We start from the raw sequence: 72,089 nt of genomic DNA on the forward strand, positions 1-72,089 counted from the left end.
ACAGCACACCCTGCACCCATTATAGATACGTCACTGATCCACAGCACACCCTGCACCCGTTATAGATACACCACTGATCCACAGCACACCCTGCACCCGTTATAGATAGACCACTGATCCACAGCACACCCTGCACTCGTTATAGATACACCACTGATCCACAGCACACCCTGCACCCATTATAGATACGTTACTGATCCACAGCACACCCTGCACCCATTATATATACACCACTGATCCGCAGCACACCCTGCACCCATTATATATACACCACTGATCCGCAGCACACCCTGTACCCATTATAGATACACCACTGATCCACAGCACACCCTGCACCCATTATATATACACCACTGATCCGCAGCACACCCTGCACCCATTATATATACACCACTGATCCGCAGCACAGCAGCACACCCTGCACCCATTATAGATACACCACTGATCCACAGCACACCCTGCACCCATTATAGATACACCACTGATCCGAAGCACACCCTGCACCCATTATAGATACACCACTGATCCGCAGCACACCCTGCACCCGTTATATATACACCACTGATCCACAGCACACCCTGCACCCATTATAGATATGTCACTGATCCACAGTACACCCTGCACCCGTTATATATACACCACTGATCCACAGCACACCCTGCATCCATTATATATACACATCACTGATCCACAGCACACCCTGCACCCATTATAGATACACCACTGATCCACAGCACACCCTGCACCAATTATAGATACATCACTGATCCACAGCACACCCTGCACCCATTATAGATACATCACTGATCCACAGCACACCCTGCACCCATTATAGGTACGTCACCGATCCACAGCACACCCTGCACCCATTATAGATACGTTACTGATCCATCGCACACCCTGCACCCATTATATATACACACCACTGATCCACAGCACACCCTGCACCCATTATAGATACACCACTGATCCACAGCACACCCTGCACCCATTATAGATACGTTACTGATCCATCGCACACCCTGCATCCATTATATATACATCACTGATCCACCGCACACCCTGCACCCATTATAGATACATCACTGATCCACAGCACACCCTGCACCCATTATAGATACACCACTGATCCACAGCACACCCTGCACCCATTATATATACGTCACTGATCCGCAGCACACCCTGCACTCGTTATATATACATCACTGATCCACCGCACACCCTGCACCCTTTATATATACATCACTGATCCACCGCACACCCTGCACCCATTATATATACGTCACTGATCTGCAGCAAACCCTGCACCCATTATAGATACGTCACTGATCCACAGCACACCCTGCACCCATTATATATACATCACTGATCCACAGCACACCCTGCATCCATTATATATACGTCACTGATCCGCAGCACACCCTGCACTCGTTATATATACATCACTGATCCACCGCACACCCTGCACCCTTTATATATACACCACTGATCCACCGCACACCCTGCACCCATTATAGATACGTCACTGATCCACAGCACACCCTGCACCCGTTATATATACATCACTGATCCACAGCACACCCTGCATCCATTATATATACACCACTGATCCACAGCACACCCTGCACCAATTATAGACACACCACTGATCCACAGCACACCCTGCACCCATTATATATACATCACTAATCCACAGCACACCCTGCACCCATTATATATACATCACTGATCCATCGCACACCCTGCACCAATTATAGACACACCACTGATCCACAGCACACCCTGCACCCATTATATATACATCACTGATCTACCGCACACCCTGCATCCATTACATATACACCACTGATCCGCAGCACACCCTGCACCCATTATAGATACGTCACTGATCCACAGCACACCCTGCACCCATTATAGGTACGTCACCGATCCACAGCACACCCTGCACCCATTATAGATACACCACTGATCCGCAGCACACCCTGCACCCATTATATATACGTTACTGATCCATCGCACACCCTGCACCCATTATATATACATCACTGATCCACAGCACACCCTGCACCCGTTATATATACACCACTGATCCACAGCACACCCTGCACCCATTATAGATACACCACTGATCCACAGCACACCCTGCACCCGTTATAGATACACCACTGATCCACAGCACACCCTGCACCCATTATAGATACACCACTGATCCACAGCACACCCTGCACCTGTTATATATACACCACTGATCCACAGCACACCCTGCACCCATTATATATACATCACTGATCCACAGCACACCCTGCACCCGTTACAGATACATCACTGATCCACCGCACACCCTGCACCCGTTATAGATACATCACTGATCCACAGCACACCCTGCACCCATTATAAATACGTCACTGATCCACCGCACACCCTGCACCCATTATATATACATCACTGATCCATTGCACACCCTGCACCCATTATATATACACCACTGATCCACAGCACACCCTGCACCCATTATAGATACACCACTGATCCACAGCACACCCTGCACCCATTATAGATACACCACTGATCCACAGCACACCCTGCACCCATTATAGACACACCACTGATCCGCAGTACACCCCACCCTGCACCCATTATATATACACCACTGATCCGCAGCACACCCTGCACCCATTATAGACACACCACTGATCCGCAGCACACCCTGCACCCATTATAGATACACCACTGATCCACAGCACACCCTGCACCAGGGGTGGATTGGAATGAAAAACTGTCCTCATCGGGGCGGTATCTGTGGGACACCCTTGGTCACACCAATGAAACTTGCACCATGCGCAGATGCTTCGGAAGCTGCCTGATCTGAGCTCCAATCCATTGGTCCGGTGGGATAACAGGGTTGGGAGGGGAGGGTTTGAGCCAGCGACTGTGGCAGCAAAAATTTTGAGGCCTGGTACATTTATTTTTTGGGGGGTCCCCCCATCCCTCCCCACCAGGTAGAAGCCAGACGGCTGGAGAGTCTTTCTTACCTATATGGTGGTTTCTCTGCAACGGGGAACCTCTGAAGAATTTGAGCCTCGCGGGCTGTTTGCGTAGGAATATAACCAATGTTATCATCATATAACTGGGGTTCAAACAGATAATACATAGTAACAGAAGTTTTTGTGCTGGGCAACATGTGACTTTCCCTGATCAAACAATTGTATATCATGAAAGTATTTGCTATTTTGGTATAATTTGTGTCAGTAAAATGTTTGTTTTTTATCGTTGTTTTGAATTGGCGTCCCCCAACCTATTCTTCCAATCCTGCCAGTTGTGGATAATCTCCAACCCCTTCCTCCCCAATTCTCTCCAGCCTCATCCATCCCTGTGCCTTTCCAACCCCCTCCCCCCCCTGTGTCTTTTAGGGTGTGTATGACAGATCAACAGTAATTAGATAGATAGGTCACCACCAGATGGTTGACAGGCAATAGGTTGACTTGGTCAAAAGGTCAACTTGGGCAAAAGTGTGATTGATAAATGATTGACAGTGGAGAATGTCGACGGAATCAAATGGTTGGCGCACAAATTGTCAACACTTTTTTTTTTTTGTAATTTATCCCTAACCCTCCCCCCTGGTGCCTAACCCTAACCTTTCCATTGGTAAATCCTCCCCTTAGTGCGTAAGTCTCCCCCTGGTGCCTAACCCTCCCCTCCCATTGCTAAATCCTCCCCTTGGTGCCTAACCCTCTCCATGGTGACAAACCCTTCCTCTAGTGCCTAACCCTAGTGCCTAAACCTAACCCTAGCGTCTAACTCTCCCCCTCGTACCTAAACCTAACCATCCCCCAGTGCCTAAACTTATCCTTCCCCTGGTGCCTAATCCTAACTCTCCCCCAAGTGCCTAAACCTAACCCTAGCCTAAACCTCCTCCAAGTGTCTAACTCTCACCCTAAAACTATTGAAAACCATAAAAAAATTTGTCAACAATTTGAAAAAGTCGATCTTTTGAATATGTACTTCTCTCCTACAAGCCCTTTACGGCCTCCCATTCCCTTTCAGAACCCAATTCAAGGTTCTTACACTCGCTTACATAGCCCTCTCCCATTTACATCTCTGACCTCATCTCCCTTCACTCTCCTGTCCGTCCTCTTTGTTCAACAAATGCACGCCGCCTCTCATGTCAACTGATTACTTCCTCCCACTCCCCAGATTTTGCCCGCGCTGCTCCCCACCATTGGAACTCTCTCCCTCTTCGCATCAGACTCTCCAACGCTCTACAATCCTTCAAATTGGCTCTCAAGACCCACTACTTCATCATAGCCTTCCAGCTCTCATCCTAACTTGATGCTACATGCTCCTTCCTCCCGTTCTGCCCCGTGTCACACCTGTTTGTCTGCCCCTCCCTTTTAGTATGTAAGCTCTTACCAGCAGGGCCCTCTGCCCTTTTGTGCTTCTCTTTACTTTCATCTACTACTCCCCACTAGGATACCTAACACTTGGTTACTTTGCTCTGTTGCTTATCTGGGTGTTATGGTCGCTAATGTAGCGATGTATATTATCCTTGTCCTCGTCTTGTATTGTACTGTACTGTAAGTCACCGGTCAGCCTATTTGTTTATGTACTTTGCAAGGCGCTGCGGAACACTTGTGGCACCATATAAATAAATGATAATATGTCAACCTATTACCTATCAACCATCTGGTGTTGACCTATAGACTGTCGATCTTCCATCAGGATACCGTCTCCCCAGTCTCATACATTCTGTGCCACTCCAGCCAACCTATGTCTCTGCAGGCCCCTGTGTCTCTCCAGGTTCCCCTGTCATTACAGTCCCCTCCTGTCTCCTTACAGGCTCCCTTCTGTCACTCCAGGCCTACCCTGTATAACTCCTGGCCCCCACTGTGTCACTTCAGGCCTTCATTTGTCACTCCAACCCCCCTGTGTCACCTACCATGTCTCTCCAGGCTCCCAGGTGTCACTCCAGGCTCCCAGGTGTCTCTCCAGGTTCATCTGTCTCACCCCAGTTTCTCTCCAGTCCAGACTCTCCTGTCACTCCAGGCCCTCCATATCACAGTCTTGGCGACAGTGTCTCTCTCCAGACTCACCTGTCACCCACTGTGTTACTCCAGGCCCACCTGTGTCACTCCAGGATCACCTGTCACCCATCTGTCTCTCCAGACTCATCTGTGTCACACCCTTGTGTTCCTCCAGGCTCTTCTGTATCACCCTAGCCCCCCCCCTTCTGTGTCACTCCCATTTATCTCCTGTCCAGACTCCCCTGTGTTACTCCAGGCTCTCCTGTGTCACTAATGGCCACCACTGTGTCCAGTGTCATCCCAGACCCCCGGTGTCACCCCTCAAGCACTTGACTTAAGTGCCAGCTGTAGAGCAAAGGTAGGCAACCTGTGGCTCCCATCCTGTTGTGGAGTTACAAGTCCAAGAATGTATCACAAGACCCTTTACAGCTATTTTGGGACAAGTTTCAACTAAGCTGGTACTTGTGGTTTCACATCAGCTGTAGAAAGCCTGGCTGCTGATGGCTGGTACTTGTGGTTTCACATCAGCTGTAGAAAGCCTGGCTGCTGGTGGCTGGTACTTGTGGTTTCACATCAGCTGTAGAAAGCCTGGCTGCTGATGGCTGGTACTTGATGTACTACAACTGCTGAGGAGCCAGGACTATAAATGGGGATGTAGTGAATGGACAATGTTGTACATTCCTGGCAGCCGTAAGCAAGCATCTGCTGCCCTCTGGTGGTCGACTGTAGTATCCTCCCACCAGTCAGCATCTCCTCCTCCTTGTGCAGTCACATGGTCGTGATGTCATCTGCTGCTGCTGCTCTGACGGTGAGTCGCACGGATGTGACGTCATCTCGGGTTCTGTCTATCCAGTGACACACAGAACAGTGTGAGGACTAGTGGCAGCCCTCAGACATGGGGAAGAAGGGAAAGAAGGAGAAGAAGGTGAAGGGGGCAGAGAAGACAGCTGCTAAGATGGAGAAGAAAGTGTCCAAGAGATCCAAAAAGGATGAGGTGAGGCCCATGCTGGGTGTATGTGCCTAGCAGGCAAACCAGGTGCATGCCCAGGGCCCCAGCAGCACGTGCTCATTCTCAGTATACAGCATAGATATAGGTATATTACATTAGATAGGGAGAGAGAGGGCAGCCACCTGCTTTCCCAGTAACTATGCTGGAGACGATGGTGTTATATAAGGGGGGGCACTAATATAGGGTGCATGCAATATCCAGCATATCATCAATACCGACTGCAGTGCTCGCTGGGTACATGTGTGGCGGAGGCGCTATTGTGGGGGGACGGTGACCAGCCGTCAGGAAATCTACTGTCAGTCAGAAAGCCAGATCCCTGGGCTGCACGACAAGCCGTGACATTGCCTATAGCAGGCGTAGGCGACATGCGACCCTCCAGCTGCTGTGGAACTAAACATCCCAGCATGCCCAGACACAGTTTTGCTCAAAGGGCATGCTAGTACACTGGCAGGGCATCCTGGGGCATGTAGTTCCACAGCTGCTGAAGTGCCAGATGTTGCATACTCCTGGCCTATTATAATCACCACAATCCGAGTAGGGATTTGAATCTCTATTTTCGGCCCCTGCAGATGCCACAAATGTCGCCGTCATGTCACTGTATCGTACGCGCTGCGAGGCTGGTGTGTTACATACACCTAGCAGTCTGCATTCATGTTAAAACACAATTCTCTATAGGTTCAAGTATGGAACTAAAAGTCAATATTATATTAATCCATTAGCATTAATGCCTCGCAGCAATGAGGACATGAGTTAAGTATCTGACAAAGGCTTAGTTTGTGTGGAGTTTGTATGTTCTCCATGTGTTTGCATGGGTTTTCTCAGAGTGTTCCGGTTTCCACCTACGCTTCAAATGGGATGCGGTCATAATCCCGACCGCTGGGATTCCGGCGCTCAGAATGTCGGAATCCTGACCGCCGGAATCCCGGAGGTAAGTAGCGGGGTTAGGGTTAGGCACTAGGGGTAGGGTTATGGGGCACATCCACTAGCAGACTTTGAATCGACTGCACGATTACATCATTGTAATCGTGTAGTCGTTTCACAGTCTGTGCTGTGACTACGCTGAACGCTCAATGTAGGCTCATCCCCGAACATGGGCAACCTGACATTATCGTCAAGTTGACCAGCATATTCAGGCGATGATTGATGTCGGAAACTACTGCGGGAGCGCGAATTGCTAGTCGTTTCCGACATTAATGTGCACGATTCATGACCAATTTAACGATATCGTTATCGTTCAATCACTCATAGATCTCGGCAAGTGGATGTGCGCCTTAAGGCACTAAGGGGGAGGGTTAGCTTTAGGGTGTGGAGAGGTTAGGTTCAGGCACCGTGGAGGTTGGGGTTATGAGAGGGAGATGGGGAGGGTTAGGATACTGACCGGCAGGTGTATGTATCCTAACCCTGCCGGAATCCTGAGCGACAGCGACCCCTTCAAGCACAGGTCAACTTCTGACAAAAAATAACCCTCTTTTCTATGTATGTATGTATGTGTGTATATATATAATATATATCTATATCTATCTCTCTATATCTGGGACAGGGACTGATGTGAATTACTGAAATCTCTGTAAAGTGCTGTGGAATATGTGTGCGCTGTATAAATATAATCTTTATTTATTATCAGAGGTTGGATCTGTATTAATCCCCCTCACAGATGTTACAATGCAGGTGTAATTTGTCTCCACATCTCTTTACTAAAGCTGGGTACACACTGGATGATTTTTTTTAATCGATTTGTCGGTTTCCGACAGATCGGAACGTCAAATCGTTCAAATCCTGCAGTGTGTACGCACTATGCGCGCTCCCACGCCGTCGTCCGACGCATCCTAAGATCTGCCATACAAGCTGCTCTTTCTGAAGATGTGACAGACGACCCCATACATTTGGATTCGGCGGGGGAACAACATGTCGTGCGGCCGTTCACCAGATCGTGTGGTGTGTACGGACCGCAATATGTCATTAATGGCGTCTGCCGTTGGCCGGGTACACACGTCGTCTAGTGTGTACCCAGCTTAAGTCATTTTCTCTGTCTAGCTATAAATACGCAGCTGCCGTTGTCCTGACGTCTGTACTTTGTTTATATTGTACCCTAGGAGGATCTAGAAGCTTTGATAGCGGAGTTCCAGTCTCTGGACGCGAAGAAGACACAAGTCCTGGAGACGTCCTGTCCTGCGCCCAGTCCGAGGCAAGAACACAAATGACCTCTGCACAGACTCATCTCGGGATGAGTTATCCTTAATAGGCGGCTAATGTCGGCACTCGCCAGGCGGCGCTACTTATGCTGTATTTAGGAGGAAGACGCTGGATCAGTGATGAGTGATATGTAGGGAACACTGGAGATTTATGTCTCATAGGCATCCAGCCGACATTGAGTGACCTTACATTATACATGTATTAGGTTCATGCATTGCTGATTGGTTATACTGGCGGGTGAGGAGGGCACTGCGTCCCATTACAGAACAGGCTGTATGATTGGCTCGTGGGGTGCAGAGCAGCACTAGGTGGGGGGAAAATCTGAATTTATATCTGTGGATGTAGAGTAAATAGAAAATAGTTGAAACTGCTAAAAAATTCCTATACAAAGTCTGCTCCTTGCATGTCAGGTAATGATGTCATACGTCAGATATACGCTGCAGTATAGGCTGAATTATCAGGGACTAGACAAGTTACATACTGTCTGTAGTGAAGGAAGCGCCTTTAACAAATGGGGGTCCAGGCACATAGCACCGAAATACAAGGGTGTACAATACATACAGATGTGTTCCGATGCATGGAATCGGTATGAATTACTGCCGGGATAAAGCAGTCGGGATGCCGGCTGTCGGGATTACGTCCGCCGGCTTCCCGACTACATACCCCGATACGGAATGATGGAATAAAATGTTAAAGAATTGATGTGCCTAATGTCAAAGAGGATGGATGAAAGCATATACTTGGTATAGGATGTTATCTTGTCTTTGTGATGGTGCTAGTACCTTTAGCTGGAGAGGTGCCATTCTTTTCCTTCTCTTCCCCACCATCCCTTTATCAGTGTCCTAGAGCTTTCCTGTCCATCTTGCTACTTGTTTCACAATACAAGAACTTGGGGGCATTACCTAGTGGCAAGGGGTGTGAGAGACATCATTGGGGTGTAAGTGGTAACATTAAGGTGCTTCGTTCGTGCTCTGAGCCTATAATTGGCACCTAGGGAAGAGCACATACCGTGTTTCCTTCTACTATATGTAACAACCGTATAGCCGCCTCTATAAACACACAATATGAATGTGTTTGTGACAATGCTGTCTCAGCTCTGTTCTAGTCTGTATTATTTACTTGGCTGGCACCTGCCTGACTGTGCGACAGATATCTAATTTGTGTGTCTACCCTCCAGGTTAAACGCCTCTCTGACACCGCACCCGGAACGGGACGAGCTTATTCTCTTTGGAGGTGAATATTTCAATGGCCAAAAAGTAAAGTATACCTTTTTATTTTTTCCATTTTAGTCTTCCTTAATGTATGAATCTGTGAGAATGAGAAGCGTATTCTACAGACAGAGCAGAGTTTGTCACAGTCACTAAGCCCAGAATCTGCGCCATCTGGTGACGGATCTATTATTAGATTAGCTGTGAAAAGCTTGAAATATTCATTGCTGCTCCGGTTGTATGTACATAACCTATAGCTGCCCGGCTAGGCCAACAGGCTGTAGGAAGGTACCGATTAGGACGGGCGGGTATAGAGCAATAATCCTCTCTATAGGAAATTATTACTGTTTTTTTATGCTGGTGAGAAGGAATTAATATTGCATAAGAAATAAGGTGGCAGATTGTGTTTGTCTGACACCACCCTGTTTTGTGATTCTGCAAATTTACAGGAACAAATAGCTCACAGTATCTTATCAATGCCGAGCGCGGTACATGCTGGGTTTGTTTACTTTGTGCCGATGAATTTTGTTCTAAGCTGCCATAAAAATTGAGTTGCTAAATTATTTTTGTACAGTTGTACATCTAAAAAAGATCACAAGTGAAAATAGTGGTTTTGGTTAATCTACAATTGTAGCATAGTTGTGTCTATAAATTGTCACGGACCATGTGAGACGTCACCAGAATGGACCATGCCGCAGCTGGTGGTTGGAGCCCATTTGCCTCCGGTCCAGAGTATAATTAAGGGGTCTATTTACTAAGCAGTGTTAGGAGACAGAGTGAAAAGTGATAAGGTACCAGCCAATCAGCTCCCAACTGTCATCTCGCAGGCTGTGTTTGAAAAATGAGAGTTGGGAGCTGATTGGTTGGCACCTTAACACTTTCTTGTCACTTTATTCTGTCTCCTAACTGCTTAGTAAATAGACCCCTTAATGTTTGATATTCGCCTGGGATCCTCTGCTAGGAGATGCTGGAGGTCTCAACCCCCAGTGTCACCCTGTTAGGCAGCTGCATAAGCAGGGACTATAATCAAGCAACAAGACCCAAGTGTTGCCAGAGATGGGCCGAAGGTCAGGCTGGGCAGTAGAGGGTCAGTGCCAGGAAAATGAGCGGAAGGTAAGGACCATAAGCGGCCAGGGACAGCTGGAAGAAAAGCCAGATCAGAAACGGGAGATCAAAGCTGACTACCGCACTAATGGTGTCCACAGCAGGTTCTCCAGAGAGACGGATAAATTGCCGTTACGATGGGGATCAAAGAATGAATAAAAGGTTTTCTGTTAGTAGACGTCATGTGTTCCCAGAATGGATGCGACCATAACGCTCCCATTAGTTCATCAGTATAATGTATCATAGCTTACAGGAGGCTCTCCAGAATCAGGACTCACATTGTATCCCTTGCACAGGAGTTGACGTCTCCGACATAGAGACATAGAGATAACAGAGCTCAGAGCAGAAGGAAAAAGACCATGGAAAACCATATAGTATGACCGATGACTGGACAATCATTGGGGAATTGAAGAGTAGTGTGGGGTCCCCAGGCAGGCAGGTCACTGGTTTAGCTGTTGCAGAAAGTGAAAGAGCATCGGTGGGAGACTGATGGGTACAGAGAGGTTGTCAGAGCTGGTCCTATCAGTATTCCTTTAATTGGGCCATCATGAAGTCCTGGAGATTGGTTCCAGGGCTGTCTGTAAATTGGGACGACCAGAAGACTTCGGAGTACTGAGCCAAAGATGAACCTTTGCGATGGAGATTAGGGAATTTGTATATACAGTCAGGTCCATAAATATTGGGGCATTGACAGAATTTTCATATTTTGGCCTCTATTCACCACCACAATGGTTTTGAAATGAAACAAACAAGATGTGCTTTACCTGCAGACTTTCAGATTTAATTTGAGGGTAATTACATCCAAATCAGGTGAACGGTGTAGGAATTACAACGGTTTCTATATGTGCCTCCCACTTTTTTGGATGTAATTACCCTCAAATTAAATCTGAAAGTCTGCAGGTAAAGCACATCCTGTTTGTTTCATTTCAAAACCATTGTGGTGGTGAATAGAGGCCAAAATATGAAAATTCTGTCAATGTCCCAATATTTATGGACCTGACTGTATGAAGCCATATTACAGGCAGGATATGTGACATGACGGTTCTTGAGGATCTCCTTGGTCCAGTGGGGGAGAGAGGGCCTTAGCTGGGGATGTTTTGGACCCAGAGCAGTAGGTGAGGATTGGGCGATCCAGGAAGAGAACATTATGACTCCGGGTTAATCCTCCCACATGGCCAGGTGGGACGTAGTTAATATGCTGGCGGATTGGATGCCGGCTACGATATACCGCCGCCGGAATCCCTCCGCCCGGCAAAATGCAGACGCCGCTATCCCGAAGGGGATCAGGATATCTGCGTCAACATCCCGACCGCCGGAATCCCGAACGAAGAATCCGGGTAAATATCAGCATTAGCCCGGGGATGGGGGAGGGGGCTGTTAGCGTTAGGGATAGTCACCACTAATGGAGGGTTAGCGTTAGGCATGGGAGCGGGGAGAAATAGGGTACTTACCTGCCCCTGTCGGAATGTGCACTCATCGGGCTTCCGGCGTCGGGATGTTCAGCCGCCGGTATTTCATACTCATTCTGTCCAGGCATCCACTAGAATAATACTGTATTATATAAAATAAATCCACACCATTAGTATCACATCGTTTTACTGTGCAGGGATTGCGGATCGTACATAACACAGCCCAGATACTGCTGTAACCTGCAGGTCGGGAGTTTGTCAGCAGTTTTATGCAGCATATTATGTCTTGGGAGGGGTTTATTTACTAAAGTGAGCGTTTTTAGAAGTGGAGATGTTGCCCATAGCAACCAGTCAGGTTCTAGCTTTTATCTTCTACAAGTTGCTAGTTAAATGTAAAGTAGAATCTGGTTGCTATGGGCAACATCTCCTCCAATTTACCCTTTTAGAGTCCATTTCAAGACTGGATTCAAAAACTGTACGCCAACATTTTGCAGTCCTGAATACACAGTCTGTTTTCGTGGAGGCTAAGGGGCATATTCAATTAGGGGCGAAAAGTCTCGCTGCCGAGGTTTTTGCCAAGATCGCTGGATTTCAATGCGGAAAAGTATCGTGTTCGTCGCCGCTTATTCCCGTATTCAATTCTAAATTGACGAAAACAGGACCCGGTGAAATGCAAACAAGCGAAAAGTACTGTCAGGTTTGGGGAATTCAGCCTGACACCCCACCAAAAGATGCACTGACATGGGGATCACTATGGATACCCCCGAATAGCCCTGCTGATGGTATTTGGGGAACTGAAATGGTCTCAATAGCTGCTAATTTATGTCTATAAGTGGTGAAGAATAGCATTTAGCAGGGTTTGTTTTTTTTTTTGAGAAATTAAGTAGGTCCAGCAAATTTGGGGTACCTGAAATTGGGGGTCAGCGTATTTTAAAGTTGCTAAAGTGAAGTTTTAAAATAGTGAAAAATCCACCTGCAATCATAAAACACCTGGGACAGACTTGGGTCCTCCTGGATTCTATTTTGCTAGTTTTTAAGTTTGTCCCCCAAAACGTAAGTACTTTTTTGGGGTGATCTAAAGTTTTGTTTGTTTACCTTTTGGGGGACTGTTCCAAGACTGCGGGTGTGTTCCCGCAACTTTCCACCCCAAAACCCCAATTCTGCACTTTTTTTGTCGCTTGCTTTCATAGGCGAATCATTTCCGCTGGATACTATTTTCACCTACTTTCGCACCGGCGAAAACTGTTTGGAAGTGAATAGGGGGGAAAAGTTTTCGCCTGGCGAAATGACGTCACCGGCGAAAACTTTTTGCCGAACAGCGCTTATCGCGGCTAATTGCATACGGCCCCAAATATCATCAATAAAGCAGAATTTTAAGTAAACAATAACTATTGTATATCTGATGTAGGACGGTATATATTGTTTAAAGGGGGCAGGCCATGCTGGGATCTGTAGTTCCAGAACTGCTGAAGTTAAATAGTCGCATAACTCTACTACTAACAGCCACATAGGATACGGTATCACTAATGTAAGCTATGTAGAAAGTAACGTATGAGCAGAGATGGATGATTCCTTGATTTATAGTCTGTGACCAGTGATTTCCTCTATAAACACTTATGTATCATACTGAATAACCTGGTGCCTACTATAAACTGTACCGATACTTACTGTAAGTCCATGAGGAGATCTCTGACAATATAAAAAGTACAAGACCGCAAGTCACAGAAATCCGAGGGGGCTTCTAATATCTGTAGTAATTTACAGTAGGGGGCACATTCCTCCATTATAATAAAACACATTTTCCTAATTTATACTGAAGTGATGACCTCAAAACACATCAGCTTTAAGCAATGACATCATAACTCTTTGGCGGTCATTTACAGAGGGCTGTCGGTGCACAGCGCAAAATGCCCCACATGCCGCAAGATGCGTGTGCTACCCTCTGCCCCACTGACTGGCATGCTCGGAATGAGCGTCCACTGATGTGTTTAACATCCCGATGTCTATGTCCCAGCGCAGATAATCGGATTTGTCAGCGCTGTAGTGGCCTGACGCTGAAACAGAGCAACCAATCAAGTGCTGGCTATCATTTTATAGATTTCCCTCTGATACGCTGGGCGGAGAAACGCGTAAGGCCTGTGTTTGGATTATACAGTGCACCGGAATAGGCACTATAAGAGAGTGCCCGCTCAGTACATGGGCTCCTTTTTAAGGTTTATAACGTTTTTTTATTTATAATTCCTTATTTAAAGAGCTCTTGAGTGTAGACAGAGTGAGCATAGAAGCATCTTTTTAAATAATCCATTCTATCCAGGTCATTATTTATTTTATTTTTAGACACATTACATCAGTATATGAAGGGGACCCTGTAACTTCAGAGACAATTGTATCACATTCTCTAAGCAACAAATACATTAGGAAGCAGCCTGGTAGAACACGACCGTCCTTCCAATATAAATCATTCCCCACGTTCCCAATGTGTGATGCCTGCTGCAGGGGTAAATCCTGAACTCCTAATATTGTACGAGCACAATTGTGGATATGTATTTTTTTTTTTTTTTTTTTGTTTCTTTTAATTATTTTCTTTTCCATAATGTGTATCTGGTGTAGTTTACCGTGTGTGCTGGTTTATTGAATAAATATTATATGATCTCATTTAGCGCTCCTTCTAAATTAGTTATCAATTTTATTGATGGTTTTAATTAACACTATACCTGTTCTATTTAGATAACGTTATTTAGGCCCGTATTCAATTTGAGCTCAGCCACGATACTTTTTCTCCTCCCGGACTTTTCGCCTACATCGCGTGTTTTGCAGGCGGAAAAGTATCGTGCCCGCATATTGCCGTATTCAATTTGAAAGTAGGCGAAAACGGGACACGGCGAAACTTAAACAAGGAGAAAGTACTGTCAGATTTGGGGAAATCAGCCTGAGACCCCCCAAACGATGCTCTGACATGGGGTTAGCTATGGTACCCCCCGATTTGGCTTGCTGAAGGTATTAGGTGTTTTTTAACTGGCTCAATAGCTGCTAAATAGCGTTTTTCTATACGTGATGCAGAATAGTATTCAGGAGTATTTTTTTGCAGAAAATAACTTATCCCAGCAAATTTGGGGTACATGAAAATGGGGGTCAGCATATTTAAAAGTTGCTAAAGGTAAGTTTAAAAAAAACGTGAAAAATTCACATGCCGCAAGCCCCTGCAATGAAAAAAACACTTGGGGTATACTTGGGGACCCCCCCAGAGTCAAGTTCGCTAGTTTTTTAACTTTGCCCCCCAACATTTTTATTTTCGATCCCAAATTCAAGTGATTTTTGGGGTGTCCTTAAGTGTTTTTTAACAGTTTACCTTTGGGGGACTGTCTGAAGGCTGCATGGGGGCTCCCGCAACGTTGCACCCCAAAACCCCAATTCTGCATTTTTTTTTTTTTTCCGCCTGCTATTCATAGGCGAAACTTTTTCACCTATTACAGTGACTTTCCGCCTAGGCGAAAAGTCTTCCAAATTGAATACGGGGTAAAAGCAAAACACGCGAAAACGGCTTTTTATTCCAAATTGAATACGGGCCTAAGTCTCAATATTGTATAGAATGACGTAGATAAGTCTCAGTGGTTGCTATTGGTAACCGCTCCGCTTACCCTCCTTAGAATCTTGATAAATCTTAGTAACTGAAATACAATAAAAATATTTACACTGGAAATCAAAATATGCCAAAAAGTTCCTTATACACTACACACATAAATGAGCCCCCTATACTGGGGGTAGACAACGGCTAACGCCTTATAATGGAACTGAGTGACAAATCCTTCATTCCGATCTGTGCCCTGCGCCATACAGATACTGAGACCTCCCATATTAATCAGCGCAGGATCACGCACAGATTGGGCTGACTGCAGCGCGGCCGGAGCAATGCACGTACCTCGCCTGACTGGAGCGTAATTCCTGGGGGTACATCCTGAGACTGCTCCTGGGGGGCTCTGTCTGGTGTAACATAAACTGGAGGAGAATTGTGGCCATTACTGATCTCTGAGAGTCTGTGTTAATATTTAATAGCCTGTGAATGCATCCCGCGTGCTGTAATCTGTGTATTCCTGTCAGTCCTGCTGGTGTAAAACTCACTTATGTGTAATCTGTATCTCTGTAGATTTGTGATAACCCCCCACCCCAACTCCAGGATCGGTTTTCTGCGACCTAAATGGTTCTCTGAGGTCGCAGTGATAACTCCTCCTACAGCGATTTGATGTTTGTTACTGCTTTTTACTCACGGTTCTAACTTTCTCCACCTACAGAAAACTTGACTCCATTTCTGCGCAACATTTCCCAAACTCAATGTCTGTCTTATGTCTGTGCTCTTCATCCATATCCTTACATCATCAGTCAGTTTGTGTGCTGCCCCAGGACCTAACTGCTCTCTGTGTTGTACCTAGGGCTCGAGAATAAACAACTCTGCCTGATGATATAAACACGTGGCTGAAACACACAGAAGTACAATATCTATTATGTACATCATGTCAGATCTATAGAGGCCGCTGTTCTTTCCTGATAACTGATTGTGGTTTTTTTTTCTTGTTTTCTGTTCTTTCAGACTTTTCTATACAATGAGCTGTACATATATAATATTAGGAAGGACAGCTGGTGTAAGCTTGACATCCCGAACCCCCCTCCCCGGCGCTGTGCTCACCAGGTAAGTGCCGGGCGGGTGTCATTCTGCCTTTCTCTCCTGTTACATATTATGTATTAAAGGTTTTTGCTTTACAGTTTTCCGTATCATCCTCTACTCATTGAGGATTGAACCAATGTTCAGCCTGTCATATCGCCAGTACTCCGCTATTGCTAGTACCACTCTTCTGGATATCACTATAAACTTGAGGAGTGTCACAGCCGAGCGGAAAAGATTTAATATTTTTCTTTGTATTCCATTTTTTTTTATTTTTTATTTTTTTTACAATTTTCATGACCATTAGGTGGCGCTGCGGTTTTTTTATTTTTTTTATTACTATTTTTTTTTTTACATAAATGTCATTTATTTTTGTATTTGTTCCCTTCAGCCTATCCGGTAATTAGCATTAGTACTCCAGCTTGGGTTAATGAATAAAAATCTGCATTTAACACAGTCTCCTTGCATAACGATGTATCTGCTTTAAATGACTCTGCAGCTTACACGTTGTGGACGCAGCCTCTCTGCCGGCTAAAGTAGTACTTAAGGAATTTAAAAAAACAAAGCTAAAAAAAAAAAAATCTAATCAATAAATCTTATTTATTTATTTTTTTTTAATATTCTCGCGGTTTGTGATACTACCAGCTACAAACGGCCCATTTGAAGTCTTTGTTGTTGCTGTCTTGTGCTAAAAACTTATCACCCAAGTCTCCCTGTGCTTCTCCCGTTCCCTACTGCAGACAGACTGACTCTATGTTGTTACCGGATATTAGGGGATGTGATAGACCGGCAGTTGTGTGTAGCCAAATTCAGTGCAATCTCTACCTAAAAGAATGACCGTACATTCATGTTAGACAATGATTTCATATTTCCACAGCACAAAGGGGGTAATATAATTATAGACCATGTAACGATGGAACACCAGCAATGGCTGACCAAATCGTCCCACCTACACCTTGATTTCACCCTGTAACCGCATATTTTTATTTGCAGATTCATAGAGGTGCTTATGAAAGTTCACGGTCTCTGGGCTACTGTAAGTGCGGCATATGAGCGCACGGGATTGTGGACCTCTCCCGCAATTGAATTGACGCCAAGGAGTTTCATTCCTATTAATGAGAGATGTTTCATCCCTGTATTATTATGACATAAAACGCGAGTTGTGTGATACGATGATCGGTGTCCTGGTTTATCTGGCGCAATTCTGTAATCCTTGTTTAACATTTTATAACGGTGGTTCTAAACCCTCAATTATCCCCAACAGGTCATGGTATGAGGATCTCTCTGTGGAAGTAGGTGGCATAATTACTGACGCAGCAAAATAGATTATCTCGCCTGTGGGGGATTAAGGAAATCCACAAAACATGGCCTGTTGGTGGCACGTGAGGGCTGGTTTAGAATGATCAATAAATCACCTATAGTGCACAGGTTCTCAAACTCTGTCCTCAGGACCCCAAACAGTGCATGTTTTCCAGGTCTCCTCACAGAATCAAAAGTGTTATAATTAACTCCGCCTGTGGATCTTTTAAAATGTGTCAGTGAGTAATGAATACACCTGTTCTCCTGCTGGGAGACCTGGAAAACGTGAGCTGTGTGGGGGGGTCCTGAGGTCCGAGTTTGAGAACCTCTTGTCTAGTGTTCCTGAACGTGGCGATTTCTGTAAACTTGGCCGCTTTCAAGCGTCTTTCTCGTTCCAAATTTGCGTCTTATATAACGACTGGAACCGTCAAAACTACATTTCTAGATTACACTGATCAATGTGATGTGCGACATTTGTACATCTGTCTGACTCCCTATACGAAGTGCTACGATGCCGCAGCTTTTTCGCTCGCCAAGTTACGTTGTTCTACATCTGTGACTTTCTACATGTTTAACACTAATTCCTGTGCGGTTTAAGTCGCAGCCCGGCGTCTGTAGTGCACTGCGAGTGGTGTCTCGCTGCGTCTGTGACACATATAAGATGCACTATTTAAAGATAAAGATGTTAACGCTACACCTCCCGGAGAGCGTCCGTCACGCCGGGCGTCTCGCGCCGTGTGGTGTATTGAGGCTGCGTATGACGACACATCTGTACATAGTTTGCAGGGTCTTATTGGTCCGTAGACTTCTATGTCCTGAATCTCTTCAGCCTGAAGGGGTTAAGTCGCTTGCTGCTCACCTGACACCACCAGAGCCGGATTGCGGTCCAGCCCCCGTGAACGAGCGTGCCGGTTACCCTTTTAGCTAGTCAATAGGAGTATTGATTATACTGGTACAAGAGACTGTTGTTACTGGATCCTCGCACATTGTGACCCCTCCTATCTCCAGCATTATATGAGCTGGGATCCATTTATCACACCCATGGGCTGTTAAATAGACTCAGACTTCTCTCCCCCACCCTGTACGGGAGGAGAGGGGGGGATGAGGCGACATGTTCTGGTTTATTAGCTGGAAGGGGGGTAATGAATAATCTCTGCTCTATATCATGCACTTCAGACCGTAAGTGCTGCCTCTTTAAATATTAACGTGGAACACAGCTGAACCCCTGGTGGTAAAGAAATCTGTACGGAGCTTATTGTATGTACTGTGCGCTTTTCGCCTGGACCGATGGCGCATTCTGAGAAAGCCGTTACATGCGCCGCTTCCCGTAGGGTATAAGCTGGAATCGCACTTCTCCAGGCTCTATTCTTTATTTTGTACTCAGTATTACTTATTGTAGCGTTGCATTACAGTTCTGCCCCTTAAGGTTTGCAGTCTATGGATCTATGTTGTGTAATGTGCCGCAGAGGTAACTGCAGCTCAGCAATGTATATCTGCATCCTGTCCAACGATGTGTTAAACCATTGACTTATGGGCGCAAAATTTAAATTGCAAAAAAATACCTGCACCCCATCTCTTTATTACTGGGAAGCGACCATTCTATCGCGCAAAACTGTTCCGACTCGTCAGAGCGCTGCGGGTGTGTATGACGACTTCTGTGTTCGTTACAGACGAATCTTTTGCACCCAGCATGGGGCGAGTACGAATCCAGATACTACCGATGACGGCTGCGGACGTAAGAACAGTGGGCGGGATGGCCTTCCGCATGCAGAGGCGCGGATTATCAGGACATGTGGGCAGATACCCGCCTAGTAAGAAGGCAGCAGCGTCCGGACAGAAAAGCGCCCGCGGATGCGTCCAAGTCGGGGTCTAAGTGTTTGAGATGATGGCAAAAAAAAAGGCTCTGCGCTAAGAGCAGTTTCTTAAAGTTGGAGATCTCGGTTTTTAATCGATCAAAGCAACTGACGGAGCTTGCGGGGGTCTGGGATCGGCTGTGTGCTGGTACCGGGGTCTCTGGTGGCTGCCCAGCCTATAGGAAGATGTTTTCCATAATGCTAGGGTTTGTGACGGCCTGGGCAGGGGTAATGTGTATAATCTGTATAGAGGATGATGGTGTTGGGGGCTGTTTGTTGGGCAGCTTTGTTTTGCTGTTTTTCAGATTAAAATTTTTTTTTCTCTCATTCTGAGACTGACGGGGAGTTGGGTATAAATGTGTCTCATTCTGAGGCTGACGGGGAGTTGGGTATAAATGTGTCTCATTCTGAGGCTGAGTTGGGTAGAAGCGTGTCTCATTCTGAGGGTGACGGGGAGTTGGGTAGAATCGTGTCTCATTCTGAGGGTGACGGGGAGTTGGGTAGAATCGTGTCTCATTCTGAGGGTGACGGGGAGTTGGGTAGAATCGTGTCTCATTCTGAGGCTGACGGGGAGTTGGCTAGAAGCGTGTCTCATTCTGAGGCTGACGGGGAGTTGGCTAGAAGCGTGTCTCATTCTGAGGCTGACGGGGAGTTGGCTAGAAGCGTGTCTCATTCTGAGGCTGACGGGGAGTTGGCTAGAAGCGTGTCTCATTCTGAGGCTGACGGGGAGTTGGCTAGAAGCGTGTCTCATTCTGAGGCTGACGGGGAGTTGGCTAGAAGCGTGTCTCATTCTGAGGCTGACGGGGAGTTGGCTAGAAGCGTGTCTCATTCTGAGGCTGACGGGGAGTTGGCTAGAAGCGTGTCTCATTCTGAGGCTGACGGGGAGTTGGCTAGAAGCGTGTCTCATTCTGAGGCTGACGGGGAGTTGGGTAGAAGCATGTCTCATGCTGAGGCGGAGTTGGCTAGAAGCGTGTCTCATGCTGAGGCGGAGTTGGGTAGAAGCGTGTCTCATGCTGAGGCGGAGTTGGGTAGAAGCGTGTCTCATGCTGAGTGGGAGTTGGGTAGAAGCGTGTCTCATGCTGAGGCGGAGTTGGGTAGAAGCGTGTCTCATGCTGAGGCGGAGTTGGGTAGAAGCGTGTCTCATGCTGAGGCGGAGTTGGGTAGAAGCGTGTCTCATGCTGAGGCGGAGTTGGGTAGAAGCGTGTCTCATGCTGAGGCGGAGTTGGGTAGAAGCGTGTCTCATGCTGAGGCGGAGTTTGGTAGAAGCGTGTCTCATTCTGAGGCTGACTGGGAGTTGGGTAGAAGCGTGTCTCATTCTGAGGCTGAGGCGGAGTTGGGTAGAAGCGTGTCTCATTCTGAGGCTGAGGCGGAGTTGGGTAGAAGCGTGTCTCATCCTGAGGCTGACGGGGAGTTGGGTAGAAGCGTGTCTCATCCTGAGGCTGACGGGGAGTTGGGTAGAAGCGTGTCTCATTCTGAGGATGAGGCGGAGTTGGGTAGAAGCGTGTCTCATTCTGAGGCTGAGGCGGAGTTGGGTAGAAGCGTGTCTCATTCTGAGGCTGAGGCGGAGTTGGGTAGAAGCGTGTCTCATTCTGAGGCTGACAGGGAGTTGGGTAGAAGCATGTCTCATGCTGAGGCGGAGTTTGGTAGAAGCGTGTCTCATTCTGAGGCTGACTGGGAGTTGGGTAGAAGCGTGTCTCATTCTGAGGATGAGGCGGAGTTGGGTAGAAGCATGTCTCATTCTGAGGCTGAGGCGGAGTTGGGTAGAAGCGTGTCTCATTCTGAGGCTGAGGCGGAGTTGGGTAGAAGCGTGTCTCATTCTGAGGCTGAGGCGGAGTTGGGTAGAAGCGTGTTTCTTTCTGAGGCTGACGGGGAGTTGGGTAGAAGCGTGTCTCATTCTGAGGCTGACGCGGAGTTGGGTAGAAGCGTGTCTCATTCTGAGGCTGAGGCGGAGTTGGGTAGAAGCGTGTCTCATTCTGAGGCTGAGGCGGAGTTGGGTAGAAGCGTGTCTCATTCTGAGGCTGACAGGGAGTTGGGTAGAAGCATGTCTCATGCTGAGGCGGAGTTTGGTAGAAGCGTGTCTCATTCTGAGGCTGACTGGGAGTTGGGTAGAAGCGTGTCTCATTCTGAGGATGAGGCGGAGTTGGGTAGAAGCATGTCTCATTCTGAGGCTGAGGCGGAGTTGGGTAGAAGCGTGTCTCATTCTGAGGCTGAGGCGGAGTTGGGTAGAAGCGTGTCTCATTCTGAGGCTGAGGCGGAGTTTGGTAGAAGCGTGTTTCTTTCTGAGGCTGACGGGGAGTTGGGTAGAAGCGTGTCTCATTCTGAGGCTGACGCGGAGTTGGGTAGAAGCGTGTCTCATTCTGAGGCTGAGGCGGAGTTGGGTATAAATGAGGCGGAGTTTGGTATAAATGTGTCTCATTCTGAGGCTGACAGGGAGTTGGGTAGAAGCGTGTCTCATTCGGAGGTTGAGGCGGAGTTGGGTATATATGAGGCGGAGTTGGGTAGCGTATAAATTATATCAATCAAATATATGCCCTGTTGACAACCTGTGGTCACTTCTGATTGGCTTGACCCCTCCCACTGACACTATTACAGTTATTATAGTGATATGAAATCAGATCCCCAAGAGACCGGCTGCTGATGTTTTGTATTTTTCACCTTAATTAGTATTTTTTGTTTGCCTCTGTACTTAATTGTCTTTTGTATATTACACTTCAGTAAAGGACTGTATTGTGTGTATATATTACTAAGCACTGCATACCAGCTGCGTATACTACTAAATTCAGAGGTATTTGTTGCATGCATTTGCAAATCCATGGTACTGATATATCATGCAGTTTAGGGACCACCAGTATCAAAGAAGCCGTGAAGTTGGCCTGGTGGCTTAACATGTATTTGCAAATGATGCAACAAATATCTCTGAATCTCTATTACTGTATTGTTTTCGAGTATTGTTGCAGGTACAATTTAGTGTTTTTTGTATTTGTTTAGTATGACCCCCTCTCTTTCATGCACCTGTAGAGTATTGCCGAATTGATTTAAGCAGCTTCCACATTTATGTTTGATGTTGTTGGCCTCCCCGGTTAGTGATGCCGCCATTCCTCCATTCTAGAAGACTATTCCACAGCTCGCGGTGTCGCCGGGGTGGGTGGAGCCAGGAGATTGGGTATATCCAGGCACATTGCTGCTTGTCTCTAACAAAGCCACACGAACCCTTACACAATTCATTCTAAAGATGAGCTCCATCCAAATAGAGCATCAGTTATGGGATAAACAAAACTAATGAGCAGCCAATCAGATGGATATATCTGGAAGAAGCCGGGATCCTCCTACTGCGCGCTACAGAACAAGCACATTGTAGGTGAGCGGGTTACACCCAGGTTCTGCGGATGAGCGACTGCTAATAAAGTTTGTATTTGGAAAATATGTTGGTTTTAATAATCTTCTTTTTTTTTTTTTTTTGGCTATAAATCAATTTGCAGAGCAAGGTCTCTGGCTGTCAGATTACCTGAAAGCGTTCCTATAAATCATTTCTCTGACCGATATGGGGGAGGGGAATACAGAATGATGTCTGCCTGTTGGCGTAGCATGCAGCACAGGGATGTATGCTGTTTCTCTCTAAGGCGTTAATAGCTGTGTTTCTCAAGGACACGGTAATGCTGGGGTAGAGATCCTGGCATAAACGCAGGGATTTCCTTCCTCCCACTGTCACATGTGAAGAGTGGCGTATCCTTAATGAGTGGGCGTCCTGATTGCCAAGCAGCAAGAGGTACTGTGGGCGTCTGGCGCCAAGACAGGGAGAGAACAGAGCCTTCTGCACTGATCATTATATATGGGCACAGAGCCTCCTGCACTGATCATTATATATGGGCACAGAGCCTCCTGCACTGATCATTATATATGGGCACAGAGCCTCCTGCACTGATCATTATATATGGGCACAGAGCCTCCTGCACTGATCATTATATACGGGCACAGAGCCTCCTGCGCTGATCATTATATACGGGCACAGAGCCTCCTGCGCTGATCATTATATACGGGCACAGAGCCTCCTGCACTGATCATTATATACGGGCACAGAGCCTCCTGCACTGATCATTATATACGGGCACAGAGCCTCCTGCACTGATCATTATATACGGGCACAGAGACTCCTGCACTGATCATTATATACGGGCACAGAGACTCCTGCACTGATCATTATATACGTGCACAGAGCCTTCTGCACTATATGCTGTGATCACTGTATATAGAGACTCCTGCACTATACGCTGTGATCACTGTATACAGGGCCTCCTGCACTATACACTGTGATCACTGTGTACAGGCACAGAGCCTCCTGCACTATACGCTGTGATCACTGTATACAGGGCCTCCTGCACTATACACTGTGATCACTGTATACAGGCACAGGGCCTCCTGCACTATACGCTGTGATCACTGTATACAGGGCCTCCTGCACTATACGCTGTGATCACTGTATACAGGGCCTCCTGCACTATACGCTGTGATCACTGTATACAGGGCCTCCTGCACTATACGCTGTGATCACTGTATACAGGGCCTCCTGCACTATACGCTGTGATCACTGTATACAGAGCCTCCTGCACTATACGCTGTGATCACTGTATACAGGGCCTCCTGCACTATACGCTGTGATCACTGTATACAGGCACAGAGCCTCCTGCACAATACGCTGTGATCACTGTATACAGAGCCTCCTGCTCTATACGCTGTGATCACTGTATACATGCACAGGGCCTCCTGCACTATACGCTGTGATCACTGTATCCAGGCACAGGGCCTCCTGCACTATACGCTGTGATCACTGTATCCAGGCACAGGGCCTCCTGCACTATACGCTGTGATCACTGTATACAGGGCCTCCTGCACTATACGGCGTGATCACTGTATACAGGCACAGGGCCTCCTGCACTATACGCTGTGATCACTGTATACAGGCACAGGGTCTCCTGCACTATACACTGTGATCACTGTATACAGGGCCTCCTGCACTATACGCTGTGATCACTGTATACAGGGCCTCCTGCACTATACGCTGTGATCACTGTATGCAGGCACAGGGCCTCCTGCACTATATGCTGTGATCACTGTATACATGCACAGGGCCTCCTGCACTATACGCTGTGATCACTGTATACATGCACAGGGCCTCCTGCACTATACGCTGTGATCACTGTATACAGGCACAGGGCCTCCTGCACTATACGCTGTGATCACTGTATACAGGGCCTCCTGCACAATACGCTGTGATCACTGTATACAGGGCCTCCTGCACTATACGCTGTGATCACTGTATACAGGCACAGAGCCTCCTGCACAATACGCTGTGATCACTGTATACAGAGCCTCCTGCTCTATACGCTGTGATCACTGTATACATGCACAGGGCCTCCTGCACTATACGCTGTGATCACTGTATCCAGGCACAGGGCCTCCTGCACTATACGCTGTGATCACTGTATCCAGGCACAGGGCCTCCTGCACTATACGCTGTGATCACTGTATACAGGGCCTCCTGCACTATACGGCGTGATCACTGTATACAGGCACAGGGCCTCCGGCACTATACGCTGTGATCACTGTATACAGGCACAGGGTCTCCTGCACTATACACTGTGATCACTGTATACAGGGCCTCCTGCACTATACGCTGTGATCACTGTATACAGGGCCTCCTGCACTATACGCTGTGATCACTGTATGCAGGCACAGGGCCTCCTGCACTATATGCTGTGATCACTGTATACATGCACAGGGCCTCCTGCACTATACGCTGTGATCACTGTATACATGCACAGGGCCTCCTGCACTATACGCTGTGATCACTGTATACAGGCACAGGGCCTCCTGCACTATACGCTGTGATCACTGTATACAGGGCCTCCTGCACAATACGCTGTGATCACTGTATACAGGGCCTCCTGCACTATACGCTGTGATCACTGTATACAGGGCCTCCTGCACTATACGCTGTGATCACTGTATACAGGGCCTCCTGCACTATACGCTGTGATCACTGTATGCAGGCACAGGGCCTCCTGCACTATACGCTGTGATCACTGTATACATGCACAGGGCCTCCTGCACTATACGCTGTGATCACTGTATACAGGCACAGGGCCTCCTGCACAATACGCTGTGATCACTGTATACAGGGCCTCCTGCACAATACGCTGTGACCACTGTATACAGGGTCTCCTGCACTATACACTGTGATCACTGTATACAGGGCCTCCTGCACTATACGCTGTGATCACTGTATGCAGGCACAGGGCCTCCTGCACTATATGCTGTGATCACTGTATACATGCACAGGGCCTCCTGCACTATACGCTGTGATCACTGTATACATGCACAGGGCCTCCTGCACTATACGCTGTGATCACTGTATACAGGCACAGGGCCTCCTGCACTATACGCTGTGATCACTGTATACAGGGCCTCCTGCACAATACGCTGTGATCACTGTATACAGGGCCTCCTGCACTATACGCTGTGATCACTGTATACAGGCACAGAGCCTCCTGCACAATACGCTGTGATCACTGTATACAGAGCCTCCTGCTCTATACGCTGTGATCACTGTATACAGGCACAGGGCCTCCTGCACTATACGCTGTGATCACTGTATACAGTGATTCCTGCACAATACGCTGTGATCACTGTATACAGGGCCTCCTGCACTATACGCTGTGATCACTGTATACATGCACAGAGCCTCCTGCACTATACGCTGTGATCACTGTATACAGGCACAGGGCCTCCTGCACTATACGCTGTGATCACTGTATACAGGGCCTCCTGCACAATACGCTGTGATCACTGTATACAGGGCCTCCTGCACTATACGCTGTGATCACTGTATACAGGGCCTCCTGCCCTATACGCTGTGATCACTGTATACAGGGCCTCCTGCACTATACGCTGTGATCACTGTATACAGGCACAGGGCCTCCTGCACTATACGCTGTGATCACTGTATACAGGCACAGGGCCTCCTGCACTATTCGCTGTGATCACTGTATACAGGCACAGGGCCTCCTGCACTATACGCTGTGATCACTGTATACAGGGCCTCCTGCACTATACGCTGTGATCACTGTATACATGCACAGGGCCTCCTGCACTATACGCTGTGATCACTGTATACAGGGCCTCCTGCACTATATGCTGTGATCACTGTATACATGCACAGGGCCTCCTGCACTATACGCTGTGATCACTGTATACAGTGATTCCTGCACTATACGCTGTGATCACTGTATACATGCACAGAGCCTCCTGCACTATACGCTGTGATCACTGTATACAGGCCTCCTGCACTATACGCTGTGATCACTGTATACAGGGCCTCCTGCACTATACGCTGTGATCACTTTATACAGGGCCTCCTGCACTATACGCTGTGATCACTGTATACAGGGCCTCCTGCACTATACGCTGTGATCACTGTATACAGGCACAGGGCCTCCTGCACTATACGCTGTGATCACTGTATACAGGCACAGGGCCTCCTGCACTATACGCTGTGATCACTGTATACAGGGCCTCCTGCACTATATGCTGTGATCACTGTATACAGGCACAGGGCCTCCTGCACTATACGCTGTGATCACTGTATACAGGCACAGGGCCTCCTGCACTATACGCTGTGATCACTGTATACATGCACAGAGCCTCCTGCACTATACGCTGTGATCACTGTATACATGCACAGGGCCTCCTGCACTATACGCTGTGATCACTGTATACAGGGCCTCCTGCACTATACGCTGTGATCACTGTATACATTCACAGAGCCTCCTGCACTATACGCTGTGATCACTGTATACAGGGCCTCCTGCACTATACGCTGTGATCACTGTATACAGGCACAGGGCCTCCTGCACTATACGCTGTGATCACTGTATACAGAGCCTCCTGCACTATACGCTGTGATCACTGTATACAGAGCCTCCTGCACTATACGCTGTGATCACTGTATACAGAGCCTCCTGCACTATACGCTGTGATCACTGTATACAGGGCCTCCTGCACTATACGCTGTGATCACTGTATACAGGGCCTCCTGCACTATACGCTGTGATCACTGTATACATGCACAGGGCCTCCTGCACTATACGCTGTGATCACTGTATACAGGGCCTCCTGCACTATACGCTGTGATCACTGTATACATGCACAGGGCCTCCTGCAGTATACGCTGTGATCACTGTATACAGACACAGGGCCTCCTGCACTATACGCTGTGATCACTGTATACAGGGCCTCCTGCACTATACGCTGTGATCACTGTATACATGCACAGGGCCTCCTGCACTATACGCTGTGATCACTGTATACAGGGCCCCCTGCACTATACGCTGTGATCACTGTATACAGGCACAGAGCCTCCTGCACTATACGCTGTGATCACTGTATACAGGGCCTCCTGCACTATACGCTGTGATCACTGTATACAGGGCCTCCTGCACTATACGCTGTGATCATTGTATACAGGCACAGGGCCTCCTGCACTATACGCTGTGATCACTGTATACATGCACAGAGCCTCCTGCACTATACGCTGTGATCACTGTATACAGGGCCTCCTGCACTATACGCTGTGATCACTGTATACATGCACAGGGCCTCCTGCGCTATACGCTGTCATCACTGTATACAGGGCCCCCTGCACTATACGCTGTGATCACTGTATACAGGCACAGAGCCTCCTGCACTATACGCTGTGATCACTGTATACAGGGCCTCCTGCACTATACGCTGTGATCACTGTATACAGGGCCTCCTGCACTATACGCTGTGATCACTGTATACAGGGCCTCCTGCACTATACGCTGTGATCATTGTATACAGGCACAGGGCCTCCTGCACTATACGCTGTGATCACTGTATACATGCACAGAGCCTCCTGCACTATACGCTGTGATCACTGTATACAGGGCCTCCTGCACTATACGCTGTGATCACTGTATACAGGCACAGGGCCTCCTGCACTATACGCTGTGATCACTGTATACAGGGCCTCCTGCACTATACGCTGTGATCACTGTATACAGGGCCTCCTGCACTATACGCTGTGATCACTGTATACAGGGCCTCCTGCACTATACGCTGTGATCACTGTATACATGCACAGGGCCTCCTGCACTATACGCTGTGATCACTGTATACATGCACAGGGCCTCCTGCACTATACGCTGTGATCACTGTATACATGCACAGGGCCTCCTGCACTATACGCTGTGATCACTGTATACATGCACAGGGCCTCCTGCACTATACGCTGTGATCACTGTATACAGGGCCTCCTGCACTATACGCTGTGATCACTGTATACATGCACAGGGCCTCCTGCACTATACGCTGTGATCACTGTATACAGGGCCTCCTGCACTATACGCTGTGATCACTGTATACAGGGCCTCCTGCACTATACGCTGTGATCACTGTATACAGAGCCTCCTGCACTATACGCTGTGATCACTGTATACAGGGCCTCCTGCACTATACGCTGTGATCACTGTATACAGGGCCTCCTGCACTATACGCTGTGATCACTGTATACATGCACAGGGCCTCCTGCACTATACGCTGTGATTACTGTATACAGAGCCTCCTGCACTATACGCTGTGATCACTGTATACAGGGCCTCCTGCACTATACGCTGTGATCACTGTATACAGGGCCTCCTGCACTATACGCTGTGATCACTGTATACATGCACAGGGCCTCCTGCACTATACGCTGTGATCACTGTATACATGCACAGGGCCTCCTGCACTATACACTGTGATCACTGTATACAGGCACAGAGCCTCCTACACTATACGCTGTGATCACTGTATACAGGGCCTCCTGCACTGTACGCTGTGATCACTGTATACAGGGCCTCCTGCACTATACGCTGTGATCACTGTATACATGCACAGGGCCTCCTGCGCTATACGCTGTGATCACTGTATACAGGGCCTCCTGCACTATACGCTGTGATCACTGTATACATGCACAGGGCCTCCTGCACTATACGCTGTGATCACTGTATACAGGGCCTCCTGCACTATACGCTGTGATCACTGTATACAGAGCCTCCTGCACTATACGCTGTGATCACTGTATACAGGCACAGGGCCTCCTGCACTATACGCTGTGATCACTGTATACAGGGCCTCCTGCACAATACGCTGTGATCACTGTATACAGGGCCTCCTGCACTATACGCTGTGATCACTGTATACAGGGCCTCCTGCCCTATACGCTGTGATCACTGTATACAGGGCCTCCTGCCCTATACGCTGTGATCACTGTATACAGGGCCTCCTGCACTATACGCTGTGATCACTGTATACAGGGCCTCCTGCACTATACGCTGTGATCACTGTATACAGGCACAGGGCCTCCTGCACTATTCGCTGTGATCACTGTATACAGGGCCTCCTGCACTATACGCTGTGATCACTGTATACAGGGCCTCCTGCACTATACGCTGTGATCACTGTATACATGCACAGGGCCTCCTGCACTATACGCTGTGATCACTGTATACAGGGCCTCCTGCACTATACGCTGTGATCACTGTATACAGGGCCTCCTGCACTATATGCTGTGATCACTGTATACATGCACAGGGCCTCCTGCACTATTCGCTGTGATTACTGTATACAGAGCCTCCTGCACTATACGCTGTGATCACTGTATACATGCACAGGGCCTCCTGCACTATACGCTGTGATCACTGTATACATGCACATGGCCTCCTGCACTATACGCTGTGATCACTGTACTGTATACAGGGATTCCTGCAGTATACGCTGTGATCACTGTATACATGCACAGGGCCTCCTGCACTATACACTGTGATCACTGTATACAGGCACAGAGCCTCCTACACTATACGCTGTGATCACTGTATACAGGGCCTCCTGCACTATACGCTGTGATCACTGTATACATGCACAGGGCCTCCTGCACTATACGCTGTGATCACTGTATACAGGGATTCCTGCACTATACGCTGTGATCACTGTATACATGCACAGGGCCTCCTGCAGTATACGCTGTGATCACTGTATACATGCACAGGGCCTCCTGCACTATACGCTGTGATCACTGTATACAGGCACAGAGCCTCCTGCACTATACGCTGTGATCACTGTATACAGGGCCTCCTGCACTATACGCTGTGATCACTGTATACAGGCACAGGGCCTCCTGCACTATACGCTGTGATCACTGTATACAGGGCCTCCTGCACTATACGCTGTGATCACTATATACAGGGCCTCCTGCACTATACGCTGTGATCACTGTATACAGGGCCTCCTGCACTATACGCTGTGATCACTGTATACAGGGCCTCCTGCACTATACGCTGTGATCACTGTATACAGGGCCTCCTGCACTATACGCTGTGATCACTGTATACAGGGCCTCCTGCACTATACGCTGTGATCACTGTATACAGGGCCTCCTGCACTATACGCTGTGATCACTGTATACAGGGCCTCCTGCACTATACGCTGTGATCACTGTATACAGGGCCTCCTGCACTATACGCTGTGATCACTGTATACAGGGCCTCCTGCACTATACGCTGTGATCACTGTATACATGCACAGGGCCTCCTACACTATACACTGTGATCACTGTATACAGGGCCTCCTGCACTATATGCTGTGATCACTGTATACATGCACAGGGCCTCCTGCACTATACGCTGTGATTACTGTATACAGAGCCTCCTGCACTATACGCTGTGATTACTGTATACAGGGCCTCCTGCACTATACGCTGTGATCACTGTATACAGGGCCTCCTGCACTATACGCTGTGATCACTGTATACAGGGCCTCCTGCACTATACGCTGTGATCACTGTATACAGGGCCTCCTGCACTATACGCTGTGATCACTGTATACATGCACAGGGCCTCCTGCACTATACGCTGTGATCACTGTATACAGGCACAGAGCCTCCTGCACTATACGCTGTGATCACTGTATACAGGGCCTCCTGCACTATACGCTGTGATCACTGTATACATGCACAGGGCCTCCTGCACTATACGCTGTGATCACTGTATACAGGCACAGAGCCTCCTACTCTATACGCTGTGATCACTGTATACAGGGCCTCCTGCACTATACGCTGTGATCACTGTATACAGGCACAGGGCCTCTTGCACTATACGCTGTGATCACTGTATACAGGGCCTCCTGCACTATACGCTGTGATCACTGTATACATGCACAGGGCCTCCTGCACTATACGCTGTGATCACTGTATACATGCACAGGGCCTCCTGCACTATACGCTGTGATCACTGTATACAGGGCCTCCTGCACTATACGCTGTGATCACTGTATACAGGGCCTCCTGCACTATATGCTGTGATCACTGTATACATGCACAGGGCCTCCTGCACTATACGCTGTGATTACTGTATACAGAGCCTCCTGCACTATACGCTGTGATCACTGTATACAGGGCCTCCTGCACTATACGCTGTGATCACTGTATACAGGGCCTCCTGCACTATACGCTGTGATCACTGTATACAGGGCCTCCTGCACTATACGCTGTGATCACTGTATACAGGCACAGAGCCTCCTACACTATATGCTGTGATCACTGTATACAGGGCCTCCTGCACTATACGCTGTGATCACTGTATACAGGCACAGGGCCTCCTGCACTATACGCTGTGATCACTGTATACAGGGCCTCCTGCACTATACGCTGTGATCACTGTATACATGCACAGGGCCTCCTGCACTATACGCTGTGATCACTGTATACATGCACAGGGCCTCCTGCACTATACGCTGTGATCACTGTATACATGCACAGGGCCTCCTGCACTATACGCTGTGATCACTGTATACATGCACAGGGCCTCCTGCACTATACGCTGTGATCACTGTATACAGTGCCTCCTGCACTATACGCTGTGTTCACTGTATACATGCACAGGGCCTCCTGCACTATACGCTGTGATCACTGTATACATGCACAGGGCCTCCTGCACTATACGCTGTGATCACTGTATACATGCACAGGGCCTCCTGCACTATACGCTGTGATCACTGTATACAGGGCCTCCTGCACTATACGCTGTGTTCACTGTATACATGCACAGGGCCTCCTGCACTATACGCTGTGTTCACTGTATACATGCACAGGGCCTCCTGCACTATACGCTGTGATCACTGTATACATGCACAGGGCCTCCTGCACTATACGCTGTGATCACTGTATACATGCACAGGGCCTCCTGCACTATACGCTGTGATCACTGTATACATGCACAGGGCCTCCTGCACTATACGCTGTGATCACTGTATACAGGGCCTCCTGCACTATACGCTGTGATCACTGTATACAGGGCCTCCTGCACTATACGCTGTGATCACTGTATACAGGGCCTCCTGCACTATACGCTGTGATCACTGTATACAGGGCCTCCTGCACTATACGCTGTGATCACTGTATACAGGGCCTCCTGCACTATACGCTGTGATCACTGTATACAGGGCCTCCTGCACTATACGCTGTGATCACTGTATACAGGGCCTCCTGCACTATACGCTGTGATCACTGTATACAGGGCCTCCTGCACTATACGCTGTGATCACTGTATACAGGGCCTCCTGCACTATACGCTGTGATCACTGTATACAGGGCCTCCTGCACTATACGCTGTGATCACTGTATACAGGGCCTCCTGCACTATACGCTGTGATCACTGTATACATGCACAGGGCCTCCTGCACTATACGCTGTGATCACTGTATACATGCACAGGGCCTCCTGCACTATACGCTGTGATCACTGTATACATGCACAGGGCCTCCTGCACTATACGCTGTGATCACTGTATACATGCACAGGGCCTCCTGCACTATACGCTGTGATCACTGTATACAGGGCCTCCTGCACTATACGCTGTGATCACTGTATACAGGGCCTCCTGCACTATACGCTGTGATCACTGTATACAGGGCCTCCTGCACTATACGCTGTGATCACTGTATACAGGGCCTCCTGCACTATAGGCTGTGATCACTGTATACAGGGCATCTTGCACTATACGCTGTGATCATTATATACATACATTATTTTCCCCCTGGCTTACTCCCTTCGGGTTCCTATTGAGGTGCATTGACACCTTTGTGAATGTTTTGCCCTTTGTACATCTAAATGAAGTGGTGTAAAAAATAATGTTCCCAGGGTTAGTAGTATTGGGAATTAGACCACACTTGGGAGTGGCCAGTAGATGGCTTATATCTTATCTATGGTCAAGTGAACACGTATTACTGGATACCGACAGCGGGGGGCGCCATTCTGCAGTCCTGGCTACTGTAGACGCAGAAGTAGCTTAATTTCAGGATTAGAACATTTGTTAGTGAAACGGAAATCACATTGTGTTATTTTCCATGTTTACTGTACTGGTTGTGTTCAAAGCATTTACTTTCCCCAGAATCAAAACATCTAAACTGTCCTCTCGACGATCATTCAGTCTAATCTAGTGCCCACAGGGGGAGGAGGAACTGCTGGGCACCACGAGGACCTCGCTGTACTAGGAATGAGTCTGTGGGGTCCCTGTGCCCGATGTCTCGTCCAGAAAATGATGAGGCTTCGTGGTCCTCCAATAACCCTAGACCGTGCGCTTTTATATTTTGCCCAACATGGAACGCACTGCAGCCATTACCAACTGGGTGTAGGATGACCAGACTGACCGTCAGAATTGCCACGTTTGCGGCCAGCCTGTGCGATGGGCCGACATCAAGCGGCGATGCTGATTTAGACGCTTTCCTGCATCCTGGGCCCAGCGTGGGGCTGGAAATCGCACTTGTCACCCCGGTAATGTTCCAGGCATTCCTCCGCCCTGTACAATGGTGGCCTCTGTTTCCCGGACCAGCATAAGCCCAGCTGGTTACACCGCAGGAAAGAGAGCTCAGAGTTACATGTTCAGCAATGGGCAGGTCTCTCGGAGTTGGGTCTTTGTCGAGTCATATATACTGTATGTGTAGAATAACCTATATTGGTAATCGTATTAAATCCTGCTGTGTAGAGTCACCCTATACGGTGATTTACATTATTATTATTATTAACAGTTTGTTGTATAGCGCAGCATATTCTGTTGCACTTTACAAATGGAAACAACATTAATAGAACAACACTGGGTAGTAACAGACAGACATACAGGTAAGAGGGCCCTGCTCGCAAGCTTACAATCTTTAGGATATGTACATACAGCAGAGGTTTTCAACCGGGCGCTTGTGAAGTGTGCCGCAGAGCTAGAGCCGCCTGTCGCATTAAAGAACTGCGGACCGGGCAGCGCTGCAGCTGAGCTCCTCTGGGAGGCTCAGGCACGCCCGAGCCGTGACCTGCCTAAACGCGGCGGCGTGACATCACAGGTCACGCACGCTGCGTTGCCTGCCTGGCAACGCGGTCAGCCACACAGCCAGCCCTTCTTTCTCACCTGCCCGTGGCCAGCCAGCCACTGCTCACAGCTTTGCACCTTGGGAACCTGCAGCCGATGACAGACAGGTAAGTCTAGAAAAATGTGAATTTATTTTTGATGTGGTAGCCACTATGATTTGATTTTGTGGGGAGCAATGTGTTTTGTCTGTTTCTGTGGGGGCCAATTTATGCGGGTGTTATTTCTTTGGGGCCATTGTATGTGCGTTTTATTCCTGTGGAGGCCAATGGGTGTGTTTTTCATAGGTCGCCCATACCGTATCGCCGGATAGTGTGCCTTGGCAATTTTAAAATCTTGCGTAGTGTGCCTCGAGTTGGAAAAGGTTGAAGATCACTGACATATAGGTTCATGTACTTACCTATTGTTGACCAGCAGAAAAAAAACCCTGTGTATATATACAGCCATGGCCAAAAGTTCTGAGAATGACACAAGTATTGGTTATCACAAAGTCTGCTGCTTCAGTGTTTATGGCAATTTGCATATACTCCAGAATGTCATGAAGAGTGATCAGATGAATTGCAATTAATTGCAAAGTCCCTCTTTGCCATGACAATGAATTTTAATCCCAAAAACACAGGTGAGCGTGTTGACGAGGACAAGGCTGGAGATCACTCTGTCGTGCTGATTGAGTTAGAATAACAGACAAAGCTTTAAAAGGAGGGTGGAGCTTGAAATCATTGTTCTTCCTCTGTTAACCATGGTTACCTGCAAGGAAACACGTGCAGTCATCATTGCTTTACACAAAAAGGGCTTCACAGGCAAGGATATTGCTGCTAGTAAGATTGCACCTAAATCAACCATTTATCGGATCATCAAGAACTTCAAGGAGAAAGGTTCAATAGTTGTGAAGAAGGCTTCAGGGCACCCAAGACCGTCCAGCGAGTGTCAGGACCGTCTCCTAAAGTTGGTTCAGCTGTGGGATCGGGGCACGACCAGTGCAGTGCTTGCAGAAGGAACGCTGAGCGCTACCATCAGTCCTGTGTCATGCCAACAGTAAAGCATCCCGAGACCAGTCATGTGTGGGGTTGCTTCTCAGCCAAGGGAGGGGGCGCACTCACAATTTTGCCTAAGAACACAGCCATGAATAAAGAATGGTACCAAAACATCCTCCACGAACAACTTATCCCAACCATCCAAGAACAGTTTGGTGAGGAACAATGCCTTTTCCAGCATGATGGAGCACCTTGCCATAAGGCAAAAGTATTAACTAAGTGGATCGGGGAACAAAACATACAAATTTTGGGTCCATGGCCAGGAACCTCCCCAGACCTTAATCCCATTGAGAACTTGTGGTCAATCCTCAAGAGGCGGGTGTACAAACAAAAACCCACAAAGTCTGACAAATTCCAAGCATTGATTAGGCAAGAATGGGCGGCCATCGGTCAGTATGTGGCCCAGAAGGTGAGTGACAGCATGACAGGGCGAACTGCAGAGGTCTTGTAAAAGAAGGGTCAACACTGCAAATATTGGCCCTCATTCAGAGCCGTACGCTCTGAGCAGAGCGCACTCTCTGAATGAGGGCCGGGCTCCATTTTCATGGAGCGTCCTCCTGGACGCTCGTATAGCTGTGGGTCACCACCCACAGGCTATACGAGCGTGCATTGTGATGGTCGCGATGGTCGAGACCATCGCGACCATCGAATTTGCGAGCCGGAGCCTGCGGTTGAGGTTTTCAACCGCAAGCTCCGGAGTGATTTTGGCTCTATCAGAGCCAAAATCACTCCCACTGACATCACTAGTGATGTCAGTGGGCCGGCTTCTGACGGGAGGCGTTCCCGTGGGAACGCCCCCGTCAGGGAGGCACGCCCCCGGCACGCCCACCAAAGGGGGCGTGCTGTCAATCAACATTGACAGCACGCCCCCTTTGATCGGACACAACGAGCGAAGGACTTTCCTTCGCTCGTCGCGTCTGGCGCATGCGCACGACGGAGCTCCCTCCGTCGTGCGCATGCTCAGTCCATAACATCGACCCACTTGCGAGCGGACAGCCGCTCGCGAGTGGGTCTGAATCAGGCCCATTGTCTCTTTGCATAAACTTAATGTAATTGTCAATAAAAGCCTTTGTTACTTATGTAATGCTGTAATGTTGCCTCAGTATACCATAGTAACATATGACACTTATGTAATGCTGTAATGTTACCTCAGTATACCATAGTAACATCTGACACTTATGTAATGCTGTAATGTTACCTCAGTATACCATAGTAACATCTGACACTTATGTAATGTTACCTCAGTATACCATAGTAACATCTGACACTTATGTAATGTTACCTCAGTATACCATAGTAACATCTGACACTTATGTAATGCTGTAATGTTACCTCAGTATACCATAGTATCATCTGACACTTATGTAATGCTGTAATGTTACCTCAGTATACCATAGTAACATCTGACACTTATGTAATGTTACCTCAGTATACCATAGTAACATCTGACACTTATGTAATGCTGTAATGTTGCCTCAGTATACCATAGTAACATCTGACACTTATGTAATGCTGTAATGTTGCCTCAGTATACCATAGTAACATCTGACACTTATGTAATGCTGTAATGTTACCTCAGTATACCATCGTAACATCTGACACTTATGTAATGCTGTAATGTTACCTCAGTATACCATCGTAACATCTGACACTTATGTAATGTTACCTCAGTATACCATAGTAACATCTGACACTTATGTAATGCTGTAATGTTGCCTCAGTATACCATAGTAACATCTGACACTTATGTAATGCTGTAATGTTACCTCAGTATACCATAGTAACGTCTGACACTTATGTAATGCTGTAATGTTACCTCAGTATACCATAGTAACATCTAACACTTATGTAATGCTGTAATGTTACCTCATTATGCCATAGTAACATCTGACACTTATGTAATGCTGTAATGTTGCCTCAGTATACCATAGTAACATCTGACACATTGGCTGAGCTTGTTACAGGATGCACTGAAGCTCGGCAAGTACAGGAATTCTCATGTTTTGCAGATAGTGTCAGGCAAACGGGTTAATGGACAGATTTACATAATCAGCGTCTGCCTGGAGATTCCCTGATTTATTCTGTCTGTTCGTACTGGTTCATGCGTGGTCACTTTTTCAGTATTATTATTATTATTATTTGTTGTCTCTTCATAAAGTACCAACATTATTCCACAGCGCTGTAGAGTGGGGAGGTAATTCTGTTACCGTATAGGGGCATAACAAGAGCTTACACTTACATAGGAAACAAGTGGGGGGATGGCATTGGGGAATAACTCAGTATACATGATAATAGCGCAGTACATAGACCTCCTGTGACCCCGCTGTGCTCCTCATACATCTCCCTTTCCTCCTGCTCTGTGAGTCATTTCATTAATGTGCGGCGTGTGAAGGGTAAATCATGGTTCTCCTCTGACATAACGATCACAATTAGTACACCTGCTGCCACATCACACCGGCACATTTAATTGCCTGAGACTGAATAATTAAACACTGTAGAATCTTCAGGCTGCGCGTTTCCAGTCAGAAGGTTCATATAGATCCCCAGCCGTTCTGCTTTCTGTCCTATAGGTTCCTGTACATCCCCAGCCGTCCTGCTATCTATCCTATAGGTTCATATAGATCCCCAACCGTTCTGCTTTCTGTCCTATAGGTTCCTGTACATCCCCAGCTGTCCTATCTATCCTATAGGTTCATATAGATCCTCAACCGTCCTGCTTTCTGTCCTATAGGTTCCTGTACATCCCCAGCCAGCCTGCTTTCTATCCTATAGGTTCATATAGATCCTCAACCGTCCTGCTTTCTGTCCTATAGGTTCCTGTACATCCCCAGCCGTCCTGCTATCTATCCTATAGGTTCATATAGATCCTCAACCGTTCTGCTTTCTGTCCTATAGGTTCCTGTACATCCCCAGCCGTCCTGCTTTCTATCCTATAGGTTCATATAGATCCCCAGCCGTCCTGCTTTCTATCCTATAGGTTCATGTACATCCCCAGCCGTCCTGCTTTCTATCCTATAGGTTCATATAGATCCCCAGCCGTCCTGCTTTCTATCCTATAGGTTCATGTAGATACCAAGCCGTCCTACTTTCTATCCTATATGTTCATGTAGATACCCAGCCGTCCTGCTTTCTATCCTATAGGTTCATATAGATCCTCAACCGTCCTGCTTTCTGTCCTATTGGTTCCTATACATCCCCAGCCGGCCTGCTTTCTATCCTATAGGTTCATATAGATCCTCAACCGTCCTGCTTTCTGTCCTTATAGGTTCCTGTACATCCCCAGCCGTCCTGCTTTCTATACTATAGGTTCATATAGATCCCCAGCCGGCCTGCTTTCTATCCTATAGGTTCCTGTACATCCCCAGCCGTCCTGCTATCTATCCTATAGGTTCCTGCACATCCCCAGCTGTCCTGCTTTCTGTCCTATAGGTTCCTGTACATCCCCAGCTGTCCTGCTTTCTACCATATAGGTTCCTGTACATCCCCAGCCGTCCTGCTTTCTATACTATAGGTTCATATAGATCCCCAGCCGTCCTGCTTTCTATCCTATAGGTTCATGTAATCCCCAGCCGTCCTGCTTTCTGTCCTATAGGTTCCTGTACATCCCCAGCCGTCCTGCTTTCTGTCCTATAGGTTCCTGTACATCCCCAGCCGTCCTGCTTTCTGTCCTATAGGTTCATGTAATCCCCAGCCGTCCTGCTTTGTCCTATAGGTTCATGCAATCCCCAGCCGTCCTGCGTTCTATCCTATAGGTTCCTGTACATCCCCAGCCGTCCTGCTTTCTGTCCTATAGGTTCCTGTACATCCCCAGCCGTCCTGCTTTCTGCCCTATAGGTTCCTGTACATCCCCAGCCGTCCTGCTTTCTATTCTATAGGTTCATGGATTCAGATTTTCATTGTGATTTTTTTATCAGGACTTTGTTTTTGTTTTTTTTGTTTGGTTATAAGCGGTGAAATATCCGCTCTTCCTCCTGTATTTGTGTAAGCTGCGGAGCTCGCACCCTGTGTAGCCTGGTGAGACGTTTGTTAGTGCTGGCACTTGGACTGTAGCCAGGCGAGACGTATCTTTGCGCTGGTGCTATAATGAGGCTCGGACAAGCGATGCATGAAGTGTAACAGCGGCTTCAGTTTGCCAATATTATAAAGTTACCTGCGTTGGTTTTGCTCCTCTAAACCACAACATATGGAGACCACATCCCAGAAGACGCAAAAGCAACGGGGACAACAGACGTCTCATTAGCACTGCCCCGACCATTCCTAATTAATCACCACAATTTCCTCTCAGCGCAGTTTGGTCTAACGCCCGTCTCCTCTCTTCGCAGGCCGTGGCCGTATCACAGGCAGGAGGACAGCTGTGGGTCTTCGGGGGAGAGTTTGCTTCGCCCGACGGGGAGCAGTTTTACCACTACAAAGATCTCTGGGTGCTTCATCTTTCCACTAAAGCCTGGGAACAGATCAAGTAAGAGAACTGAATGCTTCACTTAAACTTTATTTCTTTGAACACTGAAGGGTACAGTTGGGGGTCGGGAGTATTCCCACGTGAGGATCTTGTAGGACTGTGGAGGTATATTATGGTAGAGATCAGGTAAAGGCAGTTCCATGGATGTAAGGGGGGAGAGGTGTGAACTGTGGATGTTCTAGGAAACCTACTTAGGGGGACCTGAACTTTTGGGTCAAGGTATTAGAGGGACGGGAATAATATCAGGAGGAGGGCACTACTAAGTCCAGGTCTTGATGAGTTGGGGTCCCCGATGGCGCAGGGGCATAGGTGGAGCTGGATTTCGGTGTAAATGTCTCTGTGGAAGTGCACAGGCCTATTCAGAGCTGAGACTAAGGTGAATCCTGGTCTTGGATGATGCTTAGAAGGTGCAGGAACATAGATGGTACCTAGATAATCCAGGTGTGGACAGTATCTTGCCTAGGTAATCAGGGTCTTAGATGGTATAGAGCAGGCCTGGCCAAACTACAAGTCCCAACATACCCTCCCACTGATCAGCTGTTAAAGCATGCTGGAACTTGTAGTTTCACAGCAGCTGGAGAGCCACAAGTTGGCCAGGCCTGGTATAGAGGCTTACCTGGTACAGGATCAGAGTGTCAGTTCCCAGGCCAAGGAGATGGCTCTGCTGTTGCCAATGCAGACAGCTCCAGTGCCACCAGAACACATTAGTAAAGTAGTCATGAATATGGAATAATAACGCCTCACTACACATTACATACCTCAGTCTCCTCTATGGGGCTTGGCTGCTGGTTATGGATTGTTAGCCATTTAGTTGAAGGCTCATATAGGAGGAACAGCTGTACAGCAAATTGGAGGGGACATAACATTTTTGTAGTATTTGTGGACAATCGCTCTTGTAGTGCGATACACGTTAGTGCAAATAAGTGTAAACCGATGAAGGGCCCATTCTTGGCACGCACATTGGACAGACATCGGCCATGGTCTGACACAGCCAATGTACGGGGGGTAATAAACATGGAACATTCTTGTTGCTCGTATAACGTGAGCTGTACAACATGTTCCCCTTCTTTACTCCAGGACCTAGGACTTGGCTGTCATTTCTTTATTGATGCAAAATAAAAATAAAATCTTCATTGACATTGATTCATATTTTGTTCGGCTTTATTACCCCGACACATTGGCTGTGTCAGAGGCAGAGCCGGGGTTTATCTGTTCTATATACTCCTCTGGGGCACTTTGGACAGCTCCAGTATCTCTCTAAGGCTGCAGCCCAAACTTCCTCCTCTAGGGGGTGCCAGCCAGAACCCATTTCTCCTACACTAACAATAAGGGTCGATGCGTGCAAACTGCGTTCAGCGATGCAATTGCACATTCGCCTGCGCTCACATTCTGGGCACGATACCCTGATATAGTACTCGCTCTGTACCAGCCTCCTAGTCACCAGATTACATGAATACAATGGAAACAATTCAGAGATGGGCATGTAAAGTGATGGTCGGACGACATAACAAAACAGGATGAACAGGTCCAAGCCTCTGCATCCCCCTGTGGCCAAATGTGGGGCTGAGTGTGATGCTATAGAACAGAAGCAGCTGTGTTGAGATTCTATTGCCAGACCCTGTTCTTAGGGGGTCACACCGCATGTGAGGGTGTTTGGGAGAAAGACACCTGAAGCATATGGACTGTGGACGAAGCATTTCCCCCATTCTGCTACAATCCCCGGCAGAGTATATCTTACCTTACCTATTGCACTAAAACTTCTTTCTCTTTTGGGGGCTGGGATGAGGGAGCGCCATAGGACACGCCAAGGTGTTCTCAGGCAGATGGTAACATTGGATGCATCCAAAGTCACCTTGGAATAAAAATCCCATTGTGATCCTGTGTATGGTCCCCTAACTGCAGCTTCTCTGTATTTACACCTATTTGTTATTTATTAGTTTTTGCTTTCTGCGCGCCAGGAGCTGCCTCACATACACGTCTTTCCCACAGAGCTCCGGGCGGTCCGTCAGGGAGAAGTGGGCACCGCATGGTATATACAAAGCGGCAGCTGGTGGTCTTTGGAGGGTTTCATGAGAGCACAAGGTGAGACCTGTTGTAGTATTTCTGTCCCTTCCCCATCTAGGAGACTCCAGCCACTCACCCTCTTCCCCCTACACTACTATCAGGCCCTTCTCCCACCGCTGGGGCAACATCCCCTCACTTCCCCTAATGCCAATGCTCCTTGCCCAAACCCCTCTGTCCCTCTGCTGCCAGACCCCTCTCCCACCACTGGGGGCATAGTCCTTCCCTTCCCCTAATGGCAATGCCCCCCTCCAAACCCCTCTCTCCCTCTGCTGCCAGACCCCTCCCACCAATGGGGCAATATCCCCTCCCTTCCCCTGATGCCAATGCGCCCCACCACACCCCTCTGCCAGACCCCTCTCCCACCACTGGGGCACCATCCCCTCACTTCCCCTAATGCCAATGCTCCTTGCCCAAACCCCTCTGTCCCTCTGCTGCCAGACCCCTCTCCCACCACTGGGGGCATAGTCCTTCCCTTCCCCTAATGGCAATGCCCCCCTCCAAACCCATCTCTCCCTCTGCTGCCAGACCCCTCTCCCACCATTGGGGCACCATCCCCTCCCTTCCCCTGATGCCAATGCACCCCGCCACACCCCTCTACCAGACCCCTCTCCCACCATTGGGGCAATGTCCTCTCCCTTCCCCTGATGCCAATGCCCCCGCCAAACCCCTCTCCTGCCAGGCCCCTCTCCCACCACTGCAGCACAGTGCCCCCTTCGGATGATGCGCCAGCCAGACCTCTCTTCCACTGATGGTGCATCTTCTTCCTCCACTCCTGTAGACCCATCTGCCCCTCCTGGGTCACTGTTCTCTCCCTCTCCTCCTGCAGATAGTCTTCAGCTGCTGGGTCACTGTCCTCCCCCTCTCCGGCTGGGTACAATATAGCACCACTATGGGGAGAGGGAATAAAAGGGGCACGTGGCTTATGGAAAGACTTTAGCCCCTTATAAATATGTAACAATGTCCCATTTTGGAGCCCCTGCCGTCTCGGCTAAGCAGGTACAATCTGTGCGGTGTTACTGTGTAATATTCCGGCTGTTTGTTGTGTGTGCGGAATTATAGACGACTTTAGGTAGAAATGACGACTCCTGTTCCGATTCTCCCTCTGTTGGATAATGACTTCTCTTCCCTCTTAGAGATTATATTTATTATAATGACGTGTACACATTTAACCTGGACTCCTTCACGTGGAACAAGGTCTCGCCGTCTGGGACTGGCCCTTTGCCGCGGTCTGGTTGCCAGATGACCACCACCCAGGACGGTAGCGTCATCATCTATGGTGGATATTCGAAGCAGGTGAGAATCCCTCACACACTGCAGTGACCAATGGCTACAACTTCATATTGGGTACAAGTCCTGCTTAATGACCACGCTGACGCTCGGGATAATGTGTAGTGTCCAGATCTGGTAGAGCCTGAGGCATCGTATTTTCCCGCTGTTATAAACTTCCAGACTCCCCTGGGACTTGTAGTTCAGCAACAAGTTATCTGGCTACTTGGCCGGAAATGTCAGCAGTGCTGGTTATAATATAATCAGATATTATCCGCTGCGCATAGGCGTGACGACGGGATTGTTTGCGCGTGTGACCTGCGTTATATGCTGCGTGCTGACCAGTGACATTGTGATTTCTCCGCAGAGAGTGAAGAAGGATGTGGATAAAGGCACGGTGCACACGGACATGTTCTTGCTGAAGGCGGAGGGCGCAGGTGAGCGGACATTGACGGTTTCTGTACGTTACGTGTAAGTGTTGGAATAGAGCTGCTGCTATTATCTCTGTAGCGTTTCTCCCTCAGCGCCTCTGCTGCTGCGCAAAGGGGGGAAAATGTATCCTACCTATGGAGGACACATGGAGGCGTTACCCATAGCAACCAATCGGCTTTCAGCTGTATCCTTGTGCTATATAAGTAAAATGATTATTATTACACTTTATACCAGTGATTCCCAAGGGATGCAATTGGGAAGCCGGCTGACATTCTACTGACAGCCGGCTTCCCGACTGTCATATCCCGGCGAGGGTGAAATTACCGGCGTCTAGATGTAGACGCCTGTCATTTTACCAACGCCGGGAGAACGGCGCCCAGTTTCCAGATCGAAGTGATGCCGGTTAGGTTTAGGGCTCCCAGGGGGGACTTAGGGTTAGGCACTCCCCAGGGAGACTTAGGTTTAGGCGGCGGGAAAGGGGGGATTAGGGTTAGGCACTGGGGGGGAAGGTTAGGGTTAGGCACCCCTAAGGGAGGGTTAGGCACTGGGGGGGAAGGTTAGGGTTAGGCACCCCTAAGGGGGGATTAGGGTTAGGCACTGGGGGGGAAGGTTAGGATTAGGCACCACTAAGGGAGGGTTAGGGGGTTAGAATTAGGTTAGTAGATACTTACCTTAGACGATCGGGATTTTCTCCTCTGCCGGCCTCCTGGTGTCAGGATTCCAAACGCCAGCCAGGGGACTGCCGGTAATTCGTTTGTATTCCATTCCCAACCACGGTCCTCAAGGCACACTAACAGTCCTGGTTTTAGTGATATCCAGGCTTAAGCACGGATGGTTAAATCAAAATAACTGAGGTACTAATTAAGTCACCTGTGCCCAGCTAAGGCTAGCCTTAAAACCTGGGCTGTTAGTGTGCCTTGAGGACCCCTGCTCTATACAATGACCGCTAGGATCTGATTGGTTATGTGCAGCATCTCCACTTGTCCTCTATAGAAGGTTTGATAAATTTCCTCCAGTCTCCCGTTATCAGACATATGGGCAGACATAGAAGGTTACAGCCGGTACTCGGAGAATTTGCGCAGTTCCGGTAGCCTGGTAGCGTGCAGGTAGTTCCATTTACTTTGACCTTAGGTGCTGTGACCGAACTGTTCCGGTGATTTCCCAGCTGTATGCACCGGATATTACATAGACAGGTAAGAACCACACAACCCCTCTTCTCTGCCCAACTAATTGAGATATATATATATATATATGTGTGTATGTATGTATATATATATATATGTTTTAGGATTCAGCATTTTTTTAGGATTGAAACTTAGTTTCCATGTAATTAGCCATTCCTCTAATCTACCTACATTGTTCCCTTGTTATTTATAAAGCCCTTTACATACTGATGCCATTTACTCCCCCGCCTGAGCCTCTGTGTTACCGGTTATATGTTATTGATCTGCTTATTATTCTACAAAGCAGTTATACTTGTACGATGCTTCCTGGCCCCTCCAAGAACCAGATTTATTTTCATTGTGTATTTCTTCTTCAGGGTCCACAGGGCTCCACAGGGAGACATTGGGGGTGTAGGTGGGACCTGGAGGACCGGACACCAACATCAAAGCTTTTCAATCCCAGGATGCTCCTGTCCTCCCCCAGCCTTTCCACTGCGGTCTTGGTGTTCCCTGAGCTGCTCCTCCCTCACCCTCCACCCCCTCAGACGCGCGGCAGCCATTTTCTGCAAGCAGGTCTCCGGGGAACGCTGGGTTCAGTCTCCCTGTATACCTCTCCCACGGGGCAGGTTATACAGCGCTATATCCTACCAGCCACTGCGGTCTGTGTAGTTGATTTTAGTGCCCATTGCAGACATGTAATGTGTTTTTCTGCGTTTGTATGTGACCTGTGCTAGCGCTAATCTCTATTTACTATACGATCAGTTTATACCTGTCCCTTTTTTCTACTATACCCTGACATACTAAGGTATAGGGGGTTCATTGTACCTCACATCTGCTATTTAAGTGTGAGGACTATCGCATACTATATAGCGCGGTTGCACACTACACAGTGCCATATTACACATACTGCAGGGTGCTCACTGCACTGTATCATACTGTGTATTTTATTATTCTGGTGACTATGTCTGGCAGAGGACAGATTAACAAGCAGCCTGATGCTCCTCCTCTGGTGTCTTGTAAGTCCTGCTCAGCCCCAAAGCACCTCACTCAGGATGGTCTTTGTACTACTTGTTACACAGCCCCTGGGCATTTGATTTTTTTATATTTTTCAAAACTTTTTCTCACAGGTTAAATATTTGCTAACGAAGTCTGTGATCCGCTCGCCTAATTAGTTGGCTCGGCTCCAAGCCGGGTGCAGGCAGCCCTACACCTCCCGAATCCTCGCACCAATTACTCAGCCGCGCTGCGCTGGCCTTTAGGGAACCCTCTCTGAACAGCCTGAAAGCCGGATTGAGATATCATAGGAACAGTAATGATCTGATTTCTTCCTGGTGGCTACGGAGCCGGCCCAGAGCCTCATCCTCTGCAAGTGGCATCGTAATTTTACCCTGTGTTCACCCAGCCCACACAGCAGCCATCAGGTGGTAAAGGGTTTGATGCCAGGCATGATAACCAGCAATTACAGGCGCCAGCAGGCCGGGCTGTGACATGCTGTAACTCGGGAGACAATAAGTAAGGAGGATCCCCGTGGGGGCTGGGGGGAGTGTAACCAGCGCGAATATCAGTGCGTGACGAGCACGTGTTTATGGTGCGAGACTTCTGGCTGCAGAAACACATCTTTGTGGCATAGAGATGAGACTCCAATAAACAAAACCAGAACTACAGGAGAAACCTGACTTGTACTAAAGGCCGTCTATGTTTTGTAGAACTAGATTTGTAAAGTAAAACGGGTGTATCTTATGGCGACAGATGCTGGCGTTAGAAAGTTATAGGTTGGTCAAGATGTAGAACCAGTGACCTTCAAGATATCGGGCGCTCCAATGTGTGTCTGGTAGAAAATAAAGTTCAGCGTAGTATTCTCCTGTCCATCCAATAAACTGCTGGCACCACTTGTGGCAGCTTCTAAGGGGGTGTTCGAATTGGATCTAATATTAAAAGATGACCCTCTATTACCGGTCACACCCCATACATGAGTCCACCAATCAGCACGGCGCATATATGCATATAGCAGGTCTACAAGTCTGTTAATCGCACTTTGTCAGCTCAGATACAGAAGACCCCCCACTCATTAACTAGGGAGCCCTGGAAGATGGTGAGTGAAGTGTTAATTAACTGGCAGATTATACTGATTCATTATGCACAGAAGCGCAGTTCCCCGCAGCATACCTTGCGATATAGGTGTTTTACGGATCATATCTGAAGGAAAAATAAATTGGGAATTAGAAGTTTAGACATTTTTTTTTTCTCCCCCCTGTAACCCGATTTGGAAATGTTCGCGGCCTGCGGGAGTCTCGTGCTGAGCGCAAAGGGTTAAATCTTGTGTGGTCGCAGGAATGATGTTGCAAAAAAAATAAGGAATTGTACCATTAACCAGCTGATCCGCCAGTTCGTCTGAATAAGCACCATATCCCGGGGGGCCTGGAGACGTTAAAGGGAGCATATGGATTGAAACGGGTGATTAAGCTTCAGAATGCTCTTTGGCGTTTTAGAAAAGAGGCTTCAAAGAGGCACCGATTCTGTTAATGGAGCTACAGAACTGCCAGAGAAAAGCGATTTCAGAGGAGACGGATCAGACTGACATGTTGCCTAGGGTAGCCCCTTCCCCTGTCTCTCCCTCCCACCTCTTGCTCTGCGTTGGGCTTTGTTATGAGACCTCAATGTTGATTTTCTGTGCGTGTAGGACAGCCTAAGGCACCTCCCAGCTCTCCAAGATGTTGTGGAACTACAAGTCACAGCATGCACTGCTAGCCATTACTTTCGGTCAGGTTTCTACACCCCCCCATTGCGTTATCCTTCCAAGGCATCCAGTGGGCACTTCTCTAGGGCATCTCAGTTGAGCTCAGCGGGTGTAGTGGCCGTGTCTTGTCCAACTCCTGTCTCACTTTACTTTCCCAGACAAATGGTTGTGGAGCAGATTGAACCCGCCTGGCGTGAAGCCCACCCCCAGGACCGGCTTCTCCATGGCCGTTGGGCCCAACAACCGCAGTGTCCTGTTTGGAGGGGTTTATGATGAGGAAGAAGAGGAAAGCATCGAAGGAGACTTCTATAATGATATCTACTTCTATGACCAGGGGAAGAACCGGTGGTTCGCTGGCCAAATTAAGGTAAAATTAGTAATTCGGCAGAGCTTAGTTTTCTTGTTGTATGTGGGATATAGCAATAGGCCGCGTTCTCCGGCCATGAGGCCGATTGTCTGGATTCTGCCCCTTGTATTATAGATTTGCAAATCGAGGCCTGATCTTGTTTACGGACGGTCTGGCAGAAGTCCTGTGCATCACCTGGGCGTCCTCCGTATGGAGTAACGACCTGCAGTTATAGCAATACTTCGCGGCTTTTATTCTCAGAAGTCCTGTGCATCACCTGGGCTTCCTGCGTCCTCCGTATGGAGTAACCACCTGCAGTTATAGCAATACTTAGCGGCTTTTATTCTCAGAAGTCCTGTGCATCACCTGGGCTTCCTGTGTCCTCCGTATGGAGTAACGACCTGCAGTTATAGCAATACTTAGCGGCTTTTATTCTCAGAAGTCCTGTGCATCACCTGGGCGTCCTCCGTATGGAGTAACGACCTGCAGTTATAGCAATACTTAGCGGCTTTTATTCTCAGAAGTCCTGTGCATCACCCGGGCTTCCTGCGTCCTCCGTATGGAGTAACCACCTGCAGTTATAGCAATACTTAGCGGCTTTTATTCTCAGAAGTCCTGTGCATCACCTGGGCTTCCTGCGTCCTCCGTATGGAGTAACCACCTTCAGTTACAGCAATACTTAGCGGCTTTTATTCTCAGAAGTCCTGTGCATCACCTGGGCTTCCTGCGTCCTCCGTATGGAGTAACCACCTGCAGTTATAGCAATACTTAGCGGCTTTTATTCTCAGAAGTCCTGTGCATCACCTGGGCTTCCTGTGTCCTCCGTATGGAGTAATGACCTGCAGTTATAGCAATACTTAGCGGCTTTTATTCCCAGAATTCCCTATTTGCTAGATTTATTGTCCATTACAAACCTCCACGTGACTTACTGTACATCATATTCTCCATGCAGCGTGTTAGAAATGTCTCCGGGTAACTGCTTCTAGGTGTATATATTATTATTATGTATTACACCGGGAAATGCTAGAGATGAACTTATGTGGCCGCTCTCCATACCACTGTGTCGGCGTTAGATTGCGCCACTGACGTCCGCTCTATTTAAGAAGGTCGATGTGATTAGGGGCGCAAAGTGCTTTGTAGTACTGTTTGTTTAAAATAAAATGGCTTCCTATGTTCGTTGTGGGCCTCATTCTGAGTCAGACGGAAATCGCCCACAAGTGCGGACGTCCGTGGCAGACAGATGTATTACCTTTATGCTAATGCAGAGTATTCGGTATCCGTACAGCTTCGCGCACGCCATCGCACCACCGACTGTTTTTCCAGCATCACCATTAGTATTGGCGCTTACACCAGCCCCGTAATCGCACATCCAGCCGCACGCGCCTCACACGAGCACTGACGTCTGGCTACACGCCTACGACACTCATAGGATCCGCGCAAGCACACGGCAGGCGCTCAGAAATGTCTATTTTGCGGGCAGAGAGATCTTGCACCCACGAAGAGACCCGACCGCTCTTATCCTCCGTCACGGGGCAGCGCATGCGCAGTCTGCAATTGATTGTTTTTGAGGCTCATGCTGAGACTGCGCACATTGGCGGGATGTGGTCGTTTATGGACGCGTGTGATTCAGAATCAGGCCCAGTGTCCTTCACTGCTAGAGGGGTTTTCACGGAATCTGTATGAAATACCGACACCGAAAGCCCGACCAGCTACCACCCCTACTGGGGCTGGTAAGTAACTTATCACTCCCCTTCCCCCCCCCCCTGTCCCCTTGGTGGTGCCTAATCCTAAAACTCCCGGGGTGGTGCCTAACCTTAAATCCCATCGGGGGTGACTAAACCTAAGGATGCAGTTGCATTACCGACGTCTGGGATGCCGGCTGTCGGGATTTCGGCGTGTGGCTAAAGATAGTCATCGGGATTTTGATACCTATCTTTAGACCCGGGTTGTGCTTCTCTTGTCGGGTTTCCAGCGGCCGGCATTCCGCCGCCGGCAACGCAACCGCCTCCCGGCCGCCGGCAACGCAACCGCCTCCCGGCCGCCGGCAACGCAACCGCCTCCCGGCCGCCGGCAACGCAACCGCCTCCCGGCCGCCGGCAACGCAACCGCCTCCCGGCCGCTGGCAACGTAAGCACCTCCTGGTTTTAACTAACTACTTACAAGACTTAAGGGTTAATATATGAAGAAGGTTAAAGAGCGGAGAAGTTGCCCATAGCAACCAATCATGTACTAGATCAGTGTTTCCCAAACTCATTCCTCACTAACAGTGCATGTTTTCCAGGTCTCCTCATAGAATCACAAGCGAAATAATTAGCTACACCTGTGGATCTTTTAAAATGTGTCAGTGAATAATGACTACATCGGTGCACCTGCCAGAAAATATGGAAACCCTGCACTGTTACTGCTTCCTGAGGAATGATTACACCTGTGCACCTGCCAGGAGACATGGAAACCCTGTGTTGTTACTGCTTCCTGAGGAATTACTACACTTGTACCTGCCAGGAAACATGGAAACTCTGCACTGTTACTGCTTCCTGAGGAATTACTACACCTGTGCACCTTCCAGGAAACATGGAAACCCTGCCCTGTTACTGCTTCCAAAGGAATGATTACATCTGTGAGGAAACATGGAAACCCTGCACTGTTACTGCTCCCTGAGGAATGATTACACCTGTGCGGAAACATGGAAACCCTGCACTGTTACTGCTCCCTGAGCAATGATTACACCTGTGCGGAAACATGGAAACCCTGCACTGTTATTGCTCCATGAGGAAGGAGTTTGGGAAACCACTATGCTAGATAAATGGTAGACAGAAGCTGATTGGTTGCTATAGGAAACTTCTTCACTCTTTCCACTTCTTGATACATTTCCCCCTTGGCTAGATACAATTAAGGGGCGTATTCAATTTCCCGCAAAATTTTTAAAAATCTCTCACCACAGGGTTTCTCCATGAGGCACAATGTTTTTGCTATTTAGTTGGGCACGAGAATTTCAGCTGCCGTTATTTCAATAGGAATTAATACGGTTTATTTTTCGCTGCCCCAGAGCAGGTGCAAAGTCAGACAAATTCCCTATTTTAAGTTAAAAATGGCAGGACTTGCTTTAAAACCCCTTGGACACCCCAAGGAAAATTTGAAGTTTCCAATAATTACATGTCATTATTGGGGTGAAAAAAAAAATGGCCTAAAATTACACCAAAATCAACTTTTTAGTTTTTTTTCGTTGTAAATGGAAAACTTTTTTTTTTTTTTTTTTTCTACCTGTGTGCATTTTTAAAAAAATAAAAATAAAAAAATTCTGCCATTTGCAACATTTTAAAAGCACAAAATATTTTTTTGGGGGACATTAACAGACATCTATACTGTTTCTCAATATTTCACCTTATTTGAGGGTTCAGGCTTTTCACCAATTTTTTTTAAATAATTTTCGTTTTTTTTTTTTTTTTCAATTGGATAATGTGGGAATTGGGACTGGGAATACTCACATTAATGAAAAATGGTCGCGATGGCCGCTGTGATTTTTGCTGCAAAAAATCTTTGTGGCTAATTGGATATGCCCCCCAAGTGTATCTTACGCAACCCATCGCCAGTCTCCAGTGCCGGAAATAAGCAAGTCCTCCTCTCTATCCGTTGCTACTGAGTAGAGAACACAGGTGTGGGACACTACACCACCAATGTACCAGTTAGGGTCACCTGAAACCCCTTTTTAAAAGAGGAAAAAGGCGGAATATAATGTGGCCCAGATAGAATCCACCCGGATTTAAGCCGATACTCGGCCTCTAACTGCTGAGTGTTTGCACCTTGGTTAACGTTGCACCATATTGGAATGATTTAAGGATCACCTTGGTAATGTTCCTTTGCACTAAATACACTAACAGCAGCTGTGTCCTCCTACCCATCCAGAGAACTAAATCGGAGCGGAAAAAGAGGCGGCGCACAGACCGGAATATGGAGGCTGAACCATCTAAGGGTGATGAGGCTGCAGCGCAGAGTCCACCAGAGCCTATTGAAGTTATCAAGGAAATCGTGGCTGAAGACGGGACAGTGATGACCATCAAACAGGTCATCTCCAGCCAGGTGACCTCGACCAGTGAGGTGGAAGATAGCAGCGGAGATGACGAGGACCAGGAGGAAGCCACGGGGCCACAGGTGGAGCCATGCCCACGATCCAACTCCATGATGGCTTCCAAGCAAGGGATCCTCTATGTGTACGGGGGGATGTTCGAAGTCGGCGACCGCCAGTTCACGTTAAACGACCTTTACAGCCTCGATCTGCACAAGATGGAGGAATGGAAAGTGCTGGTGGAAATGGACCCAAGTAAGTCTAAACTTCACGCAACAAATAGTCATTTATTGTTGTTCAGTGGACAGTTACATTAATGCTATGGAGGCAGTTTACTCTGATGTGTAATATGTGTAGTGGACTTTCCTAAAAATATGGCAGAGTGTACAGATATTCGGGGTAAGACTGAATAGCTCAGCAGTTGTGGCAGTTCAAAATATGTTACCCAATTTGATTTCTCCCGAATTTAGCTATGGGGGGTTGTAGTGGCAAGTGCTGAATTTTCATTAATGTGATCAACCATCTGTTTGGTGCAGAGACGCAGGAGTGGCTGGATGAGTCAGACTCTGATGATAATGAAGAGGAGGCAGAAGGCGCAGAGGGAGGAGCTGAGGAGGAGGATGATGATGAAGAGGATGAAAGCGAGGAGGACAGTGGTGAGTGTAATAAGATGGGGACTCAGAGGTGGCTGTTACACTCTTGTCCTGGACTCTCTTAGCCCCCCTATCTCGGCTGATGACCCCCCCGCGACTCGCTTTCCACTCCGCGGCTCTGATCTTTTGCGCGCTTAGCATTGTCCATTGTTCCTTTGTACCATCTCTCTTTGTCTCCCTTCCCCAGGCGAGGAGCATCACCCGCCGGTGGAGCCCCACGAGAAGTACTCCGATTACTTGCCCCGCACGGAGCAGTACTGGATACAAGTCGCCAGAACCAACATGGGCCCTGAGGCCAAAGAAAAGAAAGTTCTAAAAGTGGCGCACGCCATGGCACAGACGTTTTATGAGTTTAAGGATAAATAGTCTGCGGGGAGGAACAAGTGCAATGGTCTGTAGAACTTCTGATGAGGGAGGTTCCTTATACTGTAAAGGGAGAGGTAAAAAGCTAAATATAACCGGGTGGTCTTCACACCTCGGACCTCTTCTTCCCTTTGTTACTGTCAGAGTGGAGGCAGCCATATTATAGTCTAAAGCATTGGACCTAGCATCCTTGTTGGCCCACAAAATGGCTGCCTCCATTGCATGCCAGTGGCGGGTAGGCTTTCAGTGTGCGTTCATGTGTCTCTTTCTTTAAACAAAATGAATGTGAGATACTGTCTGGTTTCAAACCACGAATGATGGGTCTGTGGCATTGTAATAAGCACCTGAGAGTGGCGTGACTCGACGTAAACCCTGTCTCCCTGTGGACGGCCTTCTCATCGTATTCATGGTGTTATGCCCACTGCAAAATGTAACCCTGGCCACGTCATGTGACTCCTTACCCAGCAGAAGAATCGCCCCATGGTGTTTACATTTGACGTTATGTTTTATAGCCAGGATCTAAATAAAAATCTTTATTTCAGATATTCGCGAGTGTGGTTTTGTTTTTCCCCCTGCTCAACAACAGGTGAGATAACGGTCGTCTTATGAGCGTCAAATATTGCCGGTAGCTACGTCATTCCGATCATGGTGGAAAGCATGAGTTTGACCTTATAGGAACAGTCACCCTTAGGGCCTTTGAACAGCATTCTAGTTTGTTAGCCATGAGAATATCAGACTGAATTTAAAAATAATAGGTTGTTTCCAGGTCTGTGAAATACTTTTTGCAAGTTATTTCCTGGTAAAATACTGTTTTTCTTCCACTAGGTGGCGCTGTCTCTGGTTTCGATTACAACTCAGAAGGTAATGTGTCAGCTGCTACTCATGGTTCGCGGATGAGCAAAGAGAGCGTGTTCTCTGAAGTCTGTCACATGGACATTTTTAGAAAACACAGCGGCGCACCCTTCTAGTGTTGTCAGTGGTAAATGTAGAAAGGAAGCATTTGCCAACTGATAAGTCAGAGGGAAGCACTTTCCCTTTAAGTGGGACCTCAGACCTACTGTCTACAGAAGAGAGCGTTGTCTGCTGGCGAAGTGTCTGTCACCTCTGCTTTTGAAAGGGCTCTATCTGTGTTTCAGCACTCGGAGCCGTTCCTGAGCCCTAGTCTGATAGCGATGGTTTGTCATGTGTTAGAGGATTAGGCCTGTGTTGCCCGGGACTTGTGCCCACAGATGTCATCTAAGCATTTGATGGGTGGCTAAAGTGCACGTACATAGAGGGCTGTATGGGAAGTCGATGCTACTGGCACCAAGTCTGTAAGTGCGTTTTATCTGCCTAGATGAGGGCTGCCGGCTCGGTTCTGTGCCTAGATGAGGGCTGCCGGCTCGGTTCTGTGCCTAGATGAGGGCTGCCGGCTCGGTTCTGTGCCTAGATGAGGGCTGCCGGCTCGGTTCGGTGCCTAGATGAGGGCTGCAGGCTCGGTTCGGTGCCTAGATGAGGGCTGCAGGCTCGGTTCTGTGCCTAGACTCCTTGCCGGCCCGGCATCCCTACTACATTTATTTCATTTTTTTGAAGGGAATAGGTGGTTGATCATTAATAATGATTTTTACAAGGGCTAAATGTGAATAAAATGAACATAAACCCCCGTTACTGTGCTGTTCCATATTGACTAATATGGTGAATGCGGCCTTGTGTAGCGCGTGTGACATTCGCCCCGAGCAGCAGCCATTATTTACTGTCTGGTTTACGGGAAGAGCAGCCAATCAGATTCCATCATTTATCTAGTACATTATATAAAATGACAGCTAGAAGCTTATTGGTTCCCCGGGGTGACCACCCATTTGTCCCCTTAGGTTTGATGAATCCCCCCCTTTGTGTAGAATGCATTTTTGCGGAACCCATTCCTCACTTATGGATCATTTTCAGTTGTAAAGACCTTTGTGGGGTTTTATTTTAGGGATGAAAAGTGCAGAAGAGACGATTAGTAAAACTGTCTATGTATGAAGACACGAGATCTTCCCTGCGCACAGTGAGCTGTCACCGGCTCGCTCCACAACGGCGCCCAATGGCTTCCTTTCCACTCTGTCTCCTCGTCTTCATCTTACTCAGATTGCAGTCGCAGAGAGAAGCCAGCTGTGAGACGTGACACACGCCAGTGATCTCGCAGGGTGGGCAGATATGTTTCTCTCCGCTTTCCCTGCATGTTGTCTGAGCAGTTGGCTGTTGCATGTTGTCTGAGCAGTTGGCTGTTGCAGGGCTGGTTACTGTGATCTATACCGCTGTGACGAGAAACCGAGCGTGCTCCAGTACCTGATTCTGACTAGGGAACCGACCGCGCTCCAGTACCTGATTCTGACTAGGGAACCGACCGCGCTCCAGTACCTGATTCTGACTAGGGAACCGACCGCGCTCCAGTACCTGATTCTGACTAGGGAACCGACCGCGCTCCAGTACCTGATTCTGACTAGGGAACCGACCGCGCTCCAGTACCTGATTCTGACTAGGGAACCGACCGCGCTCCAGTACCGGATTCTGACTAGGGAACCGACCGCGCTCCAGTACCTGATTCTGACTAGGGAACCGACCGCGCTCCAGTACCTGATTCTGACTAGGGAACCGACCGCGCTCCAGTACCCGATTCTGACTAGGGAACCGACCGCGCTCCAGTACCCGATTCTGACTAGGGAACCGACCGCGTTCCAGTACCCGATTCTGACTAGGGAACCGACCGCGCTCCAGTACCCGGTTCTGATTAGGGAACTGACCGCGCTCCAGTACCCGGTTCTGACTAGGGAACTGACCGCGCTCCAGTACCCGGTTCTGATTAGGGAACTGACCGCGCTCCAGTACCCGGTTCTGACTAGGGAACTGACCGCGCTCCAGTACCCGGTTCTGACTAGGGAACTGACCGCGCTCCAGTACCCGGTTCTGATTAGGGAGCCGACCGCGCTCCAGTACCCGGTTCTGATTAGGGAGCCGACCGCGCTCCAGTACCCGATTCTGATTAGGGAACCGACCGCGCTCCAGTACTGGATTCTGACTAGGGAGCTAACCACGCTCCAGTACCTGGTTCTGACTACGGTACCGACTGCGCTCCAGTACCTGGTTCTAATTTAGGGAGCTGACGGCTCTCCAGTACCCGGTTCTGATTAGAGAGCCAATGGTGCTCCAGTATCTGGATGTGACTAAAGGGTCACCTGCCCTCCAACATCTGCCTTTTACATGGGGAGCCGCGCTCCAGCATTTGCCTTTTACCTGGGGAGCCCTCACTCCAGCATCTGGCTATTACCTGGGGAGTCGCGCTCCAGCATCTGGCTATTACCTGGGGAGCCCTCACTCCAGCATCTGGCTATTACCTGGGGAGCCCTCACTCCAGCATCTGGCTATTACCTGGAGAGCCCTCACTCCAGCATCTGGCTATTACCTGGGGAGCCCTCCCTCCAGCATCTGGCTATTACCTGGGGAGCCCTCCCTCCAGCATCTGGCTATTACCTGGGGAGCCCTCACTCCAGCATCTGGCTATTACCTGGGGAGCCCTCCCTCCAGCATCTGGCTATTACCTGGGGAGCCCTCCCTCCAGCATCTGGCTATTACCTGGGGAGCCGCGCTCCAGCATCTGGCTATTACCTGGGGAGCCCTCACTCCAGCATCTGGCTATTACCTGGGGAGCCCTCACTCCAGCATCTGGCTATTACCTGGGGTGCCGCGCTCCAGCATCTGACAGATACAGCTGTCTGTGCTGCATATATTTGTGTCTATGGATATTGGTGGGTGCGGTATATGTAATAAGAGATGTTTGGTACTACCCAGTTAAGTTTGGATCTGAAAAACAGCATCTTATTGGTTATCTAGCTCTTACGTGTTTTGGATAGCCAATTGGATAAATCCAAAGTTGCACAAATTTGGAAAAAGGAAACAAACGGCTCATCTAAGTGTGTATGTATTTATGTTTAAATGAATTTTTGTTCGATGTGTATTTGTGTTTATATTGGTGTACATGTGTATATTTTTGTGGATGAGTATTGGTATACGTGTGTGTGTGTGTGTGTGTGTGTGTGTGTGTATATTGGTGTGGATGAGTATTGGTATACATGTGGATGAGTATTGGTATACATGTGTGTGTGTATATTGGTGTGGATGAGTATTGGTATACATGTGTGTGTGTATATTGGTGTGGATGAGTATTGGTATACATGTGTGTGTATATTGGTGTGGATGAGTATTGGTATACGTGTGTGTATATTGGTGTGGATGAGTATTGGTATACATGTGTGTGTATATTGGTGTGGATGAGTATTGGTATACATGTGTGTGCATATTGGTGTGGATGAGTATTGGTATACATGTGTGTGTATATTGGTGTGGATGAGTATTGGTATACATGTGTGTGTATATTTGTGTGGATGAGTATTGGTATACATGTGTGTGTATATTTGTGTGGATGAGTATTGGTATACATGTGTGTGTATATTGGTGTGGATGAGTATTGGTATACGTGTGTGTGTGTGTATATTGGTGTGGATGAGTATTAGTATACATGTGTGTGTATATTGGTGTGGATGAGTATTAGTATACGTGTGTGTGTGTGTGTATATTGGTGTGGATGAGTATTAGTATACATGTGTGTGTATATTGGTGTGGATGAGTATTAGTATACGTGTGTGTGTGTATATTGGTGTGGATGAGTATTAGTATACGTGTGTGTGTGTATATTGGTGTGGATGAGTATTGGTATACGTGTGTGTATATTGGTGTGGATGAGTATTGGTATACATGTGTGTGTATATTGGTGTGGATGAGTATTGGTATACATGTGTGTGCATATTGGTGTGGATGAGTATTGGTATACATGTGTGTGGATGAGTATTGGGATACGTGTGTGTATATTGGTGTGGATGAGTATTAGTATACATGTGTGTGTATATTGGTGTGGATGAGTATTAGTATACGTGTGTGTGTGTGTATATTGGTGTGGATGAGTATTAGTATACGTGTGTGTGTGTGTATATTGGTGTGGATGAGTATTGGTATACATATGTGTGTGTGTGTATATTGGTATGGATGAGTATTGGTATACATGTGTGTGGATGAGTATTGGTATACATGTGTGTATATTGGTGTGGATGAGTATTGGTATACATGTGTGTGTATATTGGTGTGGATGAGTATTGGGATACGTGTGTGTATATTGGTGTGGATGAGTATTGGGATACGTGTGTGTATATTGGTGTGGATGAGTATTGGTATACATGTGTGTGTATATTGGTGTGGATGAGTATTGGTATACATGTGTGTGTATATTGGTGTGGATGAGTATTGGTATACATGTGTGTGTATATTGGTGTGGATGAGTATTGGGATACATGTGTGTGTATATTGGTGTGGATGAGTATTGGTATACGTGTGTGTATATTGGTGTCGATGAGTATTGGTATACGTGTGTGTATATTGGTGTCGATGAGTATTGGTATACATGTGTGTGTATATTGGCGTGGATGAGTATTGGTATACATGTGTGTGTATATTGGCGTGGATGAGTATTGGGATACATGTGTGTGTATATTGGTGTGGATGAGTATTGGGATACATGTGTGTGTATATTGGTGTGGATGAGTATTGGGATACATGTGTGTGTGTATATTGGTGTGGATGAGTATTGGGATACATGTGTGTGTATATTGGTGTGGATGAGTATTGGGATACATGTGTGTGTATATTGGTGTGGATGAGTATTGGGATACATGTGTGTGTGTATATTGGTGTGGATGAGTATTGGGATACATGTGTGTGTGTATATTGGTGTGGATGAGTATTGGTATACATGTGTGTGTGTATATTGGTGTGGATGAGTATTGGTATACATGTGTGTGTGTGTGTGTGTGTGTATATTGGTGTGGATGAGTATTGGTATACATGTGTGTGTGTGTGTGTATATTGGTGTGGATGAGTATTGGTATACATGTGTGTGTGTATATTGGTGTGGATGAGTATTGGTATACATGTTTGTGTATATTGGTGTGGATGAGTATTGGTATACATGTGTGTGTATATTGGTGTGGATGAGTATTGGTATACGTGTGTGTATTTATTTCATGCGCAGTGGGGAACATTGATCCGCTTGCGAGCGTCCTGACGCTCACGAGCGGGTCTGAATGACCCCCTGTATGTATTAGTGATTATATGTATGTATTGGTCTGTGTGTAAGGTAGAGAGAGTATATGTCACTGTATGTATTAGTGATTATATGTATGTATTGGTCTGTGTGTGTGTTAGTGAGTATATGTCACTGTATGTATTAGTGATTATATGTATGTCTTGGTGTGTGTGTGTATGTTAGAGAGAGTATATGTCACTGTATGTATTAGTGATTATATGTATGTATTGGTGTGTGTGTGTGTGTTAGTGAGTATATGTCACTGTATGTATTAGTGAGTGTATGTATGTATTGGTCTGTGTGTGTGTGTGTTAGAGAGTATATGTCACTGTATGTATTAGTGATTATATGTATGTATTGGTCTGTGTGTGTGTGTTAGTGAGTATATGTCACTGTGTGTATTAGTGATTATATGTATGTATTGGTCTGTGTGTGTGTTAGAGAGAGTATATGTCACTGTATGTATTAGTGATTATATGTATGTATTGGTCTGTGTGTGTGTTAGAGAGAGTATATGTCACTGTATGTATTAGTGATTATATGTATGTATTGGTCTGTGTGTGTGTTAGAGAGAGTATATGTCACTGTATGTATTAGTGATTATATGTATGTATTGGTCTGTGTGTGTTAGAGAGTATATGTCACTGTATGTATTAGTGAGTATATGTATGTATTGGTCTGTGTGTGTGTGTTAGAGAGTATATGTCACTGTATGTATTAGTGATTATATGTATGTATTGGTCTGTGTGTGTTAGAGAGTATATGTCACTGTATGTATTAGTGAGTATATGTATGTATTGGTCTGTGTGTGTGTGTTAGTGAGTATATGTCACTGTATGTATTAGTGATTATATGTATGTATTGGTGTGTGTGTTAGAGAGTATATGTCACTGTATGTATTAGTGATTATATGTATGTATTGGTCTGTGTGTGTGTGTTAGAGAGAGTATATGTCACTGTATGTATTAGTGATTATATGTATGTATTGGTCTGTGTGTGTGTTAGAGAGAGTATATGTCACTGTATGTATTAGTGATTATATGTATGTATTGGTCTGTGTGTGTGTTAGAGAGAGTATATGTCACTGTATGTATTAGTGAGTATATGTATGTATTGGTCTGTGTGTGTGTGTTAGTGAGTATATGTCACTGTATGTATTAGTGATTATATGTATGTATTGGTGTGTGTGTGTGTTAGAGAGAGTATATGTCACTGTATGTATTAGTGAGTATATGTATGTATTGGTCTGTGTGTGTGTGTTAGAGAGTATATGTCACTGTATGTATTAGTGATTATATGTATGTATTGGTCTGTGTGTGTGTTAGTGAGTATATGTCACTGTATGTATTAGTGATTATTATATATGTATTGGTCTGTGTGTGTGTTAGAGAGTATATGTCACTGTATGTATTAGTGATTATATGTATGTATTGGTGTGTGTGTGTGTTAGAGAGTATATGTCACTGTATGTATTAGTGATTATATGTATGTATTGGTGTGTGTGTGTGTTAGAGTGAGTATATGTCACTGTATGTATTAGTGATTATATGTATGTATTGGTCTGTGTGTGTTAGAGAGTATATGTCACTGTATGTATTAGTGATTATATGTATGTATTGGTGTGTGTGTTAGTGAGTATATGTCACTGTATGTATTAGTGAGTATATGTATGTATTGGTGTGTGTGTTAGTGAGTATATGTCACTGTATGTATTAGTGATTATATGTATGTATTGGTCTGTGTGTGTGTGTGTTAGAGAGTATATGTCACTGTATGTATTAGTGATTATATGTATGTATTGGTCTGTGTGTGTGTTAGAGAGAGTATATGTCACTGTATGTATTAGTGATTATATGTATGTATTGTGTGTGTGTGTGTGTTAGAGAGTATATGTCACTGTATGTATTAGTGATTATATGTATGTATTGGTCTGTGTGTGTGTTAGAGAGAGTATATGTCACTGTATGTATTAGTGAGTATATGTATGTATTGGTCTGTGTGTGTGTTAGAGAGAGTATATGTCACTGTATGTATTAGTGATTATATGTATGTATTGGTCTGTGTGTGTGTTAGAGAGTATATGTCACTGTATGTATTAGTGATTATATGTATGTATTGGTGTGTGTGTGTGTTAGTGAGTATATGTCACTGTATGTATTAGTGATTATATGTATGTATTGGTCTGTGTGTGTGTGTGTGTTAGAGAGAGTATATGTCACTGTATGTATTAGTGATTATATGTATGTATTGGTCTGTGTGTATGTGTGTGTTAGAGAGTATATGTCACTGTATGTATTAGTGATTATATGTATGTATTGGTGTGTGTGTGTTAGTGAGTATATGTCACTGTATGTATTAGTGATTATATGTATGTATTGGTCTGTGTGTGTGTGTTAGTGAGTATATGTCACTGTATGTATTAGTGATTATATGTATGTATTGGTGTGTGTGTGTGTGTTAGAGTGAGTATATGTCACTGTATGTATTAGTGATTATATGTATGTATTGGTGTGTGTGTGTGTTAGAGTGAGTATATGTCACTGTATGTATTAGTGATTATATGTATGTATTGGTCTGTGTGTGTTAGAGAGTATATGTCACTGTATGTATTAGTGATTATATGTATGTATTGGTGTGTGTGTTAGTGAGTATATGTCACTGTATGTATTAGTGAGTATATGTATGTATTGGTGTGTGTGTTAGTGAGTATATGTCACTGTATGTATTAGTGATTATATGTATGTATTGGTCTGTGTGTGTGTGTGTTAGAGAGTATATGTCACTGTATGTATTAGTGATTATATGTATGTATTGGTCTGTGTGTGTGTTAGAGAGAGTATATGTCACTGTATGTATTAGTGATTATATGTATGTATTGGTGTGTGTGTGTGTGTTAGAGAGTATATGTCACTGTATGTATTAGTGATTATATGTATGTATTGGTCTGTGTGTGTGTTAGAGAGAGTATATGTCACTGTATGTATTAGTGAGTATATGTATGTATTGGTCTGTGTGTGTGTTAGAGAGAGTATATGTCACTGTATGTATTAGTGATTATATGTATGTATTGGTCTGTGTGTGTGTTAGAGAGTATATGTCACTGTATGTATTAGTGATTATATGTATGTATTGGTGTGTGTGTGTGTTAGTGAGTATATGTCACTGTATGTATTAGTGATTATATGTATGTATTGGTCTGTGTGTGTGTGTGTGTTAGAGAGAGTATATGTCACTGTATGTATTAGTGATTATATGTATGTATTGGTCTGTGTGTATGTGTGTGTTAGAGAGTATATGTCACTGTATGTATTAGTGATTATATGTATGTATTGGTGTGTGTGTGTTAGTGAGTATATGTCACTGTATGTATTAGTGATTATATGTATGTATTGGTGTGTGTGTGTGTGTTAGAGTGAGTATATGTCACTGTATGTATTAGTGATTATATGTATGTATTGGTGTGTGTGTGTGTTAGAGTGAGTATATGTCACTGTATGTATTAGTGATTATATGTATGTATTGGTGTGTGTGTGTGTGTTAGAGAGTATATGTCACTGTATGTATTAGTGAGTATATGTATGTATTGGTGTGTGTGTGTGTTAGAGAGAGTATATGTCACTGTATGTATTAGTGATTATATGTATGTATTGGTGTGTGTGTGTGTGTTAGAGAGAGTATATGTCACTGTATGTATTAGTGATTATATGTATGTATTGGTGTGTGTGTGTTAGAGAGTATATGTCACTGTATGTATTAGTGATTATATGTATGTATTGGTCTGTGTGTGTTAGAGAGAGTATATGTCACTGTATGTATTAGTGAGTATATGTATGTATTGGTGTGTGTGTGTGTTAGTGAGTATATGTCACTGTATGTATTAGTGATTATATGTATGTATTGGTGTGTGTGTGTGTGTTAGTGAGTATATGTCACTGTATGTATTAGTGATTATATGTATGTATTGGTGTGTGTGTGTGTGTTAGAGTGAGTATATGTCACTGTATGTATTAGTGATTATATGTATGTATTGGTGTGTGTGTGTGTTAGAGTGAGTATATGTCACTGTATGTATTAGTGATTATATGTATGTATTGGTGTGTGTGTGTGTGTTAGTGAGTATATGTCACTGTATGTATTAGTGAGTATATGTATGTATTGGTGTGTGTGTGTTAGAGAGAGTATATGTCACTGTATGTATTAGTGAGTATATGTATGTATTGGTCTGTGTGTGTGTGTTAGTGAGTATATGTCACTGTATGTATTAGTGATTATATGTATGTATTGGTCTGTGTGTGTGTGTTAGTGAGTATATGTCACTGTATGTATTAGTGATTATATGTATGTATTGGTCTGTGTGTGTGTGTTAGAGAGAGTATATGTCACTGTATGTATTAGTGATTATATGTATGTATTGGTCTGTGTGTGTGTGTTAGAGTGAGTATATGTCACTGTATGTATTAGTGATTATATGTATGTATTGGTGTGTGTGTGTGTTAGTGAGTATATGTCACTGTATGTATTAGTGATTATATGTATGTATTGGTCTGTGTGTGTGTTAGAGAGTATATGTCACTGTATGTATTAGTGATTATATGTATGTATTGGTCTGTGTGTGTGTTAGAGAGAGTATATGTCACTGTATGTATTAGTGATTATATGTATGTATTGGTCTGTGTGTGTGTTAGAGAGAGTATATGTCACTGTATGTATTAGTGATTATATGTATGTATTGGTCTGTGTGTGTGTTAGAGAGAGTATATGTCACTGTATGTAGTAGTGATTATATGTATGTATTGGTCTGTGTGTGTGTTAGAGAGAGTATATGTCACTGTATGTATTAGTGATTATATGTATGTATTGGTGTGTGTGTGTGTGTGTTAGAGAGTATATGTCACTGTATGTATTAGTGATTATATGTATGTATTGGTGTGTGTGTGTGTGTGTGTGTTAGTGAGTATATGTCACTGTATGTATTAGTGATTATATGTATGTATTGGTCTGTGTGTGTGTTAGAGAGAGTATATGTCACTGTATGTATTAGTGATTATATGTATGTATTGGTCTGTGAGTGTGTTAGAGAGAGTATATGTCACTGTATGTATTAGTGATTATATGTATGTATTGGTGTGTGTGTGTGTGTGTGTTAGAGTGAGTATATGTCACTGTATGTATTAGTGATTATATGTATGTATTAGTGATTATATGTATGTATTGGTCTGTGTGTGTTAGTGAGTATATGTCACTGTATGTATTAGTGAGTATATGTATGTATTGGTCTGTGTGTGTGTTAGAGAGAGTATATGTCACTGTATGTATTAGTGATTATATGTATGTATTGGTGTGTGTGTGTTAGAGAGAGTATATGTCACTGTATGTATTAGTGATTATATGTATGTATTGGTCTGTGTGTGTGTGTTAGAGTGAGTATATGTCACTGTATGTATTAGTGATTATATGTATGTATTGGTGTGTGTGTGTGTGTGTTAGAGAGAGTATATGTCACTGTATGTATTAGTGATTATATGTATGTATTGGTCTGTGTGTGTGTGTTAGAGTGAGTATATGTCACTGTGTGTATTAGTGATTATATGTATGTATTGGTCTGTGTGTATGTGTTAGTGAGAGTATATGTCACTGTATGTATTAGTGATTATATGTATGTATTGGTGTGTGTGTGTGTGTTAGAGAGAGTATATGTCACTGTATGTATTAGTGATTATATGTATGTATTGGTCTGTGTGTGTGTGTGTGTTAGTGAGTATATGTCACTGTATGTATTAGTGATTATATGTATGTATTGGTGTGTGTGTGTGTGTTAGAGAGAGTATATGTCACTGTATGTATTAGTGATTATATGTATGTATTGGTCTGTGTGTGTGTGTTAGAGAGAGTATATGTCACTGTATGTATTAGTGATTATATGTATGTATTGGTGTGTGTGTGTGTGTTAGAGAGTATATGTCACTGTATGTATTAGTGATTATATGTATGTATTGGTCTGTGTGTGTGTGTGTGTTAGAGCGTATATGTCACTGTATGTATTAGTGGTTATATGTATGTATTGGTGTGTGTGTGTGTTAGAGAGAGTATATGTCACTGTATGTATTAGTGGTTATATGTATGTATTGGTCTGTGTGTGTGTTAGAGAGTATATGTCACTGTATGTATTAGTGATTATATGTATGTATTGGTGTGTGTGTGTGTTAGTGAGTATATGTCACTGTATGTATTAGTGATTATATGTATGTATTGGTGTGTGTGTATGTTAGAGAGAGTATATGTCACTGTATGTATTAGTGATTATATGTATGTATTGGTCTGTGTGTGTGTTAGTGAGTATATGTCACTGTATGTATTAGTGATTATATGTATGTATTGGTGTGTGTGTGTTAGAGATTATATGTCACTGTATGTATTAGTGATTATATGTATGTATTGGTCTGTGTGTGTGTTAGAGAGAGTATATGTCACTGTATGTATTAGTGATTATATGTATGTATTGGTCTGTGTGTGTGTTAGTGAGTATATGTCACTGTATGTATTAGTGATTATATGTATGTATTGGTGTGTGTGTGTTAGTGAGTATATGTCACTGTATGTATTAGTGAGTATATGTATGTATTGGTCTGTGTGTGTGTTAGAGAGAGTATATGTCACTGTATGTATTAGTGAGTATATGTATGTATTGGTCTGTGTGTGTGTGTTAGAGAGAGTATATGTCACTGTATGTATTAGTGATTATATGTATGTATTGGTCTGTGTGTGTGTGTGTGTGTGTGTTAGAGAGAGTATATGTCACTGTATGTATTAGTGATTATATGTATGTATTGGTCTGTGTGTGTTAGAGAGAGTATATGTCACTGTATGTATTAGTGATTATATGTATGTATTGGTCTGTGTGTGTGTGTGTGTGTTAGAGAGTATATGTCACTGTATGTATTAGTGATTATATGTATGTATTGGTGTATGTGTGTGTTAGTGAGTATATGTCACTGTATGTATTAGTGATTATATGTATGTATTGGTCTGTGTGTGTGTGTTAGTGAGTATATGTCACTGTATGTATTAGTGATTATATGTATGTATTGGTCTGTGTGTGTGTGTGTTAGAGAGAGTATATGTCACTGTATGTATTAGTGATCATATGTATGTATTGGTCTGTGTGTGTGTGTTAGAGAGTATATGTCACTGTATGTATTAGTGATTATATGTATGTATTGGTGTGTGTGTGTGTTAGAGAGTATATGTCACTGTATGTATTAGTGATTATATGTATGTATTGGTGTGTGTGTGTGTTAGAGAGTATATGTCACTGTATGTATTAGTGATTATATGTATGTATTGGTCTGTGTGTGTGTTAGTGAGTATATGTCACTGTATGTATTAGTGATTATATGTATGTATTGGTGTGTGTGTGTGTTAGAGAGAGTATATGTCACTGTATGTATTAGTGATTATATGTATGTATTGGTCTGTGTGTGTTAGTGAGTATATGTCACTGTATGTATTAGTGATTATATGTATGTATTGGTCTGTGTGTGTGTTAGTGAGTATATGTCACTGTATGTATTAGTGATTATATGTATGTATTGGTGTGTGTGTGTTAGAGAGTATATGTCACTGTATGTATTAGTGATTATATGTATGTATTGGTCTGTGTGTGTGTTAGAGAGTATATGTCACTGTATGTATTAGTGATTATATGTATGTATTGGTCTGTGTGTGTGTGTTAGAGTGAGTATATGTCACTGTATGTATTAGTGATTATATGTATGTATTGGTCTGTGTGTGTGTTAGAGAGTATATGTCACTGTATGTATTAGTGAGTATATGTATGTATTGGTCTGTGTGTGTGTGTTAGTGAGTATATGTCACTGTATGTATTAGTGAGTATATGTATGTATTGGTGTGTGTGTGTGTTAGTGAGTATATGTCACTGTATGTATTAGTGATTATATGTATGTATTGGTCTGTGTGTGTGTTAGAGAGTATATGTCACTGTATGTATTAGTGAGTATATGTATGTATTGGTCTGTGTGTGTGTGTTAGTGAGTATATGTCACTGTATGTATTAGTGAGTATATGTATGTATTGGTGTGTGTGTGTGTTAGAGAGTATATGTCACTGTATGTATTAGTGATTATATGTATGTATTGGTCTGTGTGTATGTTAGAGAGAGTATATGTCACTGTATGTATTAGTGATTATATGTATGTATTGGTCTGTGTGTGTGTGTTAGAGAGAGTATATGTCACTGTATGTATTAGTGATTATATGTATGTATTGGTCTGTGTGTGTGTGTTAGAGAGTATATGTCACTGTATGTATTAGTGATTATATGTATGTATTGGTCTGTGTGTATGTTAGAGAGAGTATATGTCACTGTATGTATTAGTGATTATATGTATGTATTGGTCTGTGTGTGTGTTAGAGAGTATATGTCACTGTATGTATTAGTGATTATATGTATGCATTGGTCTGTGTGTGTGTGTTAGAGAGAGTATATGTCACTGTATGTATTAGTGAGTATATGTATGTATTGGTCTGTGTGTGTGTGTTAGTGAGTATATGTCACTGTATGTATTAGTGATTATATGTATGTATTGGTGTGTGTGTGTGTGTGTTAGTGAGTATATGTCACTGTATGTATTAGTGATTATATGTATGTATTGGTCTGTGTGTGTGTTAGTGAGTATATGTCACTGTATGTATTAGTGATTATATGTATGTATTGGTCTGTGTGTGTGTAAGGTAGAGAGAGTATATGTCATTGTATGTATTAGTGATTATATGTATGTATTGGTGTGTGTGTGTGTGTTACAGAGATTATATGTCACTGTATGTATTAGTGAGTATATGCATGTATTGGTCTGTGTGTGTGTGTTAGAGAGTATATGTCATTGTATGTATTAGTGATTATATGTATGTACTGGTCTGTGTGTGTGTGTTAGAGAGAGTATATGTCACTGTATGTATTAGTGATTATATGTATGTATTGGTGTGTGTGTGTTAGAGAGAGTATATGTCACTGTATGTATTAGTGATTATATGTATGTATTGGTCTGTGTGTGTGTTAGAGAGAGTATATGTCACTGTATGTATTAGTGAGTATATGTATGTATTGGTGTGTGTGTGTGTGTTAGTGAGTATATGTCACTGTATGTATTAGTGATTATATGTATGTATTGGTCTGTGTGTGTTAGAGAGAGTATATGTCACTGTATGTATTAGTGAGTATATGTATGTATTGGTGTGTGTGTGTGTGTTAGTGAGTATATGTCACTGTATGTATTAGTGATCATATGTATGTATTGGTGTGTGTGTGTGTGTTAGTGAGTATATGTCACTGTATGTATTAGTGATTATATGTATGTATTGGTCTGTGTGTGTGTTAGAGAGTATATGTCACTGTATGTATTAGTGATTATATGTATGTATTGGTCTGTGTGTGTTAGAGAGAGTATATGTCACTGTATGTATTAGTGATTATATGTATGTATTGGTGTGTGTGTGTGTGTTAGAGAGAGTATATGTCACTGTATGTATTAGTGATTATATGTATGTATTGGTGTGTGTGTGTTAGTGATTATATGTATGTATTGGTCTGTGTGTGTGTGTGTTAGTGATTATATGTATGTATTGGTCTGTGTGTGTGTTAGTGAGTATATGTCACTGTATGTATTAGTGATTATATGTATGTATTGGTGTGTGTGTGTGTGTTAATGAGTATATGTCACTGTATGTATTAGTGATTATATGTATGTATTGGTCTGTGTGTATGTGTGTGTTAGAGAGTATATGTCACTGTATGTATTAGTGATTATATGTATGTATTGGTCTGTGTGTGTGTGTGTTAGAGAGTATATGTCACTGTATGTATTAGTGATTATATGTATGTATTGGTCTGTGTGTGTGTGTTAGAGAGTATATGTCACTGTATGTATTAGTGATTATATGTATGTATTGGTGTGTGTGTGTGTTAGTGAGTATATGTCACTGTATGTATTAGTGATTATATGTATGTATTGGTCTGTGTGTGTGTGTTAGAGAGTATATGTCACTGTATGTATTAGTGATTATATGTATGTATTGGTGTGTGTGTGTGTTAGTGAGTATATGTCACTGTATGTATTAGTGATTATATGTATGTATTGGTCTGTGTGTGTGTTAGAGTGAGTATATGTCACTGTATGTATTAGTGATTATATGTATGTATTGGTCTGTGTGTGTGTTAGTGAGTATATGTCACTGTATGTATTAGTGATTATATGTATGTATTGGTCTGTGTGTGTGTTAGAGAGAGTATATGTCACTGTATGTATTAGTGATTATATGTATGTATTGGTCTGTGTGTGTGTGTGTGTGTGTTAGTGAGTATATGTCACTGTATGTATTAGTGATTATATGTATGTATTGGTCTGTGTGTGTGTTAGAGAGATTATATGTCACTGTATGTATTAGTGATTATATGTATGTATTGGTGTGTGTGTGTGTGTTAGTGAGTATATGTCACTGTATGTATTAGTGATTATATGTATGTATTGGTCTGTGTGTGTGTTAGAGAGATTATATGTCACTGTATGTATTAGTGATTATATGTATGTATTGGTCTGTGTGTGTTAGAGTGAGTATATGTCACTGTATGTATTAGTGAGTATATATGTATTGGTCTGTGTGTGTGTGTGTTAGAGAGTATATGTCACTGTATGTAGTAGTGATTATATGTATGTATTGGTCTGTGTGTGTGTTAGTGAGTATATGTCACTGTATGTATTAGTGATTAAAAGTATGTATTGGTGTGTGTGTGTGTTAGAGAGTATATGTCACTGTATGTATTAGTGATTATATGTATGTATTGGTGTGTGTGTGTGTTAGTGAGTATATGTCACTGTATGTATTAGTGATTATATGTATGTATTGGTCTGTGTGTGTGTGTTAAGAGTGAGTATATGTCACTGTATGTATTAGTGATCATATGTATGTATTGGTCTGTGTGTGTGTTAGTGAGTATATGTCACTGTATGTATTAGTGATTATATGTATGTATTGGTCTGTGTGTGTGTTAGAGAGAGTATATGTCACTGTATGTATTAGTGATTATATGTATGTATTGGTCTGTGTGTGTGTGTGTGTGTTAGTGAGTATATGTCACTGTATGTATTAGTGAGTATATGTATGTATTGGTGTGTGTGTGTGTGTTAGTGAGTATATGTCACTGTATGTATTAGTGATTATATGTATGTATTGGTCTGTGTGTGTGTTAGTGAGTATATGTCACTGTATGTATTAGTGATTATATGTATGTATTGGTCTGTGTGTGTGTGTTAGTGAGTATATGTCACTGTATGTATTAGTGATTATATGTATGTATTGGTCTGTGTGTGTGTTAGTGAGTATATGTCACTGTATGTATTAGTGAGTATATGTATGTATTGGTCTGTGTGTGTGTGTTAGAGAGAGTATATGTCACTGTATGTATTAGTGATTATATGTATGTATTGGTCTGTGTGTGTGTTAGTGAGTATATGTCACTGTATGTATTAGTGAGTATATGTATGTATTGGTCTGTGTGTGTGTTAGAGAGTATATGTCACTGTATGTATTAGTGATTATATGTATGTATTGGTCTGTGTGTGTGTGTTAGTGAGTATATGTCACTGTATGTATTAGTGATTATATGTATGTATTGGGGTGTGTGTGTGTGTGTTAGAGAGATTATATGTCACTGTATGTATTAGTGATTATATGTATGTATTGGTGTGTGTGTGTGTGTGTTAGAGAGTATATGTCACTGTATGTATTAGTGATTATATGTATGTATTGGTCTGTGTGTGTGTTAGTGAGTATATGTCACTGTATGTATTAGTGATTATATGTATGTATTGGTCTGTGTGTGTTAGAGAGAGTATATGTCACTGTATGTATTAGTGATTATATGTATGTATTGGTCTGTGTGTGTGTGTGTGTTAGAGAGAGTATATGTCACTGTATGTATTAGTGATTATATGTATGTATTGGTCTGTGTGTGTGTGTGTGTTAGAGAGAGTATATGTCACTGTATGTATTAGTGATTATATGTATGTATTGGTCTGTGTGTGTGTGTGTTAGTGAGTATATGTCACTGTATGTATTAGTGATTAT

At 45.3% G+C, this 72,089-nt stretch overlaps 1 protein-coding gene across 2 annotated transcripts; it reads left to right on the plus strand.

The window, feature by feature from the left end:
* The first annotated feature begins 5,714 nt into the window (after positions 1 to 5,714).
* KLHDC4 (kelch domain containing 4) lies at positions 5,715 to 54,342 on the plus strand. 2 transcript variants are annotated; one of them, XM_088448013.1, is made up of 12 exons: positions 5,715 to 5,829; positions 8,124 to 8,215; positions 9,401 to 9,479; positions 16,530 to 16,628; positions 40,574 to 40,710; positions 42,700 to 42,792; positions 43,908 to 44,067; positions 44,408 to 44,477; positions 48,531 to 48,739; positions 52,622 to 53,036; positions 53,318 to 53,437; positions 53,622 to 54,342. In XM_088448013.1, exons 1-12 carry the CDS (start codon positions 5,794 to 5,796, stop codon positions 53,798 to 53,800), a joined length of 1,689 nt encoding a protein of 562 aa, XP_088304139.1. In that variant the 5' UTR covers positions 5,715 to 5,793; the 3' UTR covers positions 53,801 to 54,342. The 2 variants fall into 2 exon arrangements, with proteins under 2 accessions (XP_088304139.1, XP_088304138.1); XM_088448012.1 differs by lacking the exon at positions 5,715 to 5,829 and adding an exon at positions 5,836 to 6,015.
* Positions 54,343 to 72,089: the final 17,747 nt, after the last annotated feature.

This window comes from Taudactylus pleione, unplaced genomic scaffold (assembly GCF_031769625.1).
Source record: "Taudactylus pleione unplaced genomic scaffold, aTauple2 ptg000447l, whole genome shotgun sequence".
Taxonomy (NCBI): Eukaryota; Metazoa; Chordata; class Amphibia; order Anura; family Myobatrachidae; genus Taudactylus; species Taudactylus pleione.

Excerpts from the sequence above, each read along its gene's own strand:
- KLHDC4 (XM_088448012.1), top strand. The coding sequence starts at position 5,917 with ATGGGGAAGAAGGGAAAGAAGGAGAAGAAGGTGAAGGGGGCAGAGAAG. Across the intron at positions 53,037-53,317 it reads GCTGGTGGAAATGGACCCAA|AGACGCAGGAGTGGCTGGAT; the intron begins GTAAGTCTAAAC and ends TGTTTGGTGCAG. Across the intron at positions 53,438-53,621 it reads TGAAAGCGAGGAGGACAGTG|GCGAGGAGCATCACCCGCCG; the intron begins GTGAGTGTAATA and ends TCCCTTCCCCAG.